Source organism: Clarias gariepinus, chromosome 1 (assembly GCF_024256425.1).
Source record: "Clarias gariepinus isolate MV-2021 ecotype Netherlands chromosome 1, CGAR_prim_01v2, whole genome shotgun sequence".
Lineage (NCBI taxonomy): Eukaryota > Metazoa > Chordata > Actinopteri > Siluriformes > Clariidae > Clarias > Clarias gariepinus.
The window spans coordinates 7,582,281-7,654,369 of NC_071100.1; the positions used below are offsets into that span (position 1 = coordinate 7,582,281).

Sequence of the window (72,089 nt, forward strand, 5' to 3'; positions counted from 1 at the left end):
GAGACCAACGAATGCTTTTAGTTCATCACATGTAAGCTTGAACTTATCAGCATTGTTTCGTTCAGATTCCGCTTCAGTGTGTTTCTTAATCTTTTCCCACATTTCTGTGTCAATCAAACACAGTAGACTGCTCAATGGGCTTGTAATATTGCCCTTGGCATAAGGAGTGGGCCCTGGAGTTTCTTTCATTATATTGCACTCTCGCGCTCTCCCCCGAGGGATTTCAGCCTTTTGTTCAACCCATACTGTGCCATCTCTTGCCTCTTGAAATGAGTCCCCTGCACACTCAATTTCAGAGTCTGATTCTGATTCTGAATCAGATTCAACATTTAGATTTAATTCGCTTTCGCCCTCTTGCTCATCTGTTCCATCTGACACCTCACATTGCTCGCCCTCCGATTCCATCTCATCAATATTCCACAGCATGTCCAGCACTTGCTGTGGGGTATATCGCACTCTTTGAGTCATTGTAAATAATGCACTGCTCAAACTCAATCGCCCAAACTCTGTAGCCGCCCCAACTACACAGTGAGTTGTAGACGTACCTGTTGACTTATTTATAGGTCTCGAAGTATAACAAATGCTATTGATCATAATAGCTCCGCCTTCATGATCAATGGTGTTAGGGTACTTATGTGGTGATAATTAGTTTTTCATAAATTGATAACTGTTTAGATGTTTAGTGTCACTATGTCATAAACAGTGAAACATAAATAAATAGAACAAAATAAAATGAAATATCCTCAATTCAGATACTATTTTATTAGGCAACGACATAACATTTATCTTAGCTGGATGTTCTAATTCTTAAAAACGTTGAACCTAAAGTAAGACTTATCACACTGTAACTAGAATATTTACAAAACTCAAAGGTTGTCTTATGAATACTAAAAAAACTAAATTCTCAGTTTACATATACATTACATTTTAAGCAGATGGGCCATAAAACTGATCATATGTTTATATATATATATATATATATATATATATATATATATATATATATATATATATAAAGAGTGAAATTTAGGCTTTTACTATAGTGGATTCCAAGGACTTGTAACTTAAAATGTAACGTTTAGCTTAGATTTGGTTTATATTGGTTTATAATCTTATAGTAGAAAACACGAGGTAAATTTGACTATATTCATTAACTTAGGTTAAATGAATTGTAAGCCTTTGAATGGTGCTAAAAAAAACTTGCAAAACATCAGCATACATTGGAGGGAACTTCTGAGGTGGTCAGTGATTGATGGCACGGTCGTTCGGAGGGGGTTGTGATCACACCTACAGTTCTTTTGTTCTAAGCTGTCGGTCAAATATCTCTCCACTTGAAATGGAAGCACAAAATATAGGGGCAACATGCAAGGGATTTCAGCATCTCTACGCACAATATACTAAGCTGTGTATAAAGTAGACACTGTTTGTTTTTTCATTTTGTAATCTTCCTCGTGTTTACCTTGTACTGTACAATGTATATTCATTTTTTAAAGAATTGCTGTAAATAAAACACATATGCAGTTGATTTACCAGAAACGTTTCTGTTTTTTTGTGTGCACACTTAAGCGGAATCTGGACGAAACAATGCTGATAAGTTCAAGCTTAGATTAATATATAAACTGGTCCACTCCGTGACCGCTGAAATCCGACAGACGGTAATTGGATGTTTACCAAGGGCTCAGGAGAGGTGTGTGTGTGTGTGTGTGTGCGCGCGCTGCAGCCTGTCCCTTTTTCAGCGGATTTTTCCGCTACTGCAGATCAGTTTAGCAACTTTATATCAACAATATATTTAATATATACATTTTAGGAATATATTAACATGTGCAAACAAATATATTTGAGGGTGCGCTGCCCCTCTTGCCCTGCGTAGAGCCGGCCTCGATTACTCACACACACACACAAATTACACACACATATGAATTAGTTTCAGCTGAAACTCATGATCAATGGTGTTGGGGTACTTATGTAGTGATAATTAGTTTCAGCCAAATCATTAAAACTAACAATAGACTATGGCACTCTCTTGAGAGGGGATATGAAGGTGTTATTCATTTATTTATTCAATTCTACATATAAACAAACAAAATACAGCTATTTTTCTCAAAAAAGTGAAGTTGTTCAGCTGTTTAGTGTCACTATGTCATAACCAGTGAAACAACGTGGACTCATCGCTGTGCTTGTTGTAACTGAAAAAAACGCTGCATCTGCTTCAAAGTCTTTCCTCTCCGTGACCGCTGAAATCAGACACGACACCACGCTAGGCTACGTCTTGACTCATTTGCATACCGACGGGGATTGGATGTTTACCGAGGGCTCAGGGGAGGTGTGTGTGTGTGTCTGCTTGTACTGTTATAAAAATTCTAAATATAAACAAACAAAATACAGCTTTTTTTCTCAGAGGTAAACGATAAAGTTGTTCAGCTGTTTAGTATCACTATACACTCAGTGTAGTTACCGAAATCTTTGATTTAGTTCTCATTGAGTGGCCACTTCCACATTTCACTCGCTTTTATTACATGAATCTTATGTGGGCATAAACAGTGAAACATTCCGCAGGTTTATAATACACCGCGGCCAAGTGAACCACGTTCCCGACGAACGAAACGAGGCATAATCGTGGTGTTTGATTCGGTTATGACATAGCATAGTTTATTATCTGCTGTGGTAGATCTGATTTATTCAAACACATTATTGTTTTAGCGATAATTTCACGGAAGCGAGTTCAGAACTAAATCGCTGCTCCTGCTCCATCCAAGACATTCAGAAGTTTCAAATAGAATGAAAAAACGAATAAATGTTCTCCATACGATATAAAATTAAGTAGAGCTTTTCTCAGTTGAATATGAAAAAAGATACCGCTGATTATCAACGCGAGAATGAATGGCGCATTGTCCAAGTGCAAGTTTATCTTGGAGCTAAACTATTTGCTCTTGGTGAAAGCGCCATCTAGCGATCATTGTGTGTCAGCAACAGCTTCCCATTCAAAACAATAGGCGGTCAAATGACCGCTGAACCGCGCTTTTAGTAGGTGACACTGGCGCGGCGCTTCTAGTGTTAAATTGCCTTTATTTTAGCTTGTATTGAATAGTTCTGTTTCAATCTATTTGCCATGTGAATTATGCTATGATTTAAATTATTTAGTGGACACCACTGGAGGGAGTAAAACTACATCTTGTGTCGACATTGTAATCTGAAAGAGATCAGCGACTGCAAAGTGTTGGTAGGGGAGAGTGAAGCCAGACAACACAGAATGGGGGTGTGTAAAATAACCCTGGTGGTGAGGAAGGTGAAGAGGACAAAGGCAGAGCAGAGGACAAAGTGGTGGAAACTGAGACAGGAAGAATGTTGTGTAGCCTTTAGGAAGGAGTTAAGACAGCCTATGGGTGGTTAGGAGGTGCTTTCAGTTGACTGGACAACTACAGCCAATATGATCATGGAGACAGGTAGGACTGGGTACTTGGTGTATCATCAAGTAAGGGAAAAGTAGACAATGAGACTTGGTGGTGGAATGAGGATGTCCAGGAGTGTATACAGGGAAAGAGGCTAGCTAAGAAGAAGTGGGATATTGAGAGGACTGAAGAAAGTAGACAGGAGTACAGGGAGATGCAGAGTAAGGTGAAGGTAGAGGTGGCAAAGGCCAAACAAAGAGCATATGAGGACTTGTATGCTAGGCTAGACAGTAAGGAGGGAGAGGTGGATCTGTACAGGTTGGCAAGGCAGAGAGATAGAGATGGAAAGGATGTGCAGCATGTTAGAGTGATTAAAGATAAAGATGGAAATGTACTGACAGATGCCAGGAGGGTGATGGGAAGATAAAAGGAGTACTTTGAGGAGTTGATAAATGAGAAAAACGAAAGAGAACAAAGAGTAGAAGACGTGACTGTTGTGGAACAAGAAGTAGCAAATATTAGTAAAAGTGAGGTGGCGTTGAAGAGAATGAAGAGTGGAAAGGCTGTTGGTCCTGATGACATACCGTTGGAGGTATGGAAGTGCTTAGGGAGGTGGCAATAGAGTTTCTGATTAGTTTGTTTAACAAGATCTTGGAGAGTGAGAGGATTCCAGAGGAATGGAGGAGAAGTGTATTGGTGCCGATTTTTAAGGACAAGGGAGATGTGCAGAGCTGTGGCAATTACAGAAGCATAAAGCTAATGAGCCATACAATGAAGCTGTGGGAAAGAGTAGTGGAAGCTAGGTTAAGGGCAGAGGTGAGCATTTGTGAGCAGTAATATGGTTTTATGCCTAGAAAGAGTACATCAGATGCAGTATTTGCTTTGAGGATATTTTAGAGTAGTGCAGGACATGTATGAGAGCTGTAAGACAGTAGTAAGATGTGCTGTAGGTGTGACAGAAGAGTTCAAGGTGGAGGTGGGTCTGCATCAAGGATCGTCTCTAAGCCCCTTTTTGTTTGCTCTGGTGGTGGACAGGATGACAGATCAGATAAGACAGGTGTCTCCCTGGTGCTATGATGTTTGCAGATGACATTGTGCTTTGTAGCAAGAGCAGGGAACAGGTGGAGGAAAATTTAGAGGGGTGGAGGTATGCTCTGGAAAGCAGAAGAATAAAGGGTAACCCCAGTAAGACGGAATACATGTCTGTGAATGAGAGAGACCCAAGAGGAATGGTGAGGCTACAGGGAACAGAGGTAAAGAAGGTGCAGACCTGAAGATGTTGAGGTTCTCTTTGGGAGTGACCAGGATGGATAGGATCAAGAATGAGTAAATCAGAGGGACAACCCATGTTAGATGTTTTGAAGATGAAGTCAGAGACCAGATTGTGGTGGTTTGAACATGTTCAGAGGAGAGATTGTGAATATATCGGTAGAAGGATGCTGATTGGAACTGCCAGGCAGGAGGTCTAGAGGAAGACGAAAATTTCTTAAACACAATTTACTGAATGGGTTTTGCTATATTGTAAATGTTCTATTGTACAGTATATTTAAATTTTTATTTTTGTTTCTATTTTTATGTACAGTATATTTCTATTTTTATTTCTATTTTTATCCTAGTTAAATTTAATTTTCTATCGTATTTTTTTATTTATATTTATTTTTTATCTATAAGCTTTGATTCTCTTTTTTAAAGTCACTGGCGGTCGTATAAGCATTTCACTGCATATCGTACTGTGTATGACTGTGTATGTGATGAATGAAATTTTAATTTTAATTTTTAAGTTTATACACTTGGCTTCTGACACATGATTGGCTAATTGGATAATTCCACAAGTAAACAATGGTATAGAGCAAGGGAAGACATTAAAAGGTAATATACATTCAGATATTTTGCTTATAGTAAAGTTAAATATTCTAGGTTTTACAGTGTAAGTTTTAATATAAAATATAAAAAAGGAAATATTAGTTTACGCATCTGTGTCAATTAAATATTATAACAGCATAAGTATATTCTCTCCTTCTCTCTATCTCTCTCTTTTTATCTCTCTATTTCGATCACTTTATGAGACGACAGGAAATGGTTAGTCTTTAACCACTGCAACACAAACCACTGCTCTTACAGTCAGTCAGTCATTATAGAGACAGGATGGAGTTCAGTCCTCTCCCTGTGATGCTCTGTGAGTAAATGTTCTCTTTGTGTCTTCATTAGAGTGAGTGTTGGGTATAAAGTTGTTCATCTGCAGTCTGAATGTCCTGAGTGATGAGCTTATTGTGTGATTAGGACATTGTGTGTACTTCAGCATGACTGCTCAGGTGGATCAGTGGATCCATATCTGTTATGAGAAGGGTTTAGTTTGATGTGTAACTACTCTCAGTAACTATGATAGTTCAACAGGTAAGAGTACAAGTAGAGCGAGTTTAAAACACAGGGGTTAAATAATCTAATGAGTGTAAATGTGTCTGTATTGTTGGAATCTGTACCTGATCTTCTGTGTCCTGCTGGCATCTGCTGCTAAGTGACAAACTCTCATTTGATCTGCTAAAAGAAAATGACTGGATTGTGTTTGTACGTACTTTGATTAGTGGAAGTCATGTAGTCGCTGTGGGTTCCTGTGAACTGATCTTTTGTTCTGCATTAACAATTTTTTTTTGCATTAACTTTGCTAACAATGCTTTATTACATACATTTCCATTATTGTTGGACTCTAATATCTAATATCACTCTAATACCATACTAACAGACATTACCTTCTTTTTTCTCTTTTTAATAATTCTAATGATTATTTACTTGTTTGTGTTTAAAATTAAAATATTACTGGGCAGAAACAAACACTTTTTAATTCTGAGCACACACAGGCCAGTGCAGGTATTAGATACCTGAGAGCAGAGACCAGCACATGGATGTGGTTTATTTTCTATTTTAGTGTAGTGGTTCAAATTGAGCACTGAAAAATGGGAGGAAGCGTGAAGGTAAACACATGAGAGCAATAACTCACGCATAGCCTTTTAACTGTTGATGTGGAGGCCAAATTTAACTCCACTGACACTCACTGAGATCTTTTATAGCCAAAATTGGCTAAAAATCCACATTTGAATTCAAAGTGTCTGCAGCAGGTCAAATTGAAGACAAAACCATTATTGACTAATGAGCAATAACATTTCTAAACATAGTCTCACTTGCAACTTTATTAGGAACACCTCAAACAATGCTGGGATAAAATGTGCAGAAAGAAAACATTTCCTAGACCACCACGAGCAGCCTGAACTTTTCACATGAGTCAGGTTGGGGTCATAAATTCATTCTGCTGATCCTAAATCCTTATCTTCTACTTTATGGACCAAAAATCCTAATTCTTTAGACCAGGAACCTCTTTTTATCTACTTAACCCTCATGTTGTGTTCATTTGTGGGTCACACAGATAATGTTCCAGGTCACTTTTGACCGGATAATTTTATTTCATTATCAATCCACAATAATATGTATCACCTAATGTTGTATTGAATCTTTTTATCAATTTTAGGGATTGTATACATTACAAGTTTTGAACTTGTATTAGCTGTGTATGTCCTGCAGGCCTCATTTACCTGAACTCATACCACTCGTTTTTTAGGCAAATTAACATTATATAGATATTATTTTGACTATAACAAATACTAAGATGAAACCTATTGTACTGTTTATCACAAAGTACTTTAATGAAATTTTTATCAAAGTTACTTTTTTGAAACAAGTAAAAAAATTTAAACTGTGTAACAAAATAACAACTTTTGTGTTCCCGGTCAAAACTGACTGGTATGATATATTGAAAACAAAATGTACACAGGGAAAACTATATTATGAATATCATGCTTGACCCATACACTGTATAACCATATTTATAATTAAAAAAGTAGCCCAACTGTCATTTTTAGAAACACCATCAGGCAGTTTGTCTATGTGCACTTGCATGTTCCAAGCATAACATGTTTTCACATCACATGCTGCCCATTTCTTTATACCATATGAAGATGGTTTGTTTGGCATATACTGCATAAAAACCAACAAAAGGCTCATCAAAAGTGATAACAGGTCTTGTTTTTTGGCAGGTGCTCCACCCACTTTTGCTAAACTTTACAGCTTGTCTTGTTGACTTTGGGCTGCTTTTGTGTGGTGGTCATCAAAGTGAACCACCTGTGACAGGATATGGTCTGCAAAGACACTGTAGCATAAAAAAATTGCCTGACCAGTGTCCTTATCCCATAAGCTGGACACAGATTTGTTGCAGGATCTGTAGACACCACACAAAAAAACCCAGACCCGAATAGGCTCCAATATTCACCGGGTCGAGCTCTTTCCAGGTGTTTCCATAAACTCTTCTCCCCTCCAGGTTTGTCATGTTTATGTTAATGGTTACAGTGGAGTCTACTTGGGATATGACACATCAGGTTAGTGTTAGGGTTTGGTTCCATTTTTGAACCGAAAGGAAATCACAACTTCAGCTTTACAATGTCCTCCCCATCAGTGTCAGCGTCTTCCTACGCTGGTTATACTCTGTGTCATCCTCAACCTCTGACTCTTTCTCCTTTAAACTCTCCTCACTGTCAGCCTGACTTCTCTCCTCCTGATCACTGTCACTGTCAAATATAATTCCACATCTTCATCTGCAGTATATCTCTTGGCCATTGTGCTGCTAAAAACTGAACTGTCAGTAATGCCTCAAAAAGCTGTATTTACCAGAGCTGCAATAAAAGGTGTATGATTGAAACAATGTTGCAGTTTGGTTTTTCAACAGGTGGGGTAAAGTTTATGCTGTGAATAGGTTCCTGTGCGGGTTGGCATAAAAGACAAAAAGGGACATAATAATGGTGTGTGTGTGTGTGTGTGTGTGTGTGTGTGTATATTCTTTTTTTTTTTTATTCCGTCTTGTGTTTGTGGTCCTCCCTGCGTCAAACTTTACCATGGTCACAATACTTATGCCTGGTTTGGAAATTTACAGACCATTTTTAAACAGTTGGTTGATAATCAGTAGTTGGGGGATCTAGAGTGTGTTTGTGGGTTTAAGGGGCAGCTTCTGTTTCTTGGAAAAACAGAGTGGTAAGTACCAAATGCCGTTCCTTGAATGCCTCCTTCCAAATGTGCGTCAATACCTATAGACAACAATGCAAAAATGTCCAACTTTACAACTGAAATGAACATGTTCACAGGCTGGTACAAAAGTGCTTTTGATCTCAACAGTTAGATTACTACACTGTAAAATCTAACAATCATTTTAACTTTAACTTTATTTCTTTATGTTGACTTTACTTAATGTGAAGTTGTTTGTTTACCTTACTGGTGTATATGTAGTAATCCTTACTATTTGCCCTTAAAGTCTTATTTACTCAAATATCTCTAGTTATTGTAATATGATTTGTTTGAGTGCCATTTTGTTTAAAAAAATGTTGGTGCATTGTGTCAGTTTCCATTCTTCTTCTTTGTCTTTCGGCTGTTCCCTTTCAGGGGTCGCCACAGCGAATCATCTGCCTCCATCTAACCCTATCCTCTGCATCCTCTTCTCTCACACCAACTAACTTCATGTCCTCTCTCACTGCATCCATAAATCTCCTCTTTGGTCTTCCTCTAGACCTCCTGCCTGGCAGTTCCAACCTCAGCATCCTTCTACCGATATATTTACAATCTCTCCTCTGAACATGACCAAACCACCTCAATCTGGCCTCTCTGACTTTATCTCCAAAACATCTAACGTGGGTTGTTCCTCTGATAAACTCATTCTTAATCCTATCCATCCTTGTCACTCCCAAAGAGAACCTCAACATCTTCAGCTCTGCTACCTCCAACTCTGCCTCCTGTCTTTTCTTCAGCGCCACTGTCTCTAAGCCGTAGAGCATTGCTGGTCTCACCACTGTCCTGTACACCTTTCCTTTCATTCTCGCTGATACTCTTTTATCGCACAACACACCTGACACTTTTCTCCACCCATTCCAACCTGCCTGTACCCGCCTCTTCACCTCCTTTTCACACTCTCCGTTGCTCTGGACCGTTGACCCCAAGTACTTAAAATCCTGCACCTTCTTTACCTCTGCTCCCTGTAGCCTCACCGATCCTCCTGGGTCCCTCTCATTTACACACATGTATTCCATCTTGCTGCGGCTAACCTTCATTCCTCTGCTTTCCAGAGCATACCTCCACCTCTCCAAATTTTCCTCCACCTGTTCCTTGCTCTCGCTACAGAGCACATTGTCATCTGCAAACATCATAGTCCATGGGGACTCCTGTCTTACCTCATCTGTCATCCTGTCCATCACCAGAGCAAACAAAAAGGGGCTTAGAGCCGATCCTTGACGCAGACCCACCTCCACCTTAAACTCTTCTGTCACACCTACAGCACATCTTACCACTGTCTTACAGCTCTCATACATGTCCTGCACCACTCTAACATACTTTTCTGCCACTCCAGACTTCCTCATACAATACCACAGCTCCTCTCTTGGCACCCTGTCATATGCTTTCTCTAAATCTAAAAAGACACAATGCAACTCCCTGTTACCTTCTCTGTACTTCTCCGCCAGCATCCTCAAAGCAAATACTGCATCTGATGTACTCTTTCTAGGCATAAAACCATATTGCTGCTCACAAATGCTCACCTCTGCCCTTAACCTAGCTTCCACTACTCTTTCCCACAGCTTCATTGTCTGGCTCATTAGCTTTATACCTCTATAATTGCCACAGCTTTGCACATCTCCCTTGTTCTTAAAAATTGGCACCAATACACTTCTCCTCCATTCCTCTGGAATCCTCTCACTCTCCAAGATCTTATTAAACAAACTTGTCAAAAACTCTACTGCCACCTCTCCTAAGCACTTCCATACCTCCACAGGTATGTCATCAGGACCAACAGCCTTTCCACTCTTCATTCTCTTCAACGCCCTTCTCACCTCACTTCTACCAATATTTGCTACTTCCTGTTTCACAACAGTCACCTCTTCTACTCTCTGTTCTCTTTCGTTTTCCTCATTCATCAACTCCTTAAAGTACTCCTTCCATCTTCCCATCACCCTCCTGGCATCTGTCAGTACATTTCCATCTCTATCTTTAATCACTCTAACCTGCTGCAAATCCTTCCCATCTCTATCTCTCTGCTTTGCCAACCTGTACAGATCCCCCTCTCCCTCCTTACTGTCTAGCCTAGCATACAAGTCCTCATATGCTCTTTGTTTGGCCTTTGCCACCTCTACCTTCACCTTACTCTGCATCTCCCTATACTCCTGTCTACTCTCTTCAGTCCTCTCAGTGTCCCACTTTTTCTTAGCTAGCCTCTTTCCCTGTATACACTCCTGGGCTTTCTTATTCCACCACCAAGTCTCCTTGTCCACTTTCCCCTTACCTGATGATACACCAAGTACCCTCCTACCTGTCTCCCTGATCACATTGGCTGTAGTTGTCCAGTCAACTGAAAGCACCTCCTGACCACCCATAGCCTGTCTCAACTCCTCCCTAAAGACTTCACAACATTCTTCCTTTCTCAGCTTCCACCACTTTGTCCTCTGCTCTGCCTTTGTCCTCTTCGCCTTCCTCACCACCAGGGTTATTTTACACACGACCATTCTGTGTTGTCTGGCTACACTCTCCCCTACCAACACTTTGCAGTCACTGATCTCTTTCAGGTTACAGCGTCGACACAAGATGTAGTCGACCTGAGTGCTTCTGCCTCCACTCTTATATGTCACCCTATGTTCCTGCCTCTTCTGGAAGAAAGTATTTACCACTGCCATTTCCATCCTTTTTGCAAAGTCCACCACCATCTGTTCTTCTACATTCCTGTCCTGAAGGCCAAACCTGCCCATCACATTTTTATCACCTCTGTTCCCTTCCCCAACATGTCCATTGAAGTCTGCACCAATCACCACTCTTTCACCTCTGGGGATGCTCTGCATCACTTCATCTAACTCACTCCAGAATTTCTCCTTCTCCTTTAACTCACATCCTACCTGTGGGGCATAACCACTAACAACATTGAACACTATCCCTTCAATTTCCAGCTTCAGACTCATCACCCTATCTGATACTCTCTTTACCTCTAGAAAATTCCTTACAAACTCCTCTTTTAGGATAACTCCTACTCCATTTCTTTTCCTATCCACACCATGGTAAATCAATTTGAACCCTGATCCTAAGCTTCTAGCCTTGCTACCTTTCCACCTGGTCTCCTGGACACAGTATATCCACCTTTCTTCTCTGCATCATATCAACTAACTCTCTTCCCTTCCCTGTCATGGTCCCAACATTCAAAGTCCCTACTATCACTCCTAAACTCTTGCCTTTCCTCTTCTCTCTCTGCTTACGAACACGTCTTCCTCCTCTCCTTCTTCGACCAACAGTAGCCCAATTTCCACCAGAACCCTGTAGGTCAACAGCACCAGTGGCGGTCGTTGTTAACCCGGGCCACGACCGATCCGGTATGGGAATTATATTCTTGATTCGCATCATTAATTTGGCAAATGTTTTACGTCGGATGCCCTTCCTGACACAACCCTCTGCATTTATCCAGACTTGGGACTGGCACAAGAAGACACTGGATTGCGCCCCCCGTGTCAGTTTTCCATTCTAATATAATTTTAGCTTACAGTTGGAAGATCCTAACCTTTAGGAACCTACATGGACTAATCCAAACAAATAAAATCCAAATTAATAAATAAAAGTCGATATGAGGAAGTAGAGGAATGATATGAAATATGAGTAAGAGTAATAAGAATATCTGATTTATTTATTTTTAAAAAGATTGTTTAATAATGAGTATTTTTAAAAGGGAAATTCATCATGCATGTTATCAATGTTCAAGATTCACACTAGATCATTTAAAACCAGAACAAGCATAAAAAGCGTTTTAAATATCATTAAGAGTAATGGCATCATATAATATAGAAAAAACACTGTAATTTTAAACTTCGTCGTACACCAGGACAATAGGTGGCTAAATGCGCAAATAAATTAAATAAAAATCGGCAAGCAAGACTCGCGTAAATCGAAGAAGAACGTCGGGTAACAGCTGTTAGAGAAAGGGCTTGTGTATCGCACCAATTTCGCTTGTAAAAAGACGTTTCTGTTAGCATTTAATCAGCAAAGAAGAAAGAAATCGAACGGAGGAAAATAACCAACGGAACTGTGACTTCGGTGACATTTTGGAATCCATTGCCGTTTATTTGGCTGTGTAAGTATTGTTCATATCACTCAGACAAAAGAGTGATTTTACTTAAGCACTACAGATTAAATCATGTGTTAATAAGACTTCATTTCTTACTGCTACTGCATGTCATTATTGAGCCTCATGTCATCCCAGATGTACAGTGGCTTGCAAAAGTATTCGGCCCCCCTTGAACTTTTTCACATTTTGTCACATTACAGCCACAAAAATGAATAAATTTTATTGGAATTCCATGTGAAAGACCAATACAAAGTGGTGTACACGTGAGAAGTGGAATAAAAATTGTACATGATTCCAAACATTTTTTTACAAATAAATAACTGAAAAGTGGGGTGTGCGTAATTATTGAGTCAATACTTTGTAGAACCACCTTTTGCTGCAATTACAGCTGCCAGTCTTTTAGGGTATGTCTCTACCAGCTTTGCACATCTAGAGACTGAAATTCTTGCCCGTTCTTCTTTGCAAAACAGGTCCAGCTCAGTCAGATTAGATGGACAGCGTTTGTGAACAGCAGTTTTCAGATCTTGCCACAGATTTTTGATTGGATTTAGATCTGGACTTTGACTGGGCTATTCTAACACATGGACATGTTTTGTTTTAAACCATTCCATTGTTGCCCTGGCTTTATGTTTAGGGTCGTTGTCCTGCTGGAAGGTAAACCTCCGCCCCAGTCTCAAGTCTTTTGCAGACTCCAAGAGGTTTTCTTCCAAGATTGCCCTGTATTTGGCTCCATCAATCTTCCCATCAACTCTGACCAGCTCCCCAGTCCCTGCTGAAGAGAAACACTCCCAGAGCATGATGCTGCCACCACCATATTTGACAGTGGGGATGGTGTGTTCAGAGTGATGTGCAGTGTTAGTTTACCGCCACACATAGCGTTTTGCATTTTGGCCAAAAGTTCAATTTTGGTCTCTTCTGACCAGAGCACCTTCTTCCACATGTTTGCTGTCCCCCCCACATGGCTTGTGGCAAACTGCAAATGGGACTTCTTTTGGTTTTCTGTTAACAATGGCTTTCTTCTTGCCACTCTTTCATAAAGGCCAACTTTGTGCAGTGCATGACTAATAGTTGTCCTATAGACAGATTCCCCCACCAGAGTTGTAAATCTCTGCAGCTCGTCCAGAGTCCCCATGGGCCTCTTGGCTGCATTTCTGATCAGCGCTTTCCTTGTTCGGCCTGTGAGTTTAGGTGGACAGCCTTGTCTTGGTAGGTTTACAGTTGCGCCATACTCCTCCTATTTCTAAATGATCGCTTGAACAGTGCTCCGTGGGATGTTAAAGGCTTTGGAAATTTTTTTGTAGCCTAAGCCTGCTTTAAATTTCTCAATAACTTAATCTCTGACCTGTCCAGTGTGTTCTTTGGACTTCATGGTGTTGTTGCTTCCGATATTTTCTTAGACAACCTCTGAGGCCGTTACAGAGCAGCTGTATTTGTACTGACATTAGATTACACACAGCTGCACTCTATTTAGACATTAGCACTCATCAGGCAATGTCTATAGGCAACTGACTGCACTCAGACCAAAGGGGGCTGAATAATTACGCACACCCCACTTTGCCGTAATTTATTTGTAAAAAATGTTTGGAATCATGTATAATTTTTGTTCCACTTCTCAAGTGTACACCACATTATAAAGGCAATATATTTCACCCACGTTGATTAGCAATTATCTTAAGTGTTAAGTTAATATTCAGAATTTTTTTTTTTATCCAAATCAATGTTTCTAGTATAATGTTATTAGAATGATCAGCAGGGGCACATAGTTATGTAAGCAAATTTGTGCAAAAATTGATGATCTTCCATGAAAATAAATCTTCCCCAAAAATTATTTCCTTAATTTTTTTTGTATTTACCTGAAGGAAGTTGTGAGGGTTCACCACTAGAGGGCACTGTTTTTGGTTTGTAGTTTTTGTTGGTAGACTCAGTTTCCCAGAAGGCACCTCGGTCAGGTGATGCAGGTGCTCACCTGAAGGAGGTAGCTAATTAGTTACATTATAAATAGCTGGTTGTTCTGGGAAACTGGATTGAGCATTAATGTGAGTTTTGTTAAGTGGGCCTTTGTTTTGTCTGGTTATGTTCTGTTTCAGTTTGTTTAATTATAGTTGGCCTTTTGGTTTTTGGAGCTTTAAATTAAGTTTATATTTGTCTTAATTTAGTATGTCTCTTTGTCTCCTAGCAGGATTAGCCTCTAGGAGAATCAGCCTTTTGTGTTTACCCTCATATGTGAGTAAGCTCCTTTGCATGTATAGTCCCTTGTGTTTAGTCCTCAAGTCTGTTTAGTGCATCTTGTCTCGTCTGGTTTGTATCCCCTGTCTTTACTGCATATTAGTTTGTTTCGTCCCTTGTCTGTGTATTGGTTGATTATTGTTTTTGTTTATAGTATGCTCCAAGTTAAGCCAACTTCCTTTTTGTTTGTCATTAAAATACTTTGTTTGCCACCTTATCCCCTCTGTGCCAATGCCCCACCTTCATGCCCACAGTCCAACACCTAACAGTATGTGACAGAAGTCATATAATTGGACATGGCATGAGTGAATAATGAAATTATCCCTTTAAATTATTGTAAAATTTTTTTCATGATTTTAAAAATGTTAAAGAAAAAACAGTTTAGATTTTTCATATTTTAATTCACAGATAAAGACTAAAATGAAATATGGTTCCTTCAAGAACCTACACTGTTACAAATTACAAACAATAATTAATTTTTACACACTCTGAATAACATGGGATTTCATAAACATTTTATTTTATTTTTTTCAGGAAACGGAAGTTACAATTCGATGCACTGTGATTCTTCGTGGGATCCCTGTCCTTCTTGGGGGTGACCCCTTAAAATTTTAAGGGTTGCTTTGTAGGTATAGCTGTAAAAATTGATGATTAATATTTTAACTTTTTTTATATGGCTAATAAATTTTAACTGTTGTGTGACCAGTGCTACAGAAAAATCTAATGTACACCTTTAATGTCTATTTGGATATATTTACTTTATAAATTTTTTGTCCATTTTTATATAAATTTTTTTATTAATTAATTAATTTTTTTTTTTTTTTTGCAGTGGAGACTGGACGTACAGGGATCAACAAAGAGCAGTGAGGAGAGTCTTCCTTGTCGACTAACAAAATGCCAACAGGAATCTGCTCAAAGTTGTTTTCTTCTGAGTCCTGAATAGATTTTTTATATCTAAAATTTTAGATATAAATTTTTACTAAATGTTTATATCCATTTTTTTTTTATATCTATTCAAGACTCAACTTTGAGCAGATTTCTGTTGGCATTCTGTTAGTCAACAAGGAAGACTCTCCTCACTGCTCTTCGTTGATCCCTGGCGCAGTCTTCACTGCTATCATCATAAAGGGAGGTATTGTTATGTATGATGTCACGGACCTGCCTTCTGCTGTTTGTCTCTTGTTTGGACTATCATACGCACTCCATCTTGATTACCCAAAGTGCACAAAGAATCAACATTCAACTTCATCCAGCAAGTCATGCTTGATCTGGGATCAAAGTCATTGAAACAAAAACTTCAGACTTTAAAGAACCAGTTATTTGCTTACATTTAGGTCAATTATTTATTAATTTTTTTTACCTGCATTTCACATAGCCACTGCTGGGATGATTTGATTTACAACATGTCATAGCAAGATTTATTTTCTTTGTTTGACATATGTTAATGAATCATAGTATCCTTGTATTAATGTTATTGTGTATCAGTCAGCATGGTCTGCTTAAAAACACTTTTATTAAGGATTGTGAAATGTTATACAAATGTAGAGATGTTTAGGTTTTCCATTCAACCGTTGTCTTGACTTGATTTCTGAGATGTCAGTTCAGTGCAATTAGATGCTGGACTTTTCATATAGCACCCAGTGGCAGTCATCCAATAAATTATAGTAGTGTGTTGATTAAAATTTTCTCAATTGCTTCAGCCATTTCTGCTGTAATCAACATTTTGAAAATAAATGTTTTTAAAGTGATGTAAATAGAGACCTGTAATTTTTACTAGTTGCAATGTATTTAAAACTGTAAATAAAATTAAATAGGAATATTGCTGTTATTTTATCGATAAATTATAATAATTATTGTTATACGCTATAGTTAAACTTTACTGGTACCATTCCTCAATTCACAGTTAATGTTACTTAATTGAATTACGGCAACAAGTTTGCACTAATCTTAACAAATTACTTTTACAGTGTATAACGGATGTAAATTTTTGGTAACTTATCAGTTAAAATTATATTAAGCCATAAAATGCTGCATATTTAGGGATGTGGGTGATTTGAGTGACAGCTGCATTGAAGGTTTCAAACCACTATGTGTGGCTAAAGCTAATATAGCTAGCTTGTGGTAGCTGAGGTAAGTAGTCATTCCAATCCAAATGTTCAGCAGTGAGGGAGGGGAGGAGATGTGAAGATGGATGTGCAGAAGCTGAGTTGTTGTTGATAAACAAAAATAACCCCAATGACATGTATTATGTTTTCAAATTTTGTTGATTTTATTTATTTATTTATTTATTTTATTTCAGAATACATAAAAACCAAATGCGGGTAGCAGTTGGTGAAAAAGTTTTTTTTTTAAATAATAAAATACATTATTATTAAATTATACAGTAAGTATAATACAGTAAATCAAATTAAGTGAAACAGAATTGAAAGTGTGTGAGTGTGTAAGGTGGAGTACACTACAGCCATTCTTGTAGGCCACATTGTATCCTGAAACCTGGAGTTTGGAGCTGTTACTGGTGAAGCTGACATTATGCCAGTAAAATATTTACTGGCGCAAAGTGTACAATTTATGGTAACCTCAAAAGCAAACTCGGTTAGCAAGCCTGTTTTAGCTACTGGGTTTACTCATGCTAATAATAATATGTACTATTAGTTGTTTCAACTGTTTGTTCCCTGAAGTGTCTTCTCTTTAAATGTGTGATAGAATGAAATTAACTAACCACTAACCCAATATAAATAAATCTGAAATGCAGTAAAGATAACAGAGCAGATTTTTGGTCTGGTTGTTGGTTTATACAGAATGATCTTACACATTATTTACCAGTTAAGAACTAAGTTTTAAAATTTTTTAGATGCTTTCATTACTGCAGAAACACTACATCCTGTTTAAAGTCACAGTCAGGAGTTAAGGAGGTCAGGCACCTTGAGACACTGACTACAGTGGGCATTATTAATTACAATGATTATACAAGGGTGGCACAATGCCATCTCACAACTCCATGGTATCTGGTTTTATTCTGAGCTCAAAAAATGTGCAGATTTACATTTTAGATGCTTTACTCCTATCCGGCTGGGTTTCTCCTGGTAGACACCACTAGATCATTGTTTATCAGATTTCAGCATGTGGGGCACAAAAACATGTAAATTTGCCCACACTCCACTGCTGCATGTCTAAGAGAATAGATTTTTATCATCTCCAATGTGTACTTAGTATGACCATAAACTGTCACCGTCCTTTCCTGTAAGTGTGTTAGAGAGAAACAGAAACTGCTTACAATTTCTTTTTTTAAAAAAGAGGAAGGAAGTACAGACATACAGTATATGTACAAACACTCTAAGCGTTAAAAGAGAAGTTAAAATATTCAACATTATCATCCTCTCTTTCTTTTCTAGTAGTGTGATCTGATTTTAAGAAAACACGTGAACTGTTAAGACTTTAACTCGCATTACTGCTCTGTCAGTCAGTGAGTTATTATAAAGACAGGATGGAGTTCAGTCCTCTCCCTGTGATGCTCTGTGAGTAAATGTTCTCTTTGTGTCTTCATTAGAGTGAGTGTTGGGTATAAAGTTGTTCATCTGCAGTCTGAATGTCCTGAGTGATGAGCTTATTGTGTGATTAGCACATGTGCTGAATGTTACAGTGTGACATTCTGTTGGTTTTTATGTGATAAGATGATCACACCCTGCACTTATGTTCAGTCTGTATTCAGTACATATACATTACTGCGATTTTTTAAATTCTTTACATATCCCAGGTTTATTTGTTAGTAGGCTGGGTCAGAGCACAGCGTCAGTCATTATACAGCGCCCCGTGGAGCAGACAGGGTTAACCGCCTTGCACAAGAAACAAACAATCAGTAATTCAGAGCCTTAACACACTGAGCTAACTATGAAAAACACAACAACAGTTTGCAAAATTAAAGGCATTAATAAAGAGTAATGACTTTTCTGTTTCAAACAGAAGGTAGACAAATACATAATGAGTTTTATGTGTTTTGTGTGACTACAATGTGCTGTTTTCATGAATAGATTGAATCTTTTTTTCATATTTTTGTCATGTTCTTTGTTCCCTTTTTAGTTTTGGTTTCACTTGTACCAGCAGTCTGTACTCAAGGTGATGTATATATAGTTTATCTGTTATAATGTTTTTTTTTCTATTATTGAAATTGTGGCTGAGGTTTGTGTACAATTTTCCCTCCACTGTCTGCCTCTTGGTGATTTCTCAAGAATTATTTTCAGTTTGGATAAATACTGGTAATAAAGTAAAAACATAAAATAAAAACAAGACTTTAGAGGTGAAGACATAGTTTGTGTTTAAATGTTCAGTAAGTAAATATTTCAAAGATGTATCAGTAATGGTAATAGTGTTTGTTATTGTTCCTTGATGTTTAAATATTAATACAGTAAATCCACAATTTACAAACTTTTGAATTACAAAAATCCGCAAAATACGAGCGGACCACGGTTCACATCTAACATTTATAATTGTGAACAAATCGCGGAAGTAGCTCAAATTTACTACGCTGCAGCAGATACCAAAATTTACATTATATTCAATATTTTTAGTGTGTAAGTGAATGCTGTGAAAGGGTTTGACAGTATGTGCACAGGCGCCACCATAAAGCACGGACACGAGGTGAGGTCTTACGGGAGAAAGGATAATTTACTTTTAAAAAATGGGGAAGGAAAGGGTTAAAGGAGGGAGGATGAAAAGAAAAGGGAAGAAAAGATTGTGCACGTGCAGGTCCAGGGGCAGTGCCACGCTGGCATGCGGCCACACAGCTGGCGAAAGATGGCAGGGGACGGAGTGGCAAAACGGAGCAGAGGCAGCGCTCCTGCACGCTCTCATGACGGGGCTTCTCCCGCTGTTGATGGCTGGTCTGGCCCCTCCCAACTCTCCGTGGGCTTTCCCAGCTGGGATCGGGGAGATTAACGCAAACCTCCTCGTGGCCTTTTCCTCTTCGACGGCGAGGCTTCGAAGACGGTCTCGGTGTGGGAAAGAAGGTGCCACGGGAACTCATGCAGTTATTTCTTGCGCTGTCCTCAGCACGGAGATCAAAGGGCGGAATTCCAATTTCAGTCCCTGGGGCGTGTCACATCGCCCCACTCGCATGCCACTCTCTCCTGCTCCACCGCATCACGTATTTCCAGGACCCCGGGCTAAACTTCGTGCCTTGCTTTTTTTAAGCCCGAGCAAGCTCAAGATCCTATTAACGTTAATTATCGCCAGCTGGCCCGAATAAGTGGCTCCGTCCCTTTGAAAACCTGCAGAAGGGGGTGCCATCTACCTAGGGAGCCTACGAAGTGAGCGAAGAGCGATAATAGATTTGGGCGCACTCCTATCATAGGCACACGCCGTGACAATGTATAAAATGTCTGGTCCAGTATATTGTATGTGTGTGTTTGTGTGTGTCTGTGTGTGTATTGTCCTACACAATAAACCCTCTCTCCTATCAAAAATGAAAGTGCAGGTTAAAGTTTGCAGTCGAATGTCCTATTCGCATTGGACAAGTATTACCTGGGGACCTTGTGTGATTTGTAATAATTGCAGACGTCTGTGGTTTTAATTCTGCATGAAACGGCCATGTATGTAATTTGTAAAGTGAAAATTCCTTTGCAAATCCCCTCCCATATTTTGTCAACCACAGAGGTCATGTTATATTATTTGTCCCATGTGAATTAGCATTCAGTAAAGTAAACATTTGTGCGTGTGTGTGTGTGTAAAAATCGTCTCACACAATTACCGACAACCCCCCCCCCCCCCCCATCCTGTCTCTGCTTTACACACAGCCTGATTCTTTTCAAAGGTTAATTAGTTTTATTTTTTCTTTATAGTTTCTATTAATTCTTTTTTATCATCATCAATGGAGTTTCCATTATTTATTATGGGGACATTTGCTTTGAGACAAAATGGCATCCGGGATTCCCCTCCTGATTTAAAGGCACAGAACACATTTTATTGTGAGATCCGTTTCTTTAGGCATGGTTATTTTGGCCACATGATGGCTCTTTTGGTAAAGAGGACAGATTAAGTCCAGTGGATTGGTATGCATTATAGAGCCCAATCCCAATTCTACCCCTTACCCCTACACTTACCCCTACCTCTCCGTTTGGCGCGTTCACGTGAAGGGGTAGGGGTGTCTCATTTCTCTTTTGGTTGGAGGGGTAGGGGTAAGGGAAAGGGTAAAAGTTTCTTTACAAGTTCTGTAAAGAAACGTTTGCAAAAAAATCGCTAAAGTTTGCTAGCGGATAGCACCGATTGCACGATATAACAAACATATATTTTTATGTCAAATACACTTTACTGCATGCTACAAACAAATATAAAAGTTCAGTTTGCCGAGCATTTGATAGCGCATTGTTTGTTTTGCTTACGGCCATATGTGTACATGTAAATGAACGGATACGTATGATGACGTATAACAGTGTTGTAGTGGTGTCCCATTTCTTAGGGGAAATATTTTAACCCTTCCCCTTTTCACTTCATTTCAAGGGACAAGGGGAAGGGGCGTGGGGTAGGGGAAGGGGTAGAAAATAGATTTTGGATTGGGCTTAAATGTATATTTGCGTATAAGACTCAATTTGTCCCAGACTTACAAACAAATTTGACTTATGATCATGCTCCTGAAACAAGGTAGAAGTATGGGACTACCTGAATTAATGTTCCAATACCAACATACAAAACCAGGTGATAGTGTGTGATGTAATATTAGTGTTGTACAAATGAACACATCACACAAAACAACACTGATCTGAACATCACAAATCATGATCAGAGCAAAGCTGATGATTGTATATGTTGTATATATACTCAGCAAAAAAAGAAACGTCCTCTGACTTTCAACTGTTTTTACTTTCAGTAAACTTAATGTGTAAATATTTGTATGAACACTAAAAGAGTCAACACCATAAGACAAAAACTAAAAATGTTTCACAATGTGTCCCTGAATGAAGGGAGGCTCAAAATCAAAAGCACCAGTCAGTATCTGGTGTGGCCACCAGCTGCTTGAAGTACTGCAGTGCATCTCCTCCTCATGGACTGCCTATTGCGGACAGTCTGAGCACTGATGGAGGGATTGTGTGTTCCTGGTGTGACTCGGGCAGTTGTTGTGGCCATCCTGTACCTGTCACGCAGGTGTGATATTCGGATGTACCGATCCTGTGCAGGTGTTGTTACACGTGGTCTTCCACTGCGAGGATGATCAGCTGTCCTTCCCGTCTCCCTGTAGCGCCGTCTTAGGCGTCTCACAGTGCGGACATGGCGATTTATCGCCCTAGCCACATCAGCAGTCCTCATGCCTCCCTGCAGCATGCCTAATGCACGTTCACGCAGATGAGCAGGGACCCTGGGCATCTTTCTTTGGGTGTTTTTCACAGTCGGTAGACAAGTCTCTTTAGTGTCCTGCGTTTTTAGAACTGTGACCTTAAATGCCTACTTTCTGTAAGCTGTTAAGGTCTTAACGACCATTCCACAGGTGCATGTTAATTAATTGATTATGGTTAATTGAACATGCATGGAAAACATTGTTTAAACCCTTTACTATGAAGATCTGAAAAGTTATTTGTATTTTTACAACATTATTGTTAAAATACACAGTCCTGAAAAAGGGACGTTTCTTTTTTTGCTGAGTATATATTAGTGAGCATGGTAACAGGGATTAAATAGTAAAGTCACAATGTATGTGATGCCTCTGGCTATAATATAAATGTAATGCTGCATTTTCATCTTACTCAATGGGAAATTAATTTAAAAAATAATTATTTGGTGGAAAATAAAAGGCCATGGTTGATAATGTAATAAAACAGTTTGGACACAAGGGTAGAGCAACACATTTACACAGTAATTTTCCAAGACACTCCTAATGTCTTTGATGGTGTTAAAGATAATTATTTTTTTGTTCTGCAGTGAACTGTTCTAACAGACCATCAGAAGTGTTTTTTTTTTTTGTTTGTTTGTTTGTTTGTCTGTCTGTCTGTTTGTTTTGGTGGTATTTTGCTCATTTTAATGTTTAAGCTAGCTTGTTTTCCTGGTATTATAACTAGTAATCCTAAGTGATTAAATAAATTGAATGAATGTGATTGTTATAAACCAATATAACTCATCCTGGCTAAAGTGAAAAAAAAAAAAAGATTATATACCTTTAGGCAGCATGGTGGTTTATTGGTTGTCCAGGGTTTGATTTCTGCATGAGTCTGCGTGTGCGTGTGTGTGTGCGTGCGTGCGTGTGTGCGTGTGTGCGTGCGTGTGTGTGTGCGTGCGTGTGTGTGTGTGCGTGTGCGTGTGTGTGCGTGTGCGTGTGTGTGTGTGTGGAGTTTGCATATTCTCACCATACTAGGGGTGTTTCCTCTGGGCACTACGATTTACTTCCATAGTCCAAAAACATGCAGATTAGGCTAATTGGTGCAGCCCCTACAGTATATCCAGCATAGAGGAGAAATTAGTGTAAGACCTTAGCACATACTTAAGGTAGCATGATAAGTATACCAGCTTTTTGGTGTTTATAGAATAGCAATATATGGAGTGTTACTACTTCTGAATGTGCCATGTCTAAACCAGACCCCTTCTCTTTCAGTCACACCAGCACACAGTGCAGTTTTTTAAGCAAAACTGATTTTGTAATGGTCATGTGACTCTGTGTGCAGTGTAATCTACTTTTTGTATTTTTAACAGTATAATCTTCCTACAGGGTGGCCTAAAGCTGTGGTGTCCATAAAGCCTGATACACACGTGTTCATTGGAGAGAGTGTTACTCTCAGATGTGACATACTGGGAGGAGGAAACACTCAGTGGAGATACTACTGGTATAAGGATAATAAAATCCAAAAAAAAAATGAAACATTATTTACTATTTCGTCTGCTGAAAACACTGACAGTTGTGACTACACCTGCCAAAGAGCTCAATCAGAGATCAGTGCTGCTGTTAGACTGACTGTATCAGGTGAGTCTGTGTGTTTGTGTTTGTCCCTAAAATCTTATAATTATTTGAGGATTTGGATTTTGAGCTGTCAGTGACTGAGGATTGATCAGTGCTGATTTTACTTCTCTGTGTAATCTGATCATTTCTTTCACAAGAATCATCATGACTTTTGTAATATCACTTGGGATTTATATTATATTTACTGTATATCTGTGGGGAGTCAGTATGAATAATAACACACAGTAAACTGTTAATCAGACTGACACCACAATAATATGAAGGAATACATGGAATTATAAAAAGGGAGGAAATCTTATCTTGTCCTTTGGCAGCCATAATTCAGTTTAATAGAAGATACATAGAGACCTTGGAATTATATGTTCATTTATTTCCTTTTTTATGAAGATTTTGAAATCTTAAACAGTTTACTACATGTACTGTATATGAATTGATTATATTCACTAAAACACATTACTAGTTTTACTTTTTCTTCTAATTAAAAACAACAAACTACACAATTCCTGTAGATATTTTGGAAGAAGCTCTCTGTCATGGTTTTGGAACTATTATTTCTCTGAAAGTAGGAGATCGAAGTTTTGCTCAGATTTTTGTGAACACCATACCATCTTATTTTAGATCCATAAAATAACAATATAACTCTAACATTAGCAAACACTGTTTTTCCATTGAGCTGACTAAAATCTTGTTCTCCCTAAAGGAAACAAAAGCATAAAATGCATCCCCTATTACCCTTATATTATTGTCTTGTATAATACTTTCTTTAGTGATTCTATACCACCTCTTTATGTGCGGAAACTGTAACATAAAACATGTGCTGTTCTGTGCAGTATTATTTTATTTCATCCGATTTTAACTGTTAGTTCTGACCGAATAATCTGATTGGACAAAAGGCTTTCTACAAGTGGTGATCATAGAAGGTAACAGCACTGACATTTAACTCTAGCCGTGTTCTGACGGGCTAGTAGGAATGTGTGAAGTGGACTGGTATAGTGTTATTCAGCCAAGTTGAGTGTGATCCCAAACTGCACTGATGACATCACAGAGTGTTTACAATGGAGTGATTTTGTCAGAGGAAGTTCCCTTAACCAACATTCCGTGCACAGAAAGCAGGTGCACACTGTAAAGTAAACTGTAGAATGAAACACACCAAGAGAGGACAAATTAAAAAGAGCAGGGATACAATTGCTTAGCACAAATCAAATCAATGTTTTCTCTCTCTCTCTCTCTCTTTTTATCTCTCTCTCTCTTTTTATCTCTCTCTCTCTCTCTCTCTCTCTCTCTCTCTCTCTTTCACACACTATCTATACTATATACATACTATAAATATCGATTTACAGGATATTGGGTCTTAAGTGTGTCCTTCTACAGTTGGCGTAGTTACAGTAGTGCTGCATCAGAAGGACTTCAACAGAACGCTGTATGTGTAATTGTGTAACTGTATGCAGTTTTGTGTTCTAAAGGTTTAAAAAATATATGTATGTGAGTATTTAGGTTCATATTGGTGTTTGTTAAGAGTGTAATTTAAAGGAAGATTCTGCTGATTTAATGAAAGCTGATTCATTAAACTTTAAGTATGTAAGTGAACACGTTAAATATGTTAGATGGTGATGCGTAAGACACATTGCTTTATGGTGTCTTTGTTTGTATATTCAGTTTTACGGTGCTTTCTTCAAGTAAACTCCACTCAAATCAAGTACAGCATCTGACTCTCTTGGAGGAACCTGTTAGCTACTGTATCTGCCAACCTAGTCAGGGTCGAGCACTTCAGCAATCATCCTATTGGAGGCAGAATATATTGTATATGATTTGTGGGCATCAGGGAGCTGCTTGTTATCGATGTTCAGGATGTCTGTATTGGCAGTATTAGAAATCGAATGCACAAAGTCTTGGCCGTTACATGTTCATCACCCTGCATGTTAATAATGTTCACCTTCACAACCTTTAGTTAAAAACTGAACCGTTCAGTTCATAAAAAAATGAGCGGGTTCATGCACAACACTGGAAAGCAGACAACTGTAATAATATCTGCTCTGATAAGCAGCTCTGACTCTTTCATCATTTTATCGCAACAGCAAAACCCAAACCGACTGTGAGAGTGAATCCTCAGAGCTCCATCTACACTGGAGACACCGTCACTCTGACCTGTGAGCTGAATCAGGGCACTGGATGGGAGTTTCTCTGGTACAAAAATGATCAGCCATTACAACGTTTGAGTTCTGACCCAGAAAACACCAACACACTCCCTGTGACAGTGAATAATACAGGGGACACAGTGTATAAGTGCAGAGCACACAGGAATAACACCTGGGCAAAATCACACTACGACACAGAGTACAGCGATGAAGACACGATTACTGCAAAAGGTAAAACATGATTTTATTTTTATTTTCAAGATGATTAAAGTTAGAAGTAGTAATTAGTTAAGTGTGTGTTTATCAGAGAGATTTACTCTCATATGTGAGATACAGACTAGTGGACACAGGTGTTACAACTTATTTAGGAATAAACAAACAAATAAATAAAACCAGTTATCATGACCGCTCTTTCAGAGAGACGTGTATCCTGGATACAAAACCTGATAAAGAGTTTAAAATACGTTTGACAAAAATAAATAAATACATAAATAAATAAAAAATAAATACATGTAGTCATTGATGGGTTGCAGTTTTCTGTAAGGAGACATTTATTTTATGCACTTTAATTGATGGAGTCTCCTGAACTCAATGAACAGAAGAGAAGAAACTAAACTTGTAATAATGAGAGAGAGCAAGGATGCAGCAGGAGAATGGAGAGAGTGTGATGGCAGGATTTAAGTGAATTTCATGGAATCTGTTTCCCCCAATTTTATGCCATCAGTGAAATTTCGGCCTTCATCCCCTTTGTAAACAGAAGCTAGACGCTAACTAGCACATAACATTATAGCAATAACAGCCAATGAAAAACAACCATCTATCTAACACCTAAAACTAAAATACACTCACCAATGATAAGAAAACACAAAACAGGTGTGTGTGTGTGACACTCAGGGGCTGATGGGAGCTGCAGTCTGGTAAAACCATTGTGTTTATCTGAGTCATAATGTATGTGGTTCATAAAGACTACAGTCTGCATTATTCATTTTAGTTTAAAAACAGATGATAGCTGTTAATAAATACAATAAATACATGTACAAAGGTTAATATTAACACATGTTGTAGATTATAAAAACATTACTTTGTAAATTAGACTATTAATGTAATAAAAGAGAATTGTATCATTTCCTACTGATCTTAAATCATCTTTATATTTGCATGATAGTTCATAGTTCATCATCAGAGTTTAGATAAATTTAAACTATTCTATAAATAATAAGACCAAAACCCACATCATCCATAAATCCATAATCAGATGTTCAGTGAAAACTGAGATGTGACATACAGGATGAAAGTGTGTCTAGCTGGCAGTACAGCTGGTATAAAGATGCTGCACACAGTCCTGTCAGTAGTGAACAGCTCTACAGAATCAGTGGTGTTGAAGTGACACACACATGTAACTACTCCTGTAGAGGAACAGATAAGTGATATTGTTATTCTGTAGGATGTATGTGTGTGTGTGTGTGTAAGTTTGCTTTGGTGACACTGATGCAGTGCAATTACATTTACATTTAGGCATTTGGAAGACGCTCTTATCCAGAGCGACTTACAAAAAGTGCTTTAAAGTTTACATCATCGGATACATACTTACACTGGGTTAACTAGGTTAATAACTAAGTGCCATTAGTCCAACACAACTGGGAAGAGGTTTTTTTTTTTTTTTTTTTTTTTTTTTGGGGGGCGGGGGGTTAATTCAAGTACTGGGGAAACAGATGCGTCTTGAGTCGTCGTTTAAAGATAGTCAAAGTCTCAGCTGTACGGACATCTAGAGGAAGTTCATTCCACCACCTAGGTGCCAGAACAGAAAACAACCTGGATGAATGCCGCCCTCGATCCCTGAGAGATGGTGGGATGAGGCGAGCAGTGCTGGAGGATCGGAGGGAATGTGGTGCAGTGCGTGGTGTGATTAAAGCAAAGAGGTAAGTGGGTGCTGGGCCATTTCTATCTTTGTAGGCAAGCATCAGCGTTTTGAATTTAATGCGGGCAGCTACAGGAAGCCAGTGCAGGGAGCGGAGGAGTGGTGTGGGACAACTTGGGAAGGTTAAAAACAAGACGTGCTGCTGCATTCTGGATCAGTTGCAGAGGACGAATCGTGGACAGAGGCAGGCCTGCCAGGAGTGAGTTGCAGTAGTCCAGTCTTGAAATAACAAGGGACTGAACAAGCACCTGAGTAGCCTGTGAAAAAAGAAATGGGCGAATTCTTTTGATATTGTAAAGAAGAAATCTACAAGAGCGAGTAAGGTTAGTGATGTGTAGGGAAAATGACACATGATTGTCCACGGTTACCCCAAGATTGCGGGCAGTGGTTGAAGGAGTGATTTGGTTGTTGTCCAGGGATATCACAAGGTCTTGACATGGGGATGAGTCACAAGGGATAAACAACATGCTGAGATCCGGGTGGAAACCTGAGTGTCAGAGGGAGGAAAGGAGAGAACAAGTTGGGTGTCGTCTGCATAACAATGGTATGACAATCCATGAGATGATATGACCTTACCAAGAGACCGGGTATAGAGGGAGAACAGAAGAGGACCAAGTACTAAGCCCCGCGGGACACCAGTAGAGAGTCTACGTCGGGCAGATGTAGATCCCCTCCATGTTACCTCATATGACCTATCTTCTAGGTAAGAAGCAAACCATTGCCACGCTGTTCCACAAAATCCAAGGCTTGTAAGAATAGATAATAGAATATTGTGGTTCACCGTGTCAAATGCAGCTGACAGGTCCAGGAAGATGAGGACAGATGATAGTTTAGCAGATCTAGCAGCATGGAGCTTCTCAGTGACTGACAAAAGGTCAGTCTGTAGAATGTGCCACTTTGAATCCAGATTGGTTGGGATCATTAAGGTTGTTCTGTGAGAGATACAGAGACATTTGGTTATAAACAGTTCTTTCAAGAATTTTGGAAATAAAAGAGAGAAGTGATACCGGGCGATAATTGTTAACTTCTGATGGGTCCAGGCAGGGTTTCTTGAGGATGGGAATAACCCTTGCCTTCTTAAAAGCAGCATGAACATGACCAGATGATATGGGATGGTTGTGGTGAAGGGAAGGAGGTCTTGTGAGATGGCCTGGAGCATTGTGAAAGGGATTGAGTCTAATGAACAGGTGGTGGGGTTAGATGACGAGATGATCTGCTGAACCTCATCAGATGACAGGTTGGAGAATTCTGCTAAGGGAGGGAAGGGAAGGTCCTGTGGTTCTGCCGTAGGAGTTTGGTTGGGAGCGAAGGACTGGCGGAGGAAAAAAAACTAAGAAGCATGTCTATTTCATCCAGAAAGTTTCCTAGAGAGCCAGGAGGATGGTAAATAACCAAGATGTGGAGGTTAACTGGAGAGGTTACCTTAACTGCATGAAATTCAAATGATGAAAAACTGAGATGAGACAGGGGGATAGGCGAGAAGGACCATCTCTTGGACAACAGGAGACCCGTACCACCACCTCTGCCAGTTTCTCGTGAATACATAGGCAGAGGATAGGGCAGCTGGTGTAGCTGAGTTCTGAGGAGATATCCAAGTCTCAGTTAGTGCTAGGAAGTCAAAAGAGTAATTTTCTTTACAGCAGATTGGCAGTTCTAGAGCCCACCTACCACCAGTGCAGGGCAATGTGACAGTACTGGAGGGTAGATGAGGTTTCTGGGAGATCTGCCTCTGCTGTGTGAGTAAAAGCATCTTGGTCTGTGAGAACTGACAGAGATAGGTTGAAGACACATGCTAGACTGAGGTAATTGTCTATAAAACTTGTAACTTTTTGGTAAACAAGGGTTAGAGTCAATTCTCTGTGCACTTGCTATCTAGATTCTTGACTACCTTTGTTGCAGGATATGCATATTAACCGCTACAGACACTTGTGTCTGTATCAGCAACACCTTCAATATATGTAGCTAAGCCCTGCCCACAATTCACACCTTAATGAAGCCTGAAACTACTCTTGATTAATTACCTGAGAACAAATTGCTTTAGACCTACTACAATCACACTGCAATCAACACTACCAAACAGCAAAAACTAGGTACAGTATACAGTAAGAACCAATCGTGTTACAAAAACAGTACAAAAGTTAAAAACCCACCTTACCAGTGGAGAAGAATCCAATTTAGAAAACTAAAGCACACACGCTTAAATTTTATATATTTTTTAATATATTTTTTATTTTATTAATCTACAAATTAATACTTGTACACCAGTAATATCAGGTTGTGCTCAACGATGAAAGGACTAAGGTACCTCGGTTCTTGTGATCTTCGCTGTTAGGACTGTGAAATACCTGAGCAGCATATAAAAGCTTAATGTGCACCGTTATTGTATCCTTATTATATGGTCTTGTATATGATTATACCACCTCAAGTTTATGCAGAAAATGCATAAAACATAGACAAATATGTGCTGTGCTGTTCTAATTTATTCTATTCTATTCTATAACAGTTTTAACAGTTTGTTAAGTACCCTGTGAAGTGCACTGCCCAGCACATTCAGCCATGTTAAGTACGAATCCTAAATGCTGAGAGCGAAACTTCTCCATTTAAACAGTGGACCATGTGGGGAAGAAGTGAACAATGCTTCATTACTTTATTGGAAGAGTACATGCAACATTTCCCATCAGTTATTGCACCTCGCTGGAGTGCTGAATAAAATTAATCTCTAAGAGGAATTCATATATTTATTATCATTATTATTTTCAATACAATTCAATTTTATTTCTATAGCGCTTTTAGCAATTTTCATTGCCGCAAAGCAGCTTTACACAGTCAAAAGAATTATTTAAGTAAGTATGAAATGTGAATTTGTATGAATCAAAATGGTCCGTTTTTCCCTGGTGAGCAAGCCGAGGGTGACAGTGGCAAGGAAAAACTCCCTGAGATGGTAATAGGAAGAAACCTTGAGAGGAACCAGACTCAACAGGGAACCCATCCTCATTTGGGTGATAACAGAAAGCAGTAAATGATCTGCATTTATACAGTGTGTAGGGTGGGAGGCAGTTCAGCTATAATAGCTAATGTTAATTGATGTTAAAAAAGTATTATCAAGGATGGCACAATATTAATATGATACAATAAGAGATTATTATTAATGTAATAATTACATTTAAAAATTGTGGTACTGTGGTTGTTGTCCTCCTGTGTTCTTGTGTGTTTAGCTAGAGCAGGTAAGTAGTTAGGTGTGTGTTTGGCTAGGAGCGTGTTTAGCTAAGATCTATGTTGAGTTACAGTAACTACCATGCTTCTAGTCATAGCCCCTTTGTGTCTCTAGCTGTCCTGTGTTTCCTATCCCCTTAGTGTCCCAGTGCGCCTAGCTTTAGAGTGCCGCTCCTCCTAGCTTTGGAGTACCAACTAGCTTGTTAGTGCCGCCTTGCCGCCTCGCCTAGCCACTGGGTATCCTCTGTCTGTGTTTCTGTGCCCCCATTCCCTAGTGTGTGTTAAGCTATTAGGTAAGTGTAGCTTGGTGCATGTTGGGGCTAAAGACATGCTTAGCTAGGTGTATGTGTAGCTAACTGCCATGGTTAAGCACAGCTTAACCATGTTTAGCTAAAAGCCATGCCTAGCTGATTGCCATGTCTTTAGCCCTCGTCCCGTCTCTCTCTTGGTCTCCCTCTAGTCTCTACGTGTCTACCTCTAGTCTTTACATGTCTCCCTCTAGTGTCTCCCTTCTCTCTAGTGTCTCTCTCTAGTGTCCAGTTTCAGCTCCACGCATAGTTGGTGTGTCCTGTTATGTGTTTGTCCTCCTCCTGCCTGTGTCTCGCCACAGGGCGTGTTATGTGTCCCTCTGCCTGTGTCTTGCCACAGGGCGTGTTATGTGTCCCTCTGCCTGTGTCTTGCCACAGGGCGTGTTATGTGTCCCTCTGCCTGTGTCTCGCCACAGGACGTGTTATGTGTCCCTCTGCCTGTGTCTCGCCACAGGGCGTGTTATGTGTCCCTCTGCCTGTGTCTCGCCACAGGATGTGTGTTTGTCCTTCAGTCTGTGTCTTGCCAGAGAGCCCCTGTTAGCACAGAGTTAAATATTGTTTGAGTTTGTTTGTTCCTTTGTTTGTGTCTTTATTTATACTTTGTGTTTAACCATCATTAAAAGACACTTTTTTTGATTACACAACCCCTCTGCCTCTATGCCTGCTCCTTCCGCCCACGGCGTTCAACACCTGCCACTACACCCCGTTCGTGACAGAATGCTCGACTGTAAGGGTCCGCCACTGGAGGTCACTGTTTTTCATTTTGTAGTTTTTTGTTGGCTGACTCAGTTTCCCAGCAGGCACCTCGGTCTGGTGATGCGAGTGCGCACCTGAACCGAGGTAGCCATCAATCCATCTCTATAAATAGCTGTTTAGACTGGGAAACTGGGTCGAGCATTTTTGGTATCACTACTGTCACTTGTGTGGGCATTTAGTTTTAGTTTGTTTTTGTTCTTTGTTTAGTTTTTAATTTTAGTTGAGTTGACTTGGGCTCTCTTATTGGCAATGTTTCTGTGTATGTTTTGTGTGTCTGTGTTAGTGGAGCTGATTCAGTCCTGTCTTAAATGTATGTAAGTACTCTTGTTGTTTTCCTCCTGTGTTCTTGTGTGTTTAGCTAGAGCAGGTAAGTAGTTAGGTGTGTGTTTGGCTAGGAGCGTGTTTAGCTAAAATCTATGTTGACTTACAGTAACTACCATGCTTCTAGTCATAGCCCCTTTGTGTCTCTAGCTGTCCTGTGTTTCCTATCCCCTTAGTGTCCCAGTGCGCCTAGCTTTAGCGTGCTGCCCCTCCTAGCTTTGGAGTACTGACTAGCTTGTTGGTGCCGCCTCGCTTAGTCTTGGAGGGGTATCCTCTGTCTGTGTTTCTGTGCCCCCATTCCCTAGTGTGTGTTAAGCTATTAGGTAAGTGTAGCTTAGTGCATGTTGGGGCTAAAGACATGCTTAGCTAGGTGTATGTGTAGCTAACTGCCATGGTTAAGCACAGCTTAACCATGTTTAGCTTAAAGCCATGCCTAGCTGATTGCCATGTCTTTAGCCCTTGTCCCGTCTCTCTCTTGGTCTCCATCTAGTCTCTACGTGTCTTCCTTCTCTCTAGTGTCTCTCTCTAGTGTCCAGTTTCAGCTCCACGCATAGTTGGTGTGTCCTGTTATGTGTTTGTCCTCCTCCTGCCTGTGTCTCGCCACAGGGCGTGTTAAATATTGTTTGAGTTTGTTTGTTCCTTTGTTTGTGTCTTTATTTATACTTTGTGTTTAACCATCATTAAAAGACTCTTTTTTTTTTTTGATTACACAACCCCTCTGCCTCTATGCCTGCTTCTTCCGCCCACGGCGTTCAACACCTGCCACAACACCCCGTTCGTGATGGGATTTCAGTAGCATGCGTTTTGTAATGGTATTAGTTTTTATTTCAATTAATATTTAATTAAATTTAATATAATGGGTATCCGGATTACTGGTGTTTCCATGGTAACGCATGGAGGAAGTGATATCTGCGTTGATGTCGCAGGGTTTAGGAATGGCGGGATTTTGTCAAGAGAAGTTCTTTTAGCTGACATTTTCTGGACAGTGAGTAGGGGGCCCACTTTAAAGTACACTGTGGAATGGATCACAGCCAGAGAGGATAAATGTAAAGCCCCACCCAGTAAGAACTGTGATAGGTTCACTTAACACAATGCAAATCACTCAAAAAATAAATGAAATAAAATTATATATATTGTACATGATTTGTGAGCATCAGGAAGCTGCTTGCTATTAAAGTGCAGGATGTCTGTATTACCAATATAATAAAAGCGAGAAATTAAGTTTTTGATGCTCACATTCATCAACCTGCATGTTACCAATGATCACGTTTACGCTCATTAGTTAAAAACGGAACTGATCATGATTTTCTATAAAATGTTTAATATGCTGTTTATGATGTAAAGGTAAAAGCAGCTCTGACTTTATCATTTCATCCCAACAGCAAAACCCAAACCGACTGTGAGAGTGAATCCTCAGAGCTCCATCTACACTGGAGACACTGTCACTCTGACCTGTGAGCTGCAGGAGTTCACTGGATGGGAGTTTCTCTGGTACAAATATAATCAGCCGTTACAACGTTTCAGCACTGAACCAGTAAACACCAACACACTCCCTGTGACAGTGAATAATACAGGAGACACAGTGTATAAGTGCAGAGCACGCAGAGGTAAAGCCTGGGCAGAGAAAGAGTCCTACACAGAGTACAGCAATGAAGTCACTATTACTGCAAGAGGTATGTCATGATACATACAATACACTACTCACAATAAGTTAGGAATATTATTTACATGAGTCCTTTTCCTATTTGCTCTGAATTTGAATTAAATAAGTAAAAGTTTGATATTACTTATTTATGTAGTAATACATAAATAAGTTACACCCTTTGATATTATTAATAATGTATGGGAAGTACCATAAATTCATTCGTTCAATATTTATTAACCCAAAAAAATTGACAATAACAGGGACAGCCCCAAATAACAAAAATTTACAATGTCAGTAGCGGGTGTTTCCACCATTTGCCGCAATGACCGCTTGACATTGATGTCTCACGCTCCTCACTAGCCTCATGATGTTGTCCTAAGGCAATGCCTACAGTAAGTGCTACACGAATTTTTGCCAGGTCACGTGGGGGTGGTGTACGATCATCCAGTCTCTGTTTCAACTGGTCCCGGACGTGCTCTATGGCGTTCAGGTCAGGGGATGTTGATGGCCGTACTATATGAGGCACTCAAATGGTTTGTCTGGAAACCCTAGTACCCCTCGCATCTCGTAAACAATCATGCAGCTGTGTGGCAGTTGCATAATGATGTCTGACTGCATAGGTCCTTAGGTACTGGTCAACGTTGCGGTCTGTCACTCGTGGGGCTCCACTCCTGGGTCTGTCATGAACTCTGCCGGTAGTTCTGTGTCTTGATGCAAGTCTGCTGATGACACTTTGAGACACATCAAGTTCACGAGCAACATCTGACTGCCTGCCACTGACCTGAAAACGCGCCATTGGCAAGGTGGCGCTGCTCGTCCGTTAAGTGATGACGTGTGTTCATGGCTGTTCGAATGATAAACTTGGAATGACTTACTGACAATACCAGCTTTTTTTACCCACAGAATGTTGAAATTGATGCCTTCAATATAATTGGCTTCAATACAAGGCACAAGTACACAATGAGACCATTACATGGAAAACACAAAATGAGGTGTCTATCAACCCAAATACAATTGCCTCCCTATTCCAAAAATGTCTAAAGTGAAACGAACACCGTATGTATGACATCCACTAAGTCTCTTACAATATCCTTAACTTATTGTGAGTAATGTATATACAGTAAAACCTCGGATTACGAGTAACGCGGATGGCGAGTGTTCCTGAAAGACGAGCAAAGATTTTTAATAAATTTTGACTCTGAAAACGAGCAAGTCTTGGTTCACGAGTACAGAGTATCATGTATCACGCATGCACTTCTTGTTTTGATGCCGAGCGTCACGTGTTGACAACTGAGCCAACGGTTTTTCTCTCTCTTGTGCTGTGGAATTGTGGGTAATAGTCTCCCCTGCTGGGTCTTAGTGCTTGTCTCTAACTGATATAATCAACATCCATGCACCCGTGATACTGTTTAATATAACACTGTGACCAAGGATGTGTGTAAAACATATTTTATTTTGTGTTTGTGAGCGTGTGTCTACAATGCGCGTGTACTGTTTCTTGTAACACATGTGTGTATGCGCGTGTAAAAGCAAAAGAAAGTCTCATTAAAGGGTTAAAAATTCATTTCTCCCTCAGCCTGTCATTTGTGCTTGTGCATAATTTGACACCATGCCAGGGTCACACATTCTCTCTCTCTCTCGCCTTTTTTTGTGAGTGTGTTTTTGTGTGTGTAAAGCACCCCCTCTCTGCTTCACACGCACACAAACAAACATACACTCTCTGCTCTTTACAGAAACACTTCTGTCGCACTATACCTTCTTTTCAAATTTATAATGCAGGTTCATTGTTTGTTTGTTTTATGTTACAGCACTCATTCCATTAGTATGTGCTCACATGAGTGTCATTAGAGTTGTTCCTTGCTAATTTTTTCAACAAAACAGTCATTTTTTCTCTCAGCCTCTCTTGTGTGTGTGCGCACGCGTTATTTGACACCATGCCAGTTCACACACTCTCTCTCGGGAGGGGCTTCTCACACACACAGACATACACACACAGACATACACACACAGACATACACACACAGACATACACACGGAGACAGCGCCAGCGTGCATAAACGGAAAATTATATATATATATATATATAGAACGATTGGGGTTAGAAGTTGTGCGAATAAAACTTATAGTATGCATAATTATTGATATTCCATGTTATTCCATTCTTCTTTGTCTTTCGGCTGTTCCCTTTCAGGGGTCGCCACAGCGAATCATCTACGAAGCACAATGTCATCTGCAAACATCGTAGTCCATGGAGACTCCTGTCTAACCTCATTCCATCTTATTCTATAACGTTTTGAATAATGTTGAAATAAGTTAAAAAATAATGTTGTTTGAGGTCTGTGAGGTCTATTAGACGTAAAGAGAGCTAAACTTCTCCATTCAAAGAGAGGTTCTCTTAACTGACATTTTCTGGACAATGAGTAGGGAGCCTACTTTAAAGTACACTGTGGAATGGATCACAGCCAGAGAGGATAATTATACTGTACATGATTTGCGAGCTGCTTGCTATAAAGTGCAGGATGTCTGTATTATCAATATAATAAAAGTAACAAAGTAAGTTTTTGATACTAACTTTCATCATCCTGCATGGAAACAATGATCACGTTCACACTCATTAGTTAAAATGAGTTGTGAGATATAAAATGAATCCGGAAAGTATTTACAGAGCATCACTTTTTCACATTTTATGTCACAGCCTTATTCTAAAATAGATTTTAAAAAAATCCTCAGATTTCTACACATACCATCCCATAATGACAACATGAAAAACATTTACTTGAGATTTTTGCAAATGTATTATAAATTAAAAATATACAGCCAATAACATCCAATGCAAAATAAACATGAATGTAACACCTGCAACTAAAGTACAACCACAAACAAAAAGAAAACACAGAACAGGTGTGTATGTGACACTCAGGGGCTGATGGGAGCTGCAGTCTGGTAAAACCATTGTGTTTATCTGAGTCATAATGTGTGTGCTTCATAAAGACTACAGCCTGCATTATTCATTTCATCAGCTGTTGATAAAAATATTAAAATACATGTTCAAAAGTTTACACTCATGGATATTGGAGATAACACACACACACACACACACACAGGTAAATACACCTGTAGAGTAGCAGGTGTGTGATGCTTTTACACAGTAAGATGTGAATTTGCTTTGGTGACACTAAAAAAGTAGAAGTAGACATTAAAAAAGTTAAATTAATTTTAATTAATTGTTAAATTCTAATTGTTTATTTAAGAAATGTACAAACTAATTGTGCATGTGCTGTGTAACAGAGAGACCACATGCAGTACTGAGTGTATCTCCACAGAGCTGGCTGACTGAAGGAGACTCAGTGACTCTAAACTGTGAGATTACAGACTCCTCTACAGACTGGACATTCAGCTGGTACACAGTTGTTCCCTACAGAGATGGTGTGACTCAAATATATTATACGGATGGCTCTATCATGTATGTGGAGCTCCTCTCAGACAGCAGCAGAGGATCTGGAGGCTCCTACACTCTCAGTCCTGCTGCTCTTAAACACACAGGAGTTTATGTGTGTAGAGGAGAGAGAGGAGAACCAGCCTTACACACACAGTACAGCAATCTACAGACACTATGGATCACTGGTGAGGAAAAATAAAAACAGTTATTTACTGTAGGATGTGGTTGTGTGAATATGATTAATGCAGCATATATTTATTAATCTTTATAAGATAATGAAAAAGCCCTAAATGCTGATAATGTTTTTTTTCCCTTCATGACATTGTTAATTAAACATGCATCTTTTTTATAAGTGATTCACTTTTTGTTTTGTGTCTCATTTAAAATTATTAATTATTTATTATTTAAGATGAACAGATACAAAGCTGATAATAATAGAAGGTGCAATATTGTGGGGTCGTTTTGTTTGTTGTTTTATGCTAAAGCTAGGCTAATACTGAGATGATGGTGCCCTCTGGTGGAGACGTGATGTGATGATCTGATCATGTGGACTTGTTTTACCTTAAACGCTTTGTATTGATACCTTCTGTGCTGTTTTGTGTCTTTCCTGTCTTCATAGTCCAGTTTTGATTTAGTTTCTTGATTTTGATCGGCTGTTATTGGCTGTGTTATGATCAATGCTTAAGACTCGATTTCATAACCTGAATAATAAAGACTATTCTGGGCACACATGCACTTCTCTCCTTAGTCTATTGTATATTACACTTATTTGTAATCTCTTTTCTGTGTTTAAGGTGAATCTCCTCCAGTCTCTCTGATCATCAATCCCAGCAGAACTCAACACTTTACTAATGACTCTCTCTCACTGAGCTGTGAGGACCAGAGTAACTCTACTGGATGGACAGTGAGACGATACATACACAGTGGAGGAGTGTCAGATTGTTCACACTCATGGTGGGGATCAGTTACAGGATCTACATGTAAAATCAGCTCCCTCTCCACATCTGACACTGGAGTTTACTGGTGTGAGTCTGAATCTGGAGAAAACAGTAATCCTGTCAACATCACAGTGCATGGTGAGTCTTAATGTAGTGTGTTTGTAGTGTAGTGTGTTTAAAAAAAAATCAGAAATACTCAGTCTGTGAAAACCTCACAGATTATGAGTTAGTTATATTGTACATGTGCTTCTCTGTGTTCTAGCTGGTGATGTGATCGTAGTGAGTTATGTTTAATAATTCTGTATATTGTTGTTTATGCATTTTTTCCAAAATGAGTGTATGTGCACTTCATGTTTATTGAAACCCACATTAATAATAATCATAAAATTCAGAACTACCTTGGTATTAATAAGTAAGGGATATCAGAGGTCATGTGCTCTCTCTGTTAATGATGATTGTTGCTGTGTGTAGCTAACTCTTTTCATTTAGTTTACATTCAATAAGCTATGGTGTTTAAAAGGTGATGAAGGTGACAATTGTAAAATACATCTATTTTTTATTTTCTCTAAATTTGTACAAAATATACACAATTCAATGGTTACAAAGTAGCACAAGATGCCTCTGTTTTGTCATTTCACTATCATTTATAAGCATAAACAACATGTTCAGGATGAGTTGTATAGTTTAGTTTTATTTACCAATATGAATAAGCATGTCTGATACCACTTAAGGTCAGTGTTGGGTGTAACGTGTTACAAAGTAATGCGTTAGAGTACTTGGATTACATTTTTGATACTATGCGAGGACCGACACGCGGAAAGAGGGAAACATAGTCAAAGCGGCAAAACTCGTGGTAAATCATGATGAACCGTACTTACGGCCACAGCGCAGAATTTTCAGGGTCGTGGGGACCTAAAGTCTATCCCAGGAGACTTAGGGGACAAGGCAGGATACACCCTGGACAGGTTGCCAATCCATTAATGATCTCACACACACACACACAAGCTCATTTCCACTCTACGGGCAATTTGGGAATGTCACTTAGCCTAATTTGCAGGTCTATGGACCGTAGGAGAAACCTGGAGTGTCAATGTAACTGTAAATGTAAATAAATGTCTGCAGATGGAGCTAAAACATACATTTTACCATAAATACAGAAAAGCAATGTTTTCATTATTTATCCTGTTTCAGGTTCATCAGGTGTAGAAGCTCCATTCTCAGTGCTCATGCTGATCAGTAACGTAGTGACGGCCTCTCCATATCTGCTGGTGACCATCATTCTGCTGCTCAAATGTTACAGAGCTCAAGGTGAGAACTCTTTCAGTACACCACTACACATTTTTACTTTAGGAAACATATAAAGCATTTGATTTACTGCATTTGGGAAGGTTCACCACTGGTCCAAGTTTTCTCCATTTGTGAATAATGGCTTTTAAATGCCTTAGAAATGGCTTTCTAATACTTTCAGGATTAATGAAGGACAATTACTTTATTTCTCAACTGATCTTGGTTTTTTATTTAGATCGTGACATGCAGTTTCAGTTTTTCTGTCATAAACACCTGAAAAAAACTGAAACAACTTTTTCAATTCTTTTATCAGATCACACCCAAGAACAGAGAATTGAGAATGCATTTACAGAGGAGTGAGCAACGTTAATCTATTTAAAGAGAATACACTGACTGGAAATATAAATAAATACATTCTTTTATACACTAATTTGTAATTTTCCTGTTTGTCATTTAAATGGCCAGTATTTTATAGTCACTTTTATTCTCATGACCTAAGACCTAGTTCTGTACTTCAACAAGAACAGGTAAGATGTGCTTAATATACAGAGTGTATATGGTTTAATTTGCATTATGTCAGAATGCAAATGTACAGTGGAATATTTTCCAGTGCAAGTTGTGATTTCTGATTACAGTCAGAGCGGTTGGTGAAAAGCTCAGTTTTACTGGAGTTAAATGAAGTTAAGTTTTGTATGTATGCGATATAAAAACATGTTTAGTGACTGTTAACTGAAATTTTGTGGAAACTGATGTTGTGTTTTGTGTTTTCATACTATTAGTTCTACAACTACTTTATTTGTACCGCTGTGTGTTTTACTGTTTTTTACAAGTTAGTATTGTTGGACTTTACAGTATTGTGATGTGGGCGGGGCGGCGGCTGACAACCATCATGCATTGCGGGGGCTGTCAATGTGTTCACCCTGTTGGGGAAGGGTGTTTGGGTTAGTGGCTTCGGCCATGTTGTGTGAGTTAAGTGTGCGTGACCTGTTAAATGTGTTCCGGTTCCTGCTAAGGTTGAATTGGATGTAGGTTCTTGAGGTGAATGTGTTGCTCATGCTGTGTGTGACTGTGTGCTAAATAAAGTACTCCCAGCCATTTGCATTGGGCAGCAAGGAAGCTCATTCGTATTTCCAAGTTCCTTTGGGCGGTAAAACGCTACATTGGTGTCAGAAGTGGGATGGAGAATAACGAGTTGGAGCGCACTATAGAGGACTTACAAAAGATCCAAGCAGGCCACCGAGTAGCAGAGCAACTACGGAGGGAGAAAGAGCATCTTCCTGATGGGGTTAGCGCGAGCAAACCAGGCCGACCAAAGCGGTGCGGCGAAATGAAGATTCCGGCACTGGATCTCGAGACGGAAGCAGATCCGGGAATGGACTCGTCAAGAGTCCCAGCATCGGAGCAAGATACAGCTCTGTCCACCAGCAGAGCTGCAGCTGCGCCTTCCCTGCTACAACAGCGCCGTCGAACGCTACGCATTCTTCATTTAGAGAATCCGTAATGGCAGAACATCACGGCGATAGAGCCGAGTGACCCCCCACAGCTCGGGGGCACTCGGTAGGTAAATCTAGCCGGAAACAGGGCTACCCGTCACGGTTAGACAACGCACAAGTCTCCGAGGTTTTTCGGCGATGCCGAGGCACGGGACCTCAGGACTACCGTTGCAACGTTCTCAGGCCTGAGAGCCAGCAGCTGTTGAACTAGCTCCGGGGCGCACTAAGGGGAAGACGCCTACCGCAACCATTTTTGTTCCCCCAACTAGTGCATTCAACTTCCGGTCGGGACGTGTAGGAAATTGCGCAGGGGTTTATGTGAACTGTGTCCTGGTCGATGTCTTATTACGGGCGCTCGTGGACACGGGTTCTACGGTTTCACTATTGCGCAGTAGACTGAGACAAAGCAAGCGCATTTGCAGACTGCCTGATCCCGCCTTTTATTCTAAGCAACACCTTACAAGAGAGAAATCACATTCATATATTGTTCAAGATGTTTTTTGAAGTTGCTTCTACACGTAGACATCACTCTCCATTTTTCATGATCTCCTTCCATATCATTAATATTAAATAAACGATGATCTGAACCATCAAGACATGTTAATCAATATTTGAAATCTGAACTGAATATTGACTTTTATGTCAAATACAATAAATTATAACAGCTCCATATCTTAAACACTGAATGAACAAGTGTTACTCCATTCACCTGGTAGTAGTGTTAATGTTATGGCTAATCGATGTACATGTGAAGATTGAGAGGTTGGTGGTTCAAACCCCAGCACCACCAAGTTGCCACTCTTAAGCCTTTAAGCAAGGCCCATAACCCTATATTTTTCAGGGGCGGTATATAGTGGCTGTCCCTGCTCTCTGACCACAAATGTGATGTGCAAAAAAAAAGAATAATTTGACTGTGCTATAAGGCACTGATTATTAATCTTAACATGTAATGATTATAAGTATTTGTTTTTACTGAGCCCTGAACATGGCCTGGTTGTGGCCAACACTACATAACTAGCTATAGTTGTTTATTTGCTGACTCGCTCACTTGCCATCTCCTGCACTCAGTTCATCAGTTATGGCTTCACAGAGCTCTCTCCACCTGACACTGCTTTGCCAAATAGAGATATTGAGAAAAATCCTCAGCCATGCAGAGAGCTGGACAAACATCAGCTGAGCAGGGGGCAGTGACATGCCAATACTAATCACCAATCTGGCACCCATGTCAAGTTTTAGCAACCCTTAACATTACTGTCCTACGGAACTGACGGAACTGACATGGGATGGTGGAGTGGCTGACCTGGGCCACCTGGGATTTCCCCTAGTGGATCTTGACCATATTCGTATACATTGATTTAGCCATTTTGGTGCTTATTCTTTAAAATTGTGTTTAGTTTTGCATGTGCTGATATTAACTCCATACAGTAGGTAATTTTTCCTCCTTATTTTTAATTTCAGATTGTATAGAATAGTTCTGTTTTAACCTTTTTGAATTATGTCATGACTGAAATTATTTAGTGGACACCACTGGAGGGGGTAAAACACAATTAATTTTCACTTTTTAGTCAGTGATCATGGTGTGTGACTGGGTGTGGGAGTGATCACGTGTAAGTGAAAGAAAAAATTCTTAAACACAATTTACTGAATGATTTTAAGCACTTGGCTTCTGACACATGATTTACTAATTGGATAATTTCACAAGTGAGCAATAGTATAGAGCAAGGGTATACATCTGTACATTAGATTTTTCATGACTTTAACCATAGTAAAGTTAAACAGTACAGGTTTTACAGTATAAGTATTAATATAAAAAAATGAAAGATTAGTTTATGCATCTGGGTCAATTAAATATTCTAGCGGCATGTAAAGTCTCTCTCTCTTTCTATATATGGGTCACTCTATGAGATGACAGGAAATAGTAAGTCTTTAACCACTGCAACACAAACCACTGCTCTCTCAGTCAGTCATTATAGAGACAGGATGGATCTCAGTCCACTCCCTGTGATGTTCTGTGAGTAAATGTTCTCTTTGTGTCTTCATTAGAGTGAGTGTTGGGTATAAAGTTGTTCATCTACAGTCTGAATGTCCTGAGTGATGAGCGTATTGTGTGATTAGGACATTGTGTGTACTTCAGCATGACTGCTCAGGTGGATCAGTGGATCCATATCTGTTATGAGAAGGGTTTAGTTTGATGTGTAACTACTCTCAGTAACTATGATAGTTCAACAGGTAAGAGTACAAGTAGAGGGAGTTTAAAACACAGGGTTTAAATAATGTAATGAGTGTAAATGAGTCTGTATTGTTTGAATCTGTACCTGATCGTCTGTGTCCTGCCGTCATCTGCTGCTCAGTGACAACCTCTCATCATTTGATCTGCTAAAAGAAAATGACTGGATAGTGTTTGTACTTTCATTAGTGGAAGTCATGTAGTCGCTGTGGAATCCTGTGAAATTATCTTCTTTTTTCAACAATAACTTTAACAATATTAACTTTGCTAATAATGTTTTATTAGATACATTTCCATTATTGTTGGACTCTAATATCTAATATCACTCTAATTCACACTAATACTGACATACATTACTTTCTTATTTCACTTTTTAATAATTCTAATAATTATTTACCTGTCTGTGTTTAAAATTAGAAGATTACTGGGCAGAAACAAACACTTATTAATTCTGAGCACACACAGGCCAGTGCCAGTATTAGATACATGAGAGCAGAGACGAGAACATGGATGTGGTTTATTTTCTATTTTAGTGTAGTGGTTTAAATTCAGCAGTGAAAAATGGTTAGAAGTGTGAAGGTAAACACATGAGAGAAATAACTCACACACAACCTTGTAACTGTTGATGTGGAGGCCAAATTTAACTCCACTGACACTCACTGAGATCTTTTAAAGCCTAAATTAGCTGAAAATCCACATTTGAATCCAGAGTGTCTGCAGCAGGTCAAATTAAAGACAAAACCATTATTGACTAATGAGCAATAACATTTCTATACATAGTCTTACTTGCAACTTTATTAGGAACAACTCAAACAATGCTGGGATACAATGTGCAGAAAGAAAACATTTCCTAGACCATCACAAGCAGCCTGAACTTTTCACATGAGGCAGGTTGGGGTCATGGATTCATTCTGCTGATTCTGAATCCTTATCTTCTACTTCATGGAACAAAAATCTTGATTCCTTAAACCAGAAGTGTCTTTTTATCTTTAACAATACATCTTACTCGAGCCACTAATGCAAGCAACTACTAAACTATTAACATTACAGTGCAGTCAACAGATACAGTAAATAAATTATCTGTAATTACCGCTAATTTTAGGAATTGCCTTAAGAATTTCACTGGTACACATGTTACCTCATTCATTCGTTTTTAATCACATTCTTTATACAGTGAATTATAAGAGATAAAATATCACGGTAAATTATTTCGACGAGAAAAAAGAAGTATAGAACAAGCAGAACAAGATGCATCCAAACGCAGGAAAATGACATCAGGCTTGGACGGGGGGCGTGGTCGAGAGGCGGAAGCAAGAGAGACAGGATTTTAATAACCAGGAGATCAAAGAGCGAGGTGTTAAATCCAAAAATGGTAGCGAGAAGTCGTAAACCAGAAGAGGAAGCGCAGGGTCAAAATCGAAAGATCAAAGAGCGAGGCGAACAAACCTGAAACGAGAGACTGAAGGCGAGAAAACAAGAAACGAAGTGAACTTGGAAACGTGATAATAAAGGAAAGAAACCGCAAAAGAAAATTGTGGTATAAAACACACAAATAATCCCTCAGTTTAAGCAACACACAGAGCGTGCAGAATTAATAAAGCATAATTTTAGGCTCTTTAATCTACAGTATCATGAAAAGGCATGAAAGACTTAGGAACAGAACCACAGATAAATCACTACAATTCACCTGCAAAAAAATATAAACTACTACAATTAAATAATTAATTCATGTCAGCAAGTACATTTTCTATGATCTACAGATTGTCTGTGTTCTGAAAAGTATCCCCAAACATACACTTACATTAAACCAATATAGTTGTTTTATTGACTTTATTTGCCATTAAAAACACAATGGACAAGTAAACAATTATGTATTTTTTTTTAATTATAGTTTAATTAAATAAATTGTGTAGATGAATAGATAAAAAACCATAGAAACAAGCACTTCTCATAAATGTTGCATGCTCATGCACATGCAGGCACACACACACACACACACACACACACACACACACACACACACACACACACACATATATACAGTACACATACACACTCACAGTGCTGTGACAGTTTTAGTAGCCTAAAAGCAGAGACAAGCAAAACTTTTTTTCTTAATTCAGTGAATTATGGTGTGAATGTGTGTGTGAGAGATTTGCCCGACTCTAACATGAAAATGTGGTCACATACTCCACTGCTGCATGTCTTAGAGAATATATTTTTAATCATTTCCAAGGTGTGCTCAGTATGACCCTAAATTTTCAAAGTCCTTTCTTCAAGAAGACACGAGAACTCTTAAGGCCTTGTTCACACATGCGTTAAAATCGAGCGTTTTTCTTGCGTTCGTAGCGTCCGGTGAGCGCGGATCAAGCGGCGAGTGTTTTCTACACATAGGAGTCAATGAGAGTGTTTACACGGGCTTTGTTGACGTGCGTTTGTCCAGCTGCGCGCTTATACGGCGTCAAAAGGACGTTGCATGCAGCTTTTTCTTGGCGTTAAAATCCCAACAAACACAAGGAAACCGCTTCTAGTTCGTTTTCTTCGCGTTCATTTTACGCTTCGGGGAACCGGATATATCCCATGATCCTACATGCTATACATAGGGAAATGCAGAAAAGGGCCAAATGAAATAAATAGTTGAAAAACTTACGCGGGAATTTTCACAATTTTCCATAAACCACAAAAAAAAACTTCCTTTAATCCGACGTTGTGCGGTCAGAGAGTGAACCCAGTAGCGGCGGGCTTTCATATCCAGTTCCTGACACACTGCCCCCACAGGTTAACACACAAACTACAATTTGGGCTGCAGGCTGATGTTAGACAGAGACAAACGAACGCCGGTGTAGAAGTCAATCGAGCGCCACTACAAAACGCAACATAAACGTCTAGGACGTTCAGAGCACGTTCGATTATCCAAAAACTTAACGCCCGTGTGAACAAGGCCTAAGACTATAAATCACATTACTGTTCATTTAGTCAGTCAGTTATTATAGAGACAGGATGGAGTTCAGTCTACCTGTGATGCTCTGTGAGTAAATGTTCTCTTTGTGTCTTCATTAGAGTGAGTGTTGAGAGTAGTCTGAATGTCCTGAGTGATGAGCTTATTGTGTGATTATTTTAAAGTGTAACATTCTGTTGGTTTTTATGTGATAAGATGATCACACCCTGCATTTAAGTTCATCCTTTATTCAGCACATATACATTACTGCACAGTGAAATTATTTATTCTTTGCATATCCCAGCTTTATAACAACCTTCCAATCAGTAATTCAGAGCCTAAACACACTGAGCTGAGACAACATCGAAAAACACCAGGTTGTGTAGTAAGGTATTTCTAACAGGAAGTAGATTAGATTTCCTAAATAGGAATGAATCTTTTGTGTTTGGTGTGACTATAATGTGCTGTTTTCATGAATAGATTAAATCATGTTCATATTTTTGTCATGTTCTCTGTTTCTCTTCCCTTTTTAGTGTTGGTTTCACTTGTACCAGAGGCCCATACTCAAGGTGATTTATACACGGTTTATCCTATATAATGTATATTTATTATTATTTAAATTGTGGCTGATGGTTCTGTACGAGATGTCAACTGCAATTCAGTGTATGCCTCTTGGTGGTTTAACAAGAATTATTGTCTGTAAATACAGTGGAGTCTTGGATTGCGAGCATAATTCATTCCGGAAGTTGGCTCATGTATCAAAACACTTGTAAATTAAAGTGACTTTCCCCCTAAGAAATAATGGAAAATCAAATTATTCATTACACAGCCAAAAATAATAAACACATAAAAATAATTAATACAAAATAAAACAGATAAACCTGCACTTTACCTTTGAAAAAAGTAAAAATAAATCCCAACAAATAAGTCTTTCCATCAGTGTGCATGCAGATGCTGTGTGTGTGTGTGTGTGTGTGTGTGTGTGTGTGTGTGTGTGAAGGTAAAGTAAGAGGAGAGGAGGAATGAGCCCCTCCCCTCTCCCTCTTCTCGTCTTACACAGTAACTCTTGTTGTGGAAATTGATTGAAGACCCAGGCTTTGGTTTCAGAAGATCACGACCTTTATTTATCATGCAATAACGGCCGGGGGAGACTGCAGAATCGCAACACTGTCCCGTCGGCTCCCCACTTATATAGTCAACCAGGACAAAAGAATTCATTCTACATGCAAAGATGTCATCCTAAACATCTGGGGTTCATCAAGCTTCCCCAGTCTAGGGGCCTCAATGTATATATCAGACTGTTTATGCAAGCAGAATCTCAGGCCTATACGTGCAGCTTCGCACACACATTTCTGAGTACTTTCCTATGGGCTACCATTTATTCCTTAAAAGGAAGTAAAGTTACATAAAATCAAATAAAATAAAATAAGATTTACTTCCATATCCCCCCCTCTGGGGCTTATTCAATTCAATTCAATTCAATTTTATTTGTATAGCGCTTTTAGCAATTTTCATTGCCGCAAAGCAGCTTTACATAGTCAAAAGAATTATTTAAGTTCGTATGAAATGTGAATTTGTATGAATCAAAATGGTCAGTTTGTCCCTGGTGAGCAAGCCGAGGGCGACAGTGGCAAGGAAAAACTCCCTGAGATGGTAATAGGAAGAAACCTTGAGAGGAACCAGACTCAACAGGGAACCCATCCTCATTTGGGTGAAACAGAAAGCAGTAAATGATCTGCATTTATACAGTGTGTAGGGTGGGAGGCAGTTCAGCTATAATAGCTGATGTTAATTGATGTTAATATGGAGTCCAGGTAGTTATTGAAGACCCAGGTAGACTTGTAAGAAGTTCCAGTCATGAACTATCGAACTGTCAAGTCCCCAGAGAAACAGTTGCCAACACCAGTCAAGGCCAGAACCATTTTCTAGGTAGAGAGAATCATTCCCAGACACCAGACGCATCCCAGGCAGACCACACGGGGCATCCATGTGACGAGATCTTCAGCCAGAAGCGGGGCACCAGGATGGGTCAGACAGGTCCGGAGGGCAGAGGGAGTCTGGATCACTGGCAGCTCAGGAACGACATGTGTAGCTCGACAGAGAGAGAGAGAAAGAGTGAAAGGGGGGGACAGGAGGAGAGAGGAAAAAGAAAGAGGGGGGGAAAGAGAAGAAGAGGAGAGATGGCAGTTAGGTATGGTCACAGTCACACAATGTATAATGTGAATGTATATTAACTGTAGAGTGCAAGCAGAGACTCCGGCAGGACTAACTATGACAGCATAACTAAAAGGGAGAGCCAGAAGGAAACACAAACATGAGGGCTTCCTGACATGTAAAGCAAACAATCACCTCACCGTCAGCAAACCTGAGTGATTAATGAGAGTGAGGAAGACAGCATCCAAACATACCAGTTCACCATAATACTCTACGTCCATGAGTCCCCCAGATCTGCTCCTTTACCTATGGCAAATCTATTTATAAAAATGCTCGGCTAAATAAATAGGTTTTTAGCCTACATACTGATAACGATGGGTCAGATAGGATCTGAGCCAGGAGAGGGCTGTACCCTTAATTCCCACTACATTTTCTAATCTGTGAAGAAGAATAGCGTGATCAACAGTGTCAAAAGCTGCACTAAGGTCAAGTAATACAAGCATAGTTACACAACCCTGATCAGAGGCCAATAGAATGTCATTTACTACTTTAACGAGCGCTGTCTCTGTACTGTGATGAGGCCTAAATCCTGACTGATACAGTTCATGTATGCCATTTCTATGTATATATGAGCATAGCTGCTCCGCTACTATCTTTTCCAGGATCTTAGAGATAAAGGGGAGGTTTGGTATTGGTCTGTAACTGGACAGCTGACAGGGGTCGAGGTCAGGTTTCTTAATTATTGGTTTGATAACTGCTAATTTAAAAGATTTTGGAACATATCCAATGCTGAGTGAAGAATTAATTATTCTCAACAGGGGTTCTATTATTGCTGGTACTATCTGTTTAAGAAAATGTGTCGGTACAGGATCTAATATACAGGTTGATGAATTTGAAGAAGAGATGAGTGAAATTAGTTCATTCTCTTCAAGGGGAGTAAAGTATTCTAGGTTCTGGTCTGACATGGCTAGATTAACATCTGCATCAATTACATTGTTCGGTTTCAAAACCTCAATTTTATGCCTAATATTTACAATTTTATTATTAAAAAAGTTCATGAAGTCCTCACTATTGCATGATGTTGTTGTGGAGATTTCTGCAGTGGTCTTATTTCTGGTTAATTTGGCTACAGCATTAAATAAGAATCTAGGATTATTTTTGTTATTTTCTATAAGAGTGGAGAGATATGATGATCTAGCTACACTAAGAGCTTTTCTATAGTTCAGGATGCTCTCCTTCCATGCTATTTGAAATACTAGTAATTTAGTTTGACGCCATTTACGTTCTAATTTCCGAGCGGTCTGTTTTAAAGTGCGCGTGTGATCATTATACCAGGGAGCAAGTTTTTTATCTCTAATAATTTTTCTTTTGACTGGAGCTACATTATCTAGGGTATAGCGAAATGTCGACTCTAAATATTCAGTCGCCTGATCGAGTTCTGTGGGGTCAGACGGTGATCTAATCGAAGTTGGGAACTCTGGGAGATTACTGATAAAACTCTGTTTGGTAGTTGATGTGAATGTACGTTTCATACGGTAGCGCGGCGCTGTGTGTACATTATTATTGTGACACACTTGAATTGAGACAAGATAGTGATCTGAGATAACTTCAGATAGTGGTATTGTGAATAAATTTCTTATACTTAATCCAAATAATATTATTAAATCTAAAGTGTGACCTGCTTTATGAGTGGGTCCTACTACACACTGATTTACTCCTACCGAGTCCAGTATAGACATAAATGCAGTTCTCAGAGGGTCTTCTGGGTTTTCAAAATGAATATTAAAATCTCCAGCAATTAACACTTTGTCTACAGAAACGACTAGGTTTGAGAGGAAATCTGCAAATTCACTAAGAAATTCCGAGTACGGCCCTGGAGGTCTGTAAATGACAATTAGCGGGATCGACTGAGCTGACTTAATATAGTTAAATACACTTATGTTACTATAAAGAATTTCAAATAAATTAAATTTGTGTCCGTGTATACAATAGTCAAATTATCATTGTGAATAACTGCGACGCCTCCTCCTCTACCAGTTAACCGAGGCTGGTGTATGTAGCTGTATCCAGGAGGACTAGCTTCATTTAGAGCTACATACTCGTCCTGTTTAATCCAGGTTTCTGTTAAACAGAGTATATCAAACTCCTGATCTGTGATAATTTCATTAACTATAACTGCTTTAGATGCGAGAGATCTAATATTTAACAGTCCTAGCTTCAGATCAGAGGTGCCGGCTGCGCATTCAGTCTGATCCAAGTTTGTGGTCTTTATGCTAATTAAATTACTAAAACAGACTTTCTGAGTCTTTCTAAATTTAATTTTAGCTCGGGGAACAGACACAGTCTCAATACAGTGAACCCTGGGTGACGACTCTTTGCAGCTAGCAGACGGTTGGGTTAGCCTGTCTGTCTGCTCCCTGGCCTGGGCTCTGGATTGTCACCGATTAACTAGGCCTTCTCTAAGACTATGAGCTATACTACAAGAAATGAGAGCAGCACCTTCCCGAGTGGGATGGACACCGTCCCGCCCTAACAGGCCAGCTTTGCCCTCAAAGGTCTTCCAATTATCAATAAAGCCCACGTTGTTTTCGGAGCACCACCTGGACATCCAGCGGTTCAGCGACCATAACCTGCTGTAAGTTATGTCACCACGTCTCATTGGGATGGGACCAGAGCATACTACTCCATCGGACATCGCCTTCGCTAATTTAAACACCTCTATAAAGTTATTCTTACTAACCTCTGACTGACGAAGGCGTATATCATTAGCTCCAGCATGTACTACTATCTTGGAGAACCTGTGCTGTCCTAGAGCCCTAAGATTACCTGCTATGTCCGGTGCTTTCAGGTTTCTCAGCGGGTGCATCACTGAGGAGAGCAAACTTGTTGGACACGTGAAGCGCAGAAGAGGCGTGCTCCGGTGGGCTAGCCTTAGCGTTAGCTTTGGCTGAACGAGTATGCCGCCGAGTCGTCACCCACTCGCCCCGCTGTGAGGGCTCTAATGCCGGAGTCGGGGGCTGGTTATCTCCGCCTGTGGCACCCAGACTGTCCACTACGGGAATAACGCTGCTCTCACACTCTCTAACCCTCTCTAAAGTCTGGATGCACTCCTCTAACGCTGATATCTTCTCCGTCAGAGTGCTCACTAACACACACCTATCACAAATAAAATTACCGCTAACGACGGAGGAAGAATGTCTAAACATCCTGCACTCTACACACTGAACAAGCTGAATATTGGACATGATAACGTACCTGAGTCGGAGTTGTAGTTGTTTGGAGCTGAATTCCGTTTGTTGTTTTTAGAAAAAGAAACTCGCGCGTTCTCCAAAAAGCGCAGAAAAAGGCGAAGCCAAACAGTGTGAGATGTAAAAACTAGTTGCTATTAATATTATTATTGTATAAGTGAAAAAAAAGTATGTAATTTAAACGCTAACACAAACGCAAACTTTCGCGGCAACGATACGAAAACAGGAAGCTACGTCCTTATAAGCTTATAAGTCCCATATTACTGGTTATCTAGAGTGCAAATCCATGTGCTAGCCCTTCTTACACTAGCTAGTGATTAATTTAAATCACTGGACTTTTATCAATGACCAACCCATGTATTTGTACTCTAGAGAAGATCGAGCCAAACTTCTCCACCCTCATTTGACTAGGACAGAGTAAAAGACTCGACCCCCTTTACCTTATACAGTACTTTCCATAACACAATAACATGACATGCATATATAAGTAATACAGTGATTTCCTAGGATTACATCAATTGAATAAATCATATAACCTACAATGTAACATACATAACACAATACAACTTTTAAGAATAGATAGAATTTTAAACAGCCTTGTCGTAATATAATAGTCTTTAACCCAGATGCTTTGCGCATCGTAGAGAGTCAGTTGGAGCCCACAAGAGAGGTTGCCAGCACGTCATTATGGGCTCATGCCATGGACGATACGCATCAATATATGAACCAGTAAAGTCTCTTATTAGAGTTATATATGGGTGAGTTAGGGATGTCCTTGATGACTGTGTCCAGAAATTTATCATTGTCTGTTGTTGCTAGGAAATGCTGTTAATTTAAGAAAACCTTTGGTTAAATATAACTCACATTCATAAAATTCATTAGACACAATAACATCACCCATTAGCTGCTTCAATTAAATTTCTGCATCTGGAATAAAAGAGAACGTTGTTTAGTGGCATTACACATTGTCATAATTTGTTTAAGGCTTGCTTCCTTCTCGTGCACTTTTCCTGTGGAGGAAATTAAAATTAGTTGTCCCTGCTGCTGTTTTATCTGTGAAAGCAATATAGTGTTAGTTAAACAGAAATGCATTTATACAATATAGAGGACATGAATCATTGTCACACATAATCTGTACAGTTGTTTGTCCTGTCAATTGTGTCAGGGGAAAAATGGTCTCAGTCAGTCAGTCAGTCTCGTCTGTATCAGGAGTGGGGTGCTGCTCTTAAGCAGTTTCTCATACTTAATTTGGAGCAGCGTAGTGTTTGACGCTGCGCAATTTGGTATCCAACTTGTGCCAATAGTTGGTTATTTCCCAATAAAGATTTACTTTCTTTGCACTTTTGTTACTATTTGATGTTAGGTCCTTCTCTCTTTTTTCCATCGTTTTCGGTCTTTATGTTTTGGGGATTCTTGTGTAATGGCTCAAGTGATACCAGTGGTTTTGCCTTTCACTTGAATCACTGTTGGAGTGGATGCCACAACTTTGTAGGACTCCTTCCTCCTGGGCTTGTGCCATATCCTCCTGAACACTCGCAAATAGACCTGGTCTCCTGGAGTGGTGGGACATGGAGCGTCCTTTCCTTCATCGCCTCCTTGCTCTTTTCCTGCACATAAATTGCTTCATATATGGCAGTTAGTTTCTTCATATAAGATTTTTGCAGTTGTTTTAGCGGTGGGCCTTTATATGGCTTCTACAGAATGGCACAGGCATGGGTCGACCCGAAAGCATTTTATGCAGTGTTAAGTGTGTATTTCTGTTAGTTTGCATGCTTGTTAATTCATTGGTGCAAAAAGTAAAGCCTCAACCCAGTTAAGCTTTGTACTACTACAAATATTATTAATCATGGCTTTGAGATTGCCATTTATACTTTCTACCTTCTCCTGGGACTGTGAACATACCCAAATCTTTGCTATGTTCCCAACCGTTGTAATACCTGCCTTATATTATATTTTTTGAATGAATACTGATCCATTATCTGAACTGATCTCTAACGGAATTTCAAATCTAGGTATCACTTCCCTTGTGATTTGATAACTGTTCCTGCCCCTTCGTCTGCAGATGGTATTGATTCTACCCATCTACTAAATCTGTCAGTTATTACGAGCATGTACCTTTCGCCTCGAACCCTACTTTATCATGTCCACATAGTTCACCACAAAGTGCTTGAATGGTCACTCTGGTACCGGTATATGACCAATAGGTGTCGCTGCTTTCTTCATGACATTATGCTTAGCACATATTTCAAATGAAGCTAGGAACTCATCCAGCATAGCATGCAGATATGAAGACCAATACCCAGGTTGCTTGATTTTTCTCACCACCTCTCCTCTTGCACAATAGTCAAATCTATGAGCATTTAAAACCAAAAATGTTCAACAGTGCTGTGGGTGCTATAATCAGACCTTAATGTGAACGCCAAATACCCTGTGCGTTCTTCTGCGCTCCCCTCTGGAGCCACATCGAGTGCTCGTATGGACCTGCTGGATGTTGAACCCGAATAATATCCTCCAACTGAGGCTGCGGTTCTATAAGGACTATTGGCACCTGCACTGCCAACTAAAACTTTGTTGCTCGCTTTGCTTTTAAGTCTGCTATAGTGTTACCCTTAGTGACATAGTCATTTCCCTTTTTATGGGCCTGGCATTTAATGACAGCCAACCGTCTTGGTAGCATCATAGCAGATATTAGGTTACTTGTTTGTTCAGCATGTTAAATGGAAGTTCCTTCACTCCTTTTAAACCCTCTTTGCTTCCATACTGCTCCAAACAGATGACATGCACCATGCAAATAGGCTGAATCTGTAAAAATATTTGCCATTAGCCCTTTTCATAATTGGCAGGTGGCTGTGGGCACTTTTCAGCTCAGCTAATTGAGTGGAACACGGTTACGAACAATTCTAAGATAAGACGGTTTAAAGTTTCCTCCATTCTTCATTATTATTGAATACCCAGTGTGATTTCCTACATGGTCTCTAAAACTAGATCCATCAGCAAAGTAAGTGATTTCTGCAACCAATATCGGTTTAGACTCGATCAGGCCGTAACCTAGTAAATGCCAATGAACTCTCCACACAATCATGAGACACTCCTTCATAGGCTTAAGGGATTAATTTAGCTAGGTTAGCTGTGTCACATCGCTTTATAGTAATGTCGGGATATGTGAGCAGTGAAGAATGACCTAGAATGCGAGCTTGAGTTAGAACAAATTTCCCTTGTTTTATCAACTCTACAACCTATAAGTAACCGAGTCAATGTAGATGATTTTCCATATGCATAAGGTACAGCTGCAAGAACCTGTTGATAGCATGGTGGCTATCCTTAAGCTATATTATCTAGCTTAGTGCTGTAGTAAGCTAGGGCTGGTTTTTCCTATCACTGCAAGTTCACCACTACATCGATATAGCTGGGGCAGATCCATCAGCTCGGTTAGCCACATACAGATACAACAGCTTGATATCATCTTGATATCAGATACTCCTCACTCCAGTCAGCATGAAACCTGTTACCCCTAGAAAGGTCATCACTGTTTATCTGGTTGTGACACTGGTGCTTTACTTATGCCTTCTAATTAGGTAGGCACAACGGCTATCGTCTTATGTGAAACTAGTCACCTTACCCATTCAACTTGAGGCTCGCAGTACTGTAGTTTAGCGTTGGACACTCTATGGCCTCCCTGGGCTACATAGCTTACTGAGTACCTTAATGGAATCCCCATGGCATGCTTCTAATGATAATAAACATATTAAACACTCATCCATATGCTGACAAAGGCTATTCTCTATCCTTAAACCTCCTAAATCAGCTTCCAAATCTGATTGAATATATGCAGTGAGTGGTTAAACCTCCATGGCATTTTTGGTACATATATTGTTTACCAGTACATGTAAATGCAAACAAATATCTACTCTCTTCTGCCACTGAAACACTGAAGAAGGCTGAACAAAGATCAATTACAGTGAAGTATATGGCTTTGGGAGGGACATTAGTTAGCAGTGTATGTGGATTTGGAACATCTGCTGGATAATTTACCTGTTATACTATTAAACATCCAAATCATGCACAAGACGCCATTTATTTGTACCTGGCTCGATCACCGGGAAAATAGGAGAATTACAAAACTGGTTGTCTCTTCTAGTACAGATGCCTTAACTAGGCTTTCAATAATGTATTTTTTATGCCAGCTTCTGCCTCAGATCGCAAAGGATATTGTCTTATTCTGAGCAGTTTTACATCTGGTTTAAGTTGTACTTGAATTGAGCTGGCTGACTTAATTAGACCTACATCTGTATCATGCCGAGACCATAATTCAGGTGGGACCTGACTCTCCATGTCCCTATACAATTCCTCCTCGGCAGTATCAATTACTTCAGAGGCTGATGTCATTTGGGGTTGTGAGTTGCTGCTAATTACCACTTCCTGAAAAGTACCAATCAAGTTATTACCACACAAGATTTTTATATAGTTTTTATCTGCAGAATGAAAAATCAATGGGTTTATGGTTGATTCCCACTGGACCTCTTTAGCTTTTTTCATCATTGGTCCTAAGTGCTTTGAGCTGTAGTTTTTTCCTACATACAACGTCACATGAGGAACAGAATCAGTTACATTAAACCACCTTTTTACAAAATCACACTCATCTACACTGATAGCTGCTCCTTGCTGGCCTATGATGATGTTCTGTGTGATTATCTCAACCTTGTTCTCCCTTGTCTCTTTCTGCCATGTCTGTTCTAAGTCAGTGTCCTTAGCTGGGTCATAAATCATTGTGCAGTGGAAAGCCGAACAAGGCAGCTGTGCTTCAGGAATTTGTGCTTCAATGAACTTTCCCCATTTATGGATTATTTGACTAACGTCTTTTTCCAGCTGTCCCACCCAATACACATTTGCTTGTGGCTCAAGCATTACCATTTGATTTTTAATACCTTTCATGTCAACATACACACCTTCTGGGGAACACAATATTTGCAGTCCTAATTTACATAAAGCATCTCTTCCTAATAAATTTACCGGTGTCTGACTTGAAACTAATACAGGTAGAGTCACACTTTTGTTGTTAGTTTGTAGACGGACTGGAGCGGTCATAGGAATTAACTGCTTTTTTCCCGAGAATCCTACTGTCTTGGCAAATTTTCCAGACATGGGGAGATGTGAGGCATGACTTAAGTTTAAGCATGTATAAACTGCTCCTGTGTCAACTAACATGGGTGTACTTTTACCGTCTACCTCGATGTGTAACATGGGTTCTTGTTCTGCACTAGTTGTTAAAATAGGTAACTGATTCTCCCCTGTAGGATTCTCTGGGCACCCCTAATATCCCAGTTTTGGAACCCCCCCATGGGTTTACTGGGCCTTGAACCTGATCTCGAGGAGGCTGTTGCCACCCCCCTCCCACCGCACTCCTTTGGGCTTGAGGCCATGGGTGGGAAAAGCAGTGTGATCGGTTGTGTCCAGCTTGTCCACACCCCCAACATACGCCTGGGGGAAAGCTAGACTGAGGGTTCCTGTGACCTCTCTGTTGTTGATTGGCTCTCCACTCCCTCGGCCCTGGCTTTTGAGTGAAGACGTTAATGACAGGCGCAGGCGTCTGGTTTGAGTTTGGAGAGAATGCGGCTGGTGCTGTCATCGCAGTAACTGCCGCTGGCTGGACTGTGGGTGATGGATTGCTTGGGGCCCTCATGGACATTTGCTCTGCTTCCTCTGTTCTTAGAGTAGCTTGGACTTTTCTCTTGTTCTTCTTTGTTAATTCTTCAAGCTGTAACTGAGCCAGTTTTCTTTGCAGTTCTTTTTCTTGAGCTTTCAACTTCTGCTCATTTTTTCTATACTGTTCAACAGCATGTGTGATGTGATCACAGAATTCTTTGTGTGATTTAGAAGTTAAGCCGACCACATCTTCCAGTTTACTTTTTACTGGTTGAGGCATGGCATTTACTATGGTTTGTCTGAACAGCGTAGACAACAGTGCATCTCCTTCTGGATCACTTTCAGTCTCTTGCTTCCATCTCTTTAACTGCTTCTGGATGTACAGAGTTGGATTCTCTGTTTTCTTCCAACTCATCCCCCTTTAAAGCTTTTGGGTCCACTCTAGTTGGATATTCAGTACGCAAAGCTTGCCACACAGAAGGACGATAAGCATCAAACACAGTTCCATCCATATGGTATGTATCTATGGCCTCGCTCAGGTCAGAAGCCTGGAGGATCTCCTCCAATTTCCCTCCGCCTAAAATCTTTGCCAACAGAGCTTTTATGTTCCCCACCGACAACAGCTTGCCTGAGGTCTCCTCTTCTAAGACCTTAATCCATTTCCCTGCACCCTTGTGAATGTTAGGGAGGCGGTTGACAAGCCCCTCGAGATCCTGAGTTGCCCATGGTACATATTGTCCCTGTGCACCTTTAATTAAAATTGGAAATTATGGAGCTAGGTTCCTAAGTCTTCCAGTGTTCCTTCTCTGTTTCCAACTGCCCATATTAAATAACAATCCTCTTCACCTTCATCCCCTCTACTGTACAAAGACCTATGCCCAGTCCTTAATGTTGTATCTATCTGACTTCTTACTTGTCCTGGTGTTAGTGCTCCTGTCTAACCTCTCTTACTTATCTGCACCCTTTCCAGTTCAACATTCAACATTTAACATTCCCTTAAACATTGGGAATTGACCTTCTGTCTGCACATATGGGGGAGGTGTAGCGCTTCCCCTCCCTTACTGTTTTTCTGTGCCTCACTGTCTGACTTTCTCAACCTTTTCCTCACTTGCCTTTTCTTTCTTACCAACTCTACTCATTCTTCCTTAAACAGAGCTAGGACCTCTCTTTCCTGCTGTCTTTTCATGCTTTTTCTCTCTTGCTGCCATTTTATAATTATAATTAAGGTTCCATCTCCTCACCCTGCCACATCTAAGGTTCCCTCCTTTGGCCATTTTGTAATTATATCTTTAGTTCGCTTTTGCCATTTATTGGAGATCTTAGTTATGAAATCTGAACACAAAGGATGCTTCAGCACTAATATCTCCACTGGAGAGGCTGCCATTATGCTTTATAGCCTGTTACCACAACTTAGATATTCTTATGTTATCTTGTGCCTAAGCCCTTACTTAATGATTAAATTTGCTTACAACAACTTACAACATTGTATAATCACAGAGATATCCACCTTCCTTAACAAGGCTTAACAGTTATAACCACTTTTTAATATACAATATTGCACTATTTGCCTATTAGCTTGCCAAAAAGCAGAATATTCTTTTACACAGTGAACACTTTCATCAATAACTGATTAATGCCACAGTACTAATATGGGGTTTAGACACATTTACCACTCCACACTATTTATTTATTTATTTATTTATTTATAGGCTTATGCATTCATCCTTTGTCCCTCTTTTCCTAGAAAATAGGGCTTATTCTTTGCATACTTGTCCCCTTTGCTAATTAGGGCTCATACACACACACACATCTCTGGTCCGGCAACAAGCTGCCCCCCCTCTGAGGGTTGTACACACAATTCCCTCGGGAGGTCCAGCCCTGTTCACTGGACACAGAGCTTATGGTATCACTTATCCAGATTCCATCTCTCTCTCTCTCTCTCTCTCTCTCTCTCTCTCACACACACACACACACTCACACACACACAGACACATACTTAGGCGAACATAGAGCTCTCACACACTTAGACAGTAACAGACAGTAACAGACAGACACAACATCAATTAGGCCCAAACAATTGCAATTGCATTCAACTTAATGGCACAAAATAGTGCTCCACATAGGAAGTTATCAAATAAAAGCCACAAAAACTCATACAATACCTTTTTTGGGTGGCTACACAATGCTTATGATGTACAACAGTACATTCCTCATAGGAAAAAAGATATAAAATAAAAGCCACAAAACCTCATACAATACAAATTTTAAGGTGGCTACCAAATGCTTACGACACCAAAAGGTGTTCCTCATACGAAAGGGTATTTTTTATTAATTGCTGCGTATCCTCACACAAGCAATATTACTAATTAAGCGCAACTCCGTATTAACTTGCTTTCCACTCCTTGTCATCCATCAAGGCCCACTTGACAATGGGTACAAATTAATATCAAGACTATCTACCTTTTTACATTGCCCTCTTAGCAACTTAAATAGACACTCAAATGCGCTCTCTCATACCACCTGTTATTGTTGCCATCAATCAATGCCCTCTTGACAACAAAACAGACAAATGCAATGCTTATTTTATCAATTTACTATCAGTACAACAGTTAGTAAGCTGATGCATGCATTTCTTTCTGGAACCAAAGCCCATGTAGAGACTACTTAATTTGGAGAGGTCTTTATCAGGTGTCCTTACCACCACTGGATATCCCAGCAAACAACACAAACTAAGTATATAAGCAAAAGTTGCTTACCTTTTTTAGGTGGCCACCTGTTTGTGCTGCCCGCCAAGGATGCCCACGGTGATCAGCCACACCTTTGCCCCTTCACCACCCTTGCTCGCAGCGCCAAGATGTTGTGGAAATTGATTGAAGACCCAGGCTTTGGTTTCAGAAGATCACAACCTTTATTTATCATGCAATAACGGCCGGGGGAGACTGCAGAATCGCAACACTGTCCCGTCGGCTCCCCACTTATATAGTCAACCAGGACAAAAGAATTCATTCTACATGCAAAGATGTCATCCTAAACATCTGGGGTTCATCAAGTTTCCCCAGTCTAGGGGCCTCAATGTATATATCAGACTGTTTATGCAAGCAGAATCTCAGGCCTATACGTGCAGCTTCGCACACACATTTCTGAGTACTTTCCTATGGGCTACCATTTATTCCTTAAAAGGAAGTAAAGTTACATAAAATCAAATAAAATCAAATAAAATTTACTTTCATACTCTTCCTCCTCCTCTTCTCTTATTTTAGTTTCACACACACATTAACGGAAACACTGTTTTATCAGGAAAATTAACAAGGAACATCAATAATGATGCTTGAGTGAGCTCACACTAGTGGAATCACTATTGGAAAGATTAATGGATGATTTATTTCAGCTTTTTTTTTTTTTTGGGGGGGGGGGGCAATTTTCTCCCTAATTTAGTCGTGTTCAATTCCTTACCGTGACTAGGGGGCTCACTCACGCACGTAGAGCCATGATTAAACCTCTGAGGTCTGCGCACACATATATGCGTTTTGAGGCGTCTTCCCCTGATGACGCCAATGAGAACATAAATTACACTTTCAGTTTTGATCGTACAGACAAGATCTATATATTAATCGAATCTTTTTATTTCTATGCACACATGTTAAAAATAAAACTTTGTGCATTAATACAAGAAAGAAAACAAACAGGGTGCGCTGTCTGTCGCTTTGGTCTGTGTGAACTGCAGGGAGAAACACGTCATTAAAATGAACTGAAACTCAGCAAATACTCCACAGAGAGACACAAAATACATATCTATAGAAATCTTGAATTCTCTCCTTTGCAATTACCAATTTAACTCGAAAACAAATAATCTGTTTTTACGTAATGCGTATGAAAGTAAGGAGTGGTACAGATTCTCCTGTGTCGGCTCATTACAGCTAATGTGATCCTGCCTTCCTGTGCGCGCGCTGTTGATGAAAGGTTAATTTCCATATGAACAGCATGCGCACAGGGAGGCGAGATCACATCAGCTGTAATGAGAAAAAAACAGCATGAAAAAAGATTATTTGTTTTCGAGTTTAATTGGTTAATCATTTTAATGACGTGTTTCTCCCTGCAGTTCACACAGACCAAAGCGACAGACAGCGCACCCTGTTTGTTTTCTTTCTTTTATTAATGCACAAAGTTGTGCGGTCAGAGAGTGAACCCAGTAGCGGCGGGCTTTTATATTCAGTTCCCAACAGTTTTATTTTAACATATGTGCATACAAATAAAAGTAGACACTTTACAGATTCGATTAATATATAGATCTTGTCTGTACGATTAAAACTTAAGGTGTAATTTAAGTTCTTATTGGCGTCATCAGTTTTTTTTTCGCACTGTTCTTACACTTTTATATTTTAACATGTAATTCAGGTGTAATTTGTGATAACAGCTATATTTTCTTTTATAGTGACTGCAGTAATGTTGCTAAAAAGTCAACTTTAATTGTTTAGGCCTAATAAACTGTTTAACTGAACTCACAAGTAAATCTCAAGTTTTTTTGTGTCAAATACATTCTCAAATAACCTAAACACTGAAAATATATACCTTATTTTGTCCTCAGATACTTTCTTGTATCTTTCCATTTTGTTCTCAGGTGTGAATCACTGCGTTAGTAATGATAGTTCACGCCTTCTCGCATAGACCCTTTACACTCAAAAAGTGACTTAAAAAATGTTAATCACTATATTGTTTTCTGTGAACAAGTAAACAAGATTATTTTCACATCATTTTGAAGCAAAAACCAAAGTCCACCAGCCCAGTTCTCAAAAAGTCTTGTGAACAAATGTTCTGTATGAGTTTAATGGTCTTATTTTAGCTACTTTTATTTTCACAAAACTTACTAACCACGCATAATATTTTTTCCCTAAAAAATGCAAACACATACATTCATTTTAGTCACGTATTATTGTACAGTTTGTGCTGATTACAAGAAAAATACAGGTTGGCCAATAATATATTATAAGTAGCTAAAAAAAAGCACAAATATCAGAACATGTCCAAACATCTCAAGGCCCCCAAAATCACCTTGGACCTCAGATGGTTAATGTGGGCGACCTACAGTATGTACCTCTCATCCATCCCCTCTGAGAGAGCTCGGCCAAGCAGCTCTCTCTAGACCTTCGGCTGTGAGAGGTTACAGCATCACCCAGGAATCGAACCAGCAATCTCTGGATGATAGGCCGAGCACTTTACGACTGCGCCACTCGAGGCCCGACGATTTAGTTCAGCTTGATGCTGAGATGGATGTTGACCTTAACCAAACTGTGTTTGACGGTCTTTCAAGAAGTTGTCCGCCAACTTCATTTTCTCACGCAGAAAGAGGAAGGAAATGTTAGGTGTCCACAGTGCATTTTACCTCCGAATATAATTGAAGCTCATCTACTTCTAGGTAAAACGCACCGTGGATGCCCAATGTTTCCTTCCTCTTTCTGCGTGAGGATATAAAGTTCTTGAAGAACGTCAGACTCAGTTTGGTTAAGTATCCCGCAGAATGTGTGCTAACGGTCTGTTGTTGGCAACCATTTGCATAGATAGTTTCAGATAACTAAAAAGCATCACGCTGATTAGATCGATTGCTTCTGTCTGAGGTGCCCTGCGGCCCAATCACGGTTTCGACTAAGGCTGGAACCGCCTACCGGGATACAGCGACAAATAAAAAATGTAGAAATGTTGAAATGCAAAAATATATATATATATACAGTGGTGTGAAAAACTATTTGCCCCCTTCCTGATTTCTTATTCTTTTGCATGTTTGTCACACTTAAATGTTTCTGCTCATCAAAAACCGTTAACTAATAGTCAAAGATAACATAATTGAACCCAAAATGCAGTTTTTAAATAAAGGTTTACGTTATTGAGGGAGAAAAAAAAAACTCCAAATCTGCATGGCCCTGTGTGAAAAAGTGATTGCCCCCTTGTTAAAAAATAACTTAACTGTGGTTTATCACACCTGAGTTCAATTTCTGTAGTCACCCCCAGCCCTGATTACTGCCACACCTGTTTCAATCAAGAAATCACTTAAATAGGAGCTACCTGACACAGAGAAGTAGACCAAAAGCACTCCAAATGCTAGACATCATGCCAAGATCCAAAGAAATTTAGGAACAAATGAGAACAAAAGTAAGTGAGATCTATCAGTCTGGTAAAGGTTATAAAGCCATTTCTAAAGCTTTGGGACTCCAGCGAACCACAGTGAGAGCCATTATCCACAAATGGCAAAAACATGAAACAGTGGTGAACCTTCCCAGGAGTGGCCGGCCGACCAAAATTACCCCAAGAGCGCAAAGACAACTTATCCGAGAGCCCACAAAAGACCCCACGACAACATCTAAAGAACTGCAGGCCTCACTTGCCTCAATTAAGGTCATTGTTCACGATTCCACCATAAGAAAGAGACTGGGCAAAAACGGCCTGCATGGCAGATTTCCAAGGCGCAAACCACTTTTAAGCAAAAAGAACATTAAGGCTCGTCTCAATTTTGCTAAAAAACATCTCAATGATTGCCAAGACAAAAGTTGAACTTTTTGAAAGGTGCGTGTCCCGTTACATCTGGCGTAAAAGTAACACAGCATTTCAGAAAAAGAACATCATACCAACAGTAAAATATGGTGGTGGTAGTGTGATGGTCTGGGGTTGTTTTGCTGCTTCAGGACCTGGAAGGCTTGCTGTGATAGATGGAACCATAAATTCTACTGTCTACCAAAAAATCCTGAAGGAGAATGTCCGACCATCTGTTCGTCAACTCAAGCTGAAGCGATCTTGGGTGCTGCAGCAGGACAATGACCCAAAACACACCAGCAAATCCACCTCTGAATGGCTGAAGAAAAACAAAATGAAGACTTTGGAGTGGCCTAGCCAAAGTCCTGACCTGAATCCTATTGAGATGTTGTGGCATGACCTTAAAAAGGCGGTTCATGCTAGAAAACCCTCAAATAAAGTTGAATTAAAACAATTCTGCAAAGATGAGTGGGCCAAAATTCCTCCAGAGCGCTGTAAAAGACTTGTTGCAAGTTATCGCAAACGCTTGATTGCAGTTATTGCTGCTAGGTGGCCCAACCAGTTATTAGGTTCAGGGGGCAATTACTTTTTCACACAGGGCCATGTAGGTTTGGATTTTTTTTCTCCCTAAATAATAAAAACTATCATTTAAAAACTGCATTTTGTGTTTACTTATGTTATCTTTGACTAATAGTTAAATGTGTTTGATGATCAGAAACATTTTGTGTTTATATATATATATATATATATATATATATATATATATATATATATATATATATGTGGAAAATCTAAAATAGATAAAGAAATGTGACAACACAAAAATGAAGAAATGTGGAAATTCAGAAATAAATAAATCTTGAAATACGGTAATAAACAAAAGTAGGAATACATTAAGCAATTTTCCGGGGTATATTGTATTTAATTATTTATTTTTATATTTACTTATTTATTTACACATATATTTATAATTATGTCATGTTTAGTCCTTCATATGTGTGTGCACGTGTAAAGCAAAAGCAAGGCAGTTAAACTGTAATGCAGCCGAGTCTCATTTTATGCAGTGGGAAATTTAATTTCTAGTTGTTATTTGGTGTGAAAATAAAAGAAAATGGTTGATGTAATAAAACAGTTTAAACTCAGGAATTCATGTCCTGTTCTGCAGTGAGCTGTTCTAACATCAGCAGGGATTTGTTTGTTCGATTTTTTTGTTTTTGTTTGTTTGTTTGTTTCTTTTTTTGTCTGTCTCTCTGTGTTAGTTTTGGGAGTATGTTGCTCATTCATTCAATCGATCTTCTTGTCTTGGTATTATAACTAGTGATCCTATGTGATTAAAACCAAGATAACGCACTCTACCTGATTTAAAAAAAAAAAAAGATATAACTACTATATGTATAACTTTAAGCTGTGGTTTATTGGTTTTCCAGGGTTTGGTTTCCGCATGGATCTGTGTGTGTGTGTGTGTGTGTGTGTCTGGAGTTTGCATTTTCTCACCATACTAGGTTTACTCCCACAGTCTAAAGACATGCAGATTTGGCTAATTGTTGTTGGTCTTTCAGCTGCTCTTTGTGACCGGCACTGCATCCAGTGGCTGGGGTTTGGGCACTGTGCATGTGTGTCTGTGTGTGTGTTTGTGTGTCAAATTTTCTGTGATTAGCTCCAGGCCTCCTGCGACCCTCAATGGATAACCAGCATAGAGAAGGAAGAGTGAGTGTAAGACTTTAGGAAACACTTAAAGTAGTTTTAATGAGGTATATCTGAATCTAATTAGATTATATATAGATTATGGATATATATAGATTATAAGCTATCTATATATTAGCAATTTAAGGAGATTAACATACTATATAGATTTATTATATAAGGAGTGTGTCACTACTTCTGAACATGTCAAGTATAAACCAGACCCCTTCTCTTTCAGTCACACCAACATAGACTGCATTATTTCTAACAAAACTAATTTTTTTATGGTCATAAGACTTTGTGTGCAGTGCAATCTACTTATGTATTTTTAACAGTATAATCTTCCTACAGGGGGGCCCAAAGCTGTGGTGTCCATAAAGCCTGATACACACGTGTTCATTGGAGAGACTGTTACTCTCAGATGTGACATACAGGGAGGAGGAGACACTCGCCGGTTATACAGCTGGTATATGAATAACTGGTTCTATCGATATGGAGACTTGTTATCTTTCAGGGTTAATTCAAATTCTGACATAGATTACTACACCTGCGTAGACGACTATACAAAGATAGAGAGTGCTGCTGTTAGACTGACTGTATCAGGTGAGTCTGTGTGTTTGTGTTTGTCCTTAAAATCTTATAATTATTTGACGATTTGGATTTTGAGCTGTTAGTGACTGAGGATTGATCAGTGCTGATTTTACTTCTCTGTGTAATCTGCTCATTTCTTTCACAAGAATCATGATTTTGTAATGTCACCTGGGATTTATATTATATTTACTGTATAACTGTGGTGAGTCAGTATGAATAACAGCACACAGTAAACTGTTAATCAGACTGACACCACAATGTCGAGTTATCTGGGAATTTGCACATCAGCCTCTGCTTCAAACTCGAAAAGCCATAGCCAACTACAGGGGACACAGGAATCAACTCTGGAATCACTTTTAATTCTTGTGTCTGACACCTTTGCAGGTTACACAACAATTGTTCAAAATAGATTTGACTAAGTGAGGGAGAGAGAGCAAGGTGGATAACCTTAAATGAAAACCAGAAAAATGGGTACATCACTATTCCTGATAAATAACAGTTAAATCGCTTCTTCTAAACACACCAGTTAAATAAAATGTAAACGAATACAACAACAAAAATATTTAACTAAGCTTCTAACACAATTAACACATACTATTCTATTAATCCTTTAAAGGACATGTAATACACAGCATCATATTACACTTTTTGTGAATACATTTAAAACTTAAACAACAATCACAGCATACCATAAGTTACTCTTTTCCTTGTAATGAGCACTATAGTGAATTAATTAAATGTGAGTAACTTAATCAAGATTCAAGTGATCAGTCCTTCGTATAAATAAAGAGCGGTATTATTATACCATCAGTGTCCCTGAGATGACCAGCAGCCGATGCGCTTCCCTGTCTCACATGTTACTGACTGCAGTCTCTTACACACAAGTTTTTATACACAGACCCTATACTGTTACATCATAGCTACATCATAGTAGATACTTTGAAGTGGCGATTCTCTGTCGCAGATGGTGCTTGTATGTTGAGTCTTTCACTTATTTAACTTTACACACAATAATATGGAGGAACAGATCAGCCTGATGTAGTGGAAGAGCCTGCTTTGCACCATCAACTTGTGCTGCTTCCAAGACATAAATGTATATAATAAATGTGCTTACTTGTTCAGCCTTTTCTTGCCCTCTACTGCTTCAGACATTCAATAGCGGTAATTACTTCTCTCATCCAACACGCGATACCTCCTGCTGGCCGATTTTCGCCTGCAGCGATCAACATCTGATGATCTTGGCCTTCACCGACGCAGTGAAGGGTTGTACTATGCATGAACGTTGTTGCTTTGCATGATCACTGCTTCATTTTTGTTTTTGCTTTACTGTTATTAAATGAATATATGCAATATATTTGCCTCGCTGCTGTATTGCATAACATTTTATCTGTCTGAGAATTTATTTTTAAATTGCAAGTTGTTTGCTCCTTCCTCTCTCTCTCTCTCTCTCTCTCTCTCTCTTCATTCTATTTTGTTGGTTGTATGTTTTATTTTAAGGATTATATGTCCCAATCTTGTAGAGCTGTGAGCTAAAGGTGGTGGCAGTGCAGCGTGTTGGGGTTGGTTTCCTTTCTTCGTGAGCGTGTTGGCCACGCTTTGTGTCGATTGTCACAGTAAAATGTGTGTGGTTGTTATTCATGTGTGTTTGGGGTGACTCTTGCTTGAATAATAATCCCCCTATTTTTTTCATAGTCTGCTTATCCACTGGTAAGCTCCAGCTGTAATTTGTATGTGTATCTTAGTATGTTGTGTATGATTTTTAGTGTAGGATACATTGATGGTGCAGTTGCAACTATTTTTAGCATTATTATGTAACTTTTGAACTGCTACGCTGTGGATGACTGTTTGTGAAAGAATAAATGTGTTTATGTACGAAATCTACACCTCTTGCATGTTCAGTGAGCGTACCTGGGTGCCTTAGTAAAATCAATAATTAGGGTCGTATATTTCCTAGGGTGCAATTCCAAATATGGCGTAATTGGTAATTTACGGAAGTCGAGCCAACCCCCCTCCCACACGCCACACTCATAATCACTTTAATAAAGACCTACGAGAATCTACGTAAGAGGATCTACTGTCCAAGTCACCCCTCTGTCTGTCCCTGCAATGCGGGTGGTGATTTCCAACGTGCCCTCTTTATTAAGGACGAAGTGATTATAATGGAGTTTGCCCAATTCGGGAAGTTTTTCAGCCCAATGAGAGCAATCCTGCTCGGGTGTAAGAGCTCCAACGTCAGACTCCTGTCCTTCCGCAAACAGATCCTAATGATTTTAAATAATCCAGGGACACTTAACGTAATCTTTAAGTGTAAAGAAGATAAAAACAGTTGCACTGTTTTTTTCACCCTGAAGCGGCTGAGATGTGAAGACAGCCAGCAGGATAGCATTGAGGAGTTCATGCCTGCAGCAGGCCTCGCCGACACCCACAGCAGAGACACATCAGAACTCAAACAGGTCAGTCCTGCACACACCAGCATCACTGAATTACTCCCTGATTTTGGTGCTGAAACGAACAGTACCACTGTACACAGAGCAAGCGCAAAATCTGATGCCGGTTCAGTGCTGACAGTGACCACGCCCCTAACGTCTGCACCGAAACACATCATCCACAGATCAGCACACCACCACAAACACCAAATGAAAATGTCTCGGGTTACTTTGCTGTAACCCTGTTCCCTGAAAAGGCGGAAACGAGATGCTCTGTTAAAACGCTTTGGGAAACATCTTGTCATGTTGCCGGTTGTGAAGCACGTGTGTATCAAACACACCAAATTTTTGCCTTTTATAACCTCGGTCAGGTGACGTCATCTGATAAGAAGCACCTGCAGGATATAAATAGGAGTTTACCGGAAACATTCCTCAAATTGATTTTTCTGAACGGACGTCCGGTCACGTAGGCAGTGCAGCATTGGGACGCAGCATCGAGTGTAGCCTTTGAAAGGGAACGTCTCGGGTTACTTTGCTGTAACCCTTTTCCCTGAAAAGGCGGGAGCGAGAGGAAAACGCTATGGGAACAAGAGTGCCAACACCGCCCCACTGCAAGTGTCTGGACTCCAAGGTTGTGTAGCGTGTGCACACAAGGCCGTGAAGGTCTCAGAACTATGTCTGGGTAGCTGACTCGAGGACCCGTGAGCCAGGAGGAGCATGAACATCCAGACTATAAATGTAACAAATGTGTGCGGAGAGGACAACCCCCTGTGTCACACACTTGCTGCAGGGGAATACCTCTTGCTAGTTCAATAGATGAGGTGATCCCCCTGGTTGAATGAGCCCTGATTTTTAGAGGCGAAGTGAGCCCACGCTCCTCATAGGAGAGGGCAATAGCATGTCTCACGCAGCTTGCAGCCCCAAAACATGTAAAAGCTGCTCTGACTTACGCCACTGGCTTATGCGGTGGACGTAAATCTGAAGATTTACTGGACATAGTAAGTGAAGTCTTTCCTGCTCCGAAGGTGTTAAGGCGGAGGACATAGGGCTTTAAAACAATAGGATGCATATTGGCAAATGTGTGCAGAGAGGACCAACCTTCCGCATCACACACTTGCTGCAAGGGAATACCTTTTGCTAGTGCAATAGATGAGGCGATTCCCCTGGTTGAATGAGCCCTGATTCCTAAAGGCGAGGTGAGCCCACGCACCTCATAGGAGAGAGCAATAGCATCTCTCACGCTGCTTGCGGCCCCAAAACATGTAAAAGCTGCGCTGACTTACGCCACTGGCTGATGCGATGGACGTAAATCTGAAGAGCACGTACTGGACACAGTGAGTGAAGTCTCTCCTGCTCCGAAGCTGTAAAGGCAGAGGACAGACGGCTTCAAAAACAATAAAGTGCATGTTGGCAATGGAACTTTCGGAAGATAGTTAGTAAGGATGCAAAATGGCCCTGACTAGCCCAGGGGCAAAGTCTAGGCAGGATGCAGAGACTGACAGATCTCCGATCCTCTTAGAGAGGTAACACCATTTAGAAAAAAACATCTTGAGGGTCAGAAACCTGAGGCGCTGACTCTAGTGGTTCAACAAGGGGGCACAAGCCTGAGGACAAATTTCCCTGCAGAAACTCCAGCACTGAGACAATTCAGCAGTGGACTGGGTCTACCTGCTTTGTCACCAACTTTCAAATACATTCCATTTGAGGGCATAAGCTCTTTTAGGGGAGGCAGCCCTAGCACTTAGAATAGTCTTAATTACGCTGGCTGGAAGACCTGCTTGACGTAGTTGGTCCTGTTCAGGGACTGCCAAGGCATTCAAGACGCAGGGGCTGGAAGTCAGAGAGTAGTAAAGGAGACATTTGCTGATCTTGCGAGGCAAAGAGGTCCACCTCCGCTACATGAAATTTTCCCAGAATGTAAATCGCCCTGAGGGACAGGAACCTGGTGCGCTATCTATTTAGCGGCGCGAGCACAGTCCGCCCTGGCAATTAATATATGAGACTGCCATAGTGTTGTCCACCCCCACTAGGACATGGTAGTCTCAACTGCTGGAGGAAGTGCTTTAGGGCCAGAAATAGTGCCATCATTTTGAGGCAATTGATGTGCTGTGCAAGAAGATGGCCTCTCCAGCTTCCTTGGGCTGGACGGTCATCTTAGACTGCACCCCAGCCATGAGGGAAGCATCTGTCGTTAGCATCTGCGACAACAAGATGAACTTAGAGTGGGACCCAGAGTCAGAAACCGGGGTCTGAACCACATAGGACGGGTACGAAGCACCTGGTGCATAGCCCTTATTGGGGATTGGCCCTAGAGTGAAATTCCCTGGTTCTTAGCCACAACTGAAATGCTCTTATGTGCAGAAGGCCCAAAGGTGTCATCGTGGATACAGCTCCCATGAGAGCTAAGATCTCTGAAAGTGATGGTCACTTTCTGGTCTAGCTTGATTTCCTTGAGGGTGTTGAGAATGGATTTAACACGAGCGGGAGACAGCTGTGCCCGCTTACGCTTGAATCCCATGTGACACCCAAATATGTTGTCCAATAAACAGGAAAGAGCATGCTCTTATGGCGTTGGATCTCAATCCTAAGAAACAAAGAGTAGCTAGGACGACATGCTGATGTCGAAGCCTTAAAACGGCTGATAGCACGAGCCATCTGCTTTGTTGCACGAAGAGACAAGTCTGTGGCCCAGTGTAATTTCAATACGCCCTACCTTGAAGAGCCCCGCCAGTACTCAAGTCTCTCAGCAGGTCAGCTTGGTAGGCGTGCAAAACCGCCATGGTGTGCAATGGAGCACCAACCTGACCTGCTGCCTGAAAAGCTTTTCCCTCCAGGGAAAATAAAAAGTCTACACAGCTTGAAAGGAAGTAATAGCTTTTCAGGAAGGATGATGTCCCAGGAGAGAGATAGCCTGGAAGCGTCTCTTCTATCTGGGTGTCATCATATAACCCCGCGCTTTTACCTCAACTATATTTAAATAAATAAATAAGTTAAATGCAGGAAAACACTGGATGAATACAGCTTACTCCATAAAAGGGTTAACTCATATGGAGGAGACGTCCGCCACAGAACCAACAAATAAACGGAAAACCCGCAGTCAGACTCAGAGCGACGCAGCACAGGAGAGCGAAGAGGCAGAGTGCAAAACATACACACACACACACAAATCTGTGGACATGGAGGAGCAAGTCAACCTTCTTTCTACAGCTGTCGAAAAAAATGAGAAAAAACTAACAAAAAACTAACCATCTCTCAGAAGGAAGTATAAATGGACAACAGCTGAACCAAACCACAAACTGTAAATAGTCCTGCTAATTAATGGACAAAAAACTAAAACAAAAAAAGGTCCTGTTAATAGTAGGGAAGGAGGGTGGGGGCGCTTAGTGGGTGTTAAGCACAAATGTAAAGTAGGTTTTTCGTTTTTGTTTTAAAATAAAAAAAAAAGGAAAAAAAAAACTCTCTCTTACACACAC

At 39.9% G+C, this 72,089-nt stretch overlaps 2 protein-coding genes across 2 annotated transcripts in view; both read left to right on the forward strand.

Annotated features, from left to right (window-relative positions):
• Positions 1–18,113: 18,113 nt before the first annotated feature.
• Positions 18,114–40,709, forward strand: LOC128511506 (carcinoembryonic antigen-related cell adhesion molecule 5-like). Its single transcript, XM_053484429.1, has 9 exons — positions 18,114–18,311; positions 18,874–18,909; positions 23,483–23,734; positions 25,807–26,097; positions 33,765–34,055; positions 37,316–37,651; positions 38,261–38,542; positions 39,596–39,712; positions 40,705–40,709. Exons 1-9 carry the CDS (start codon positions 18,281–18,283, stop codon positions 40,707–40,709), a joined length of 1,641 nt encoding a protein of 546 aa, XP_053340404.1. The 5' UTR covers positions 18,114–18,280.
• Positions 40,710–65,961: 25,252 nt separating this feature from the next.
• LOC128530295 (Fc receptor-like protein 5) overlaps positions 65,962–72,089 on the forward strand; it is a 91,695-nt gene continuing 85,567 nt past the window's right edge. Inside the window, exon 1 of the mRNA XM_053504162.1 lies at positions 65,962–66,202. Within this exon, the coding sequence (XP_053360137.1) occupies positions 66,070–66,202 (133 nt within the window). The 5' untranslated portion in view covers positions 65,962–66,069. The remainder of the gene's footprint in view (positions 66,203–72,089) is intronic.

Excerpts from the sequence above, each read along its gene's own strand:
- LOC128511506 (XM_053484429.1), top strand. The coding sequence starts at position 18,281 with ATGGAGTTCAGTCCTCTCCCTGTGATGCTCT. Across the intron at positions 23,735-25,806 it reads TGTTAGACTGACTGTATCAG|CAAAACCCAAACCGACTGTG; the intron begins GTGAGTCTGTGT and ends TTATCGCAACAG. Across the intron at positions 38,543-39,595 it reads TGTCAACATCACAGTGCATG|GTTCATCAGGTGTAGAAGCT; the intron begins GTGAGTCTTAAT and ends ATCCTGTTTCAG.